Raw genomic sequence first — 72089 nt, forward strand, 5'->3', positions numbered from 1 at the left:
TATAGTCTTTTCAGCTCAGTTAGGCCCAAGGAGATGACCGGTGACTTAGGAGACTTGCGGGCTCGCTGGGACTTGTAGTGGACTTGGAATGAATTAGGCAGACCCATGCTGAATTTAGCAAACTTGACTGACTTGACTATGACTGACTAGATTTCACCCCTGTGGTAGCTTACCAGGCTTTGACATTCACCTGTGGGGCACTTGGTTGGTGGAAGCGTGGCTGCGTGGTTAGGCCTTGGGTCTCTTCAGGACACCAGATACTCTCAGGTCTTGACTGTTCTGTCCTCAGCAAAGACTGGAATTCAAGAGCGCTAGCTAACTCCTCCCGTAGTTTATATAGGAGGACTTTTGGGGAGTCCTATAGGTCACCTCCAAGTCAACTGGTCACTGGCACCTTCCTTGGTTACATCTCTTAACAACAGGACTTGAAGGCATATAATAAAATACATTAACCATTTGTATGCACAATCACATAACCAGAGTCCTGAGGAGTGTGGGGCCAGGAGACTAGGACTGAATCCACCTGAAAAGGACCATAGATTGTACAGAAGAGCTACTTCTGTACTGGGCCGCCGCAAACTCCCCCTCCTAAATAAAGCCATCCTCAGCGACATGTCCTTGAAGGAGGGCGAAAGACTAGGCCACTGTCCCAACAATGTTATACAGTACCCGGGGCATTTATAGAGAATGTCCTGCACAGGGCTGGTGAACTGGGGAAGAGTCCATGTGGCATTTTTTAAACAACATCCATACATGCTCAACAATGGGGTGTAACTGGGTGAAAATAATCAACAGTTTTGATGAGGTTGTTTTGTCCTTGTAACTGCTGGGTGGTTGGCGATTTTTGGATCGGACTTCTGAGGCTCTCTACCCTGGTGCCTGTGCTACTGGGGCCCTTAGCCTTAATCTACTTCTCCCCATAACAATTGGTTAGCAGTTATTTACCGTTTTATAACACATGACAATGTTACATATATACACAATAGCTCTGCCACTCTTATATGTGCTACTTCCGACCTTCAGAAGATCTCTCTGGCCACAAGAGAACCCTGTGCACAGTGGAAAGAAAATAATAGACATTAGACATTGTACTTTGAAGACTTATGTGGACTGAATATACTGACTATATAGCTACAGTCCTAACTGAATATGCCATATGACTAAGTTAGATACACAAAATATACTAGGTACATTACTGACTAATGTATATTTATACTGACTTTCTGTACATGAAATTAGATATTCTCTAATGACTATACATAAGCATATTTTTGGCTATTGACTTCTATATACATAAGTAAGTTGTTCTCTGTACACTATTACATAGCAATGAAAGAGCCAGGATACCTCCTGTACAAATGCCATGGACAGAAAGAACATTAGACATTAAAGACATTTTTGTGCAAACATTTTATATACACTTTATTACAAGATGTCCAAATAATAGACTTTTACAATGACACTTATGGTTGCATACATTTGTGAAAAACAATAAACAATGTTGTGGTGTCCTGGTACAGGTCTTTGTCCTGTCCCTGTCCTAAGTCCCCTCAGTTAGAGTTCCTCCATTCCACAGGGCTCTCCTGCAGGGCTTACCCTTTGCTCACCTTGTATAAGGCATTGTAAGTGTGTTGTGTATATTGTTAATTATGTATAAAGTGGTGTATAAAGGTTGTACAAATGTATACAATGTATAGGACCTTCCGGGGTCATGTGATTTTGTCATGTAATGTACCCAGAGTTCTCTGGGTTCAGGACCTACAGGCTTTTCCACCAATGGGCTGTAGTCCAGCCTTCTTAGTATATAAGGGTCTGTAGTCTCTAAATTCGCTCTCTTGGGACCTGCACCAAAAGCAAGCACAATCAGCATATCTCAATTCATCTCATTTAGGCCAAAGCCTAAGGAACCTGCAGCCACAACAAAACCGTGAGTTATCAAGCTCTATCTACAATTCCTAGTGACTACTACTCAACTCAAAACATATAATTAGTAGCACAGTGGCCTGCTTAAATCTCAAGACTACTAGTCCTAGCAAAGCCTATGAGGTATCAGGAATCCCGGTTACCTCAAGAGAAACTGTTTAACTGTAAAGACTGTTGCACAAGAAGTAAAAGTTCCAGTTATCTCATAAATCCTGCTGTGGACATTCCATTATTTATCTCCTGACGTTTTTGGGCCGGTTGTCGGCAGGGCCTCATTCAGAAAACAACCTCACCCTAGCGAAACGCCAAATCAAGGATTGATACCACCAGACCCCGTAACATCACCACAATATATTACTCTCTTTCTTTTTTTTTTTTTTTAGTAAGGTGTAGTACCGCTCTACAGTTCTGGAACTTAAGAGTCTGCAGTAAAGGATTACGGCTGTAAGCCAGGCAAAAAACTTATGCAGAAAGGTTGCAAATAGTTCTTGTTTAGTCCACCAGGCACATTTCTTCAACGTTACGTAGAACCTGTAAAACAATAGTGGTACTTCCACAAAAAACTGTCAGTCTCACGACTTAATGGTAGAAAGAAACAGTATTATCACGTGAGCTTTATCCTGGGAATTGGCCATCCCAGCCTCGCCTATTGGACTGCTTTCAAGGTTGGGACATATAGCGGGCACCACGTGACTGTGCCCCCTCCAAAGGACTGACTCTTGTATTCCAGGATACTCGTGACAAGGTAAAATCAGTGATGATAGGACTCACAGTGACCACCATCTGTACTGCAGCAGCTTGGGGACAAAGTGTTGGTGCCTGTTGGGCCGGCAAAACCTGATCCTCAGCAGGAGTAGGCCGAGGCACTTTAGTTGGTGCCCGATGAGTAGGCCAAACCTCCTCAGCGCCAGGAGTAGGCCTGGGCACTTCTGCAGAGTTCTTGCTTGTTTCTGGTTGGTATACGGGAGCCATGATGGGCGCCTCAGACAGGAACTCTTCTTCTTGATAGGTACCTTTAGCCTTAGAGGACAACAAGCCAAAGGGGTCCGCATTCCAACAGATTGCAACATAAACCAGAGTGATTATATGAAAAATACTGAGGCTAGCGCCTATACAAATAATATCACTTCTAATAAATCTCTGGAATGGGCTTGATATATGTACTCCTATCTCATAAACCAACACAAGAACACTGTGGTGTCATTTCAACTAATTATAAAAATTGTATGTTGGGGTGGCGCAACGTATTAGGCATTAGTTGCTTATTCTACATTATTTCTGTATAATTTACATGTGAGAGCAGGTTGTGTGGGGAGGGTGTGAGGAAGGCAGATGTTGTTACCCTAGGGGCAAATGGCATTAACCCCTTGTGTTTGGGACGCCAAGGCGTGGTTTATCCTCTACACCACCCAAAGGTATACTGCTGGATCCTGGTCTAGGCACGGGGGCAAATAATGACTCTGACGCCAAGTTACAGAACAACGGCAGCTTTACTGAGTCAGACAGGTGTAATAGTCTATAAAGGTTGGCTAGGCCCAAGGAGGTGACCAGTGATTTCAGAGACCACAGTGCTTTCTGGGACTCATAGTGGACTTGGACAATTTGATGCAGGACCACGCTGACTTGAGACAAACTTGACTTGGACTGACTTGACTGAGACTGACTAGACGGACTTTACCCCGTTTGTAGCTTACCAGGCTTTGACTTGGACCTGGGGGGTAGTGGACTTGTGGATCCGTGGCTGTGTGGTAGACTATAGGCCTCTTTAGGACACTAGACACACACCTAGAACTTGACCTTGCTGCACTCAGCTAAGCAGGAAGAGAGCAAAAGAGAGTGAGCTAACTCCACCCAGGGCTTATATGGGGGAGACTCTGAGGGGTTCCATAGGTCACCCTGCAGATCACATGGTCACTGGTACCTTCCTTAGTTAAAATCACATGACAACAGTTCTTAAAGGCAACATAACACATTTTATGTACAATACACTGGATAACATAGGCCCAGGAGTCACCAAAGGGAGTCTGCCTGACAGGGCAGCAAGGGTACAGGGTTGCAACTCCTGTACTGGGCCACCACAGTTGTGTCACCCCTTTTGTCTGTCTCCCCAGCAGGATTTTTTTTCCCTTTGTGTTTTTACAATTTTCTGTAATGTCACTTAATTTTTAGATTTTTAAATGATGTAATAAGATTAAACATTTTTATAATTAGTTGAAATGACTCCACATTGTTCTTTTGTTTGTTCAAGCATTATATATGGTAAAATTTAGTGCTTGGTTCCCTTCAAGGGACCACTCTTGTAATGTTTGCTCAGTTACGGCCAAGCGATATCACTTTTCACTTAGTCTTCTTTAGAAATTTCTTATAGTGTAAATTCAATCTCGTTTCGACTTCAGGATATCTGTTTAAATTTCTGGAGCTTGAGACTACAGTGAAAAAAATTCAGATTGGCTTAAAGTTCCATGCAAGTCTAGGGGACTTCATGCCAATCCTTATCTTTGGGGGGGTTGGCTTATTTAAAAGGGTGGCTTATTTAAAAGGGTTATCCAGCGGAGAGGGACCTTTGGCCATTGCAAAGTAAAAATAAAAAAAAAAAAAACCTTTACTTACCTCCAGCATTCCCTCGGTGTATCCGTTGCCCCGCTCCAGTCCCCAATCCTCTTTATGTCAGAAATTGTGACGATTGGGCCCGGAGTGATGTCAGGGCCCAGAATATCACACTGCCCCTTAGCCAATCAATGACTGAGTCTGCCCAACACTGTGGCCAGTGATTGGCTGAGGGGCAGTATGACACTCTGGGCCCTGACGTCACAATTTCTGGGAGGAAGAGGACCATAGCCAGAACCGGAGTGGGACACAGGAGGCATTTCAGGAACACTGGAATACTGTGCAATGGCCAAAGGTCCCTCCCCACTGGATAATCCATTTAAATACAATTTTCTCATACAGGAATGTCCCTTTAACTTTATTTTCTTCCACAATAAACTGGTCTTCAGTGGAGCAATTACTGTAGAAATACAGTTAGCCAGTTTCACCGAAATCAGCGTTTTTTTTTTTTGTAATGTGAATCAGATCCGGACATACCAAATGTGCAAATGTGCAGCTTTACATGGGCCCAGTAGTCTTCTCCAGAAGCTTCTCCAGAAGACAGCTTTCAGTATAAAGAGATTTTGTTTGTATATTAATCTTCTTACAGCAGGTTATTTTTCCTATGGAGGTAACTGGGCGCAATTTGTCAAGGGAGCAAAGCTATAGATTGTGCAAAGGCAGCAGTTGCTTCCATGTCTGAGGTAGCCCAAAAGGCCGATCTGCAAACTAGGAAGACATTAAAATTAAAACAGGCCAGGTTCCAGGCCAGGTACAGATTTCCCATTGGGAACAAAAGCTTCAAGACATAACTTTTGGTCTAAGCCATGTTCTTTCCTCATCTTTGTTCTCGGTATGGCAACATCCTTGCTTGATAAAGTCCTATTATTTTTCCCATGCTGTGTGTGGCTCCCAGTTTGTGTTCTAGGGGTTTTATGATGGTTTCCCAGTTGGTCTATCACTATAAGCCTAGTCCTATTTATATTCTAATGTTTCATTGACAATAGATTGAAATATTCTTTAGAATTTTTTATGCTGTTGTGGTGTCCCGGTACCGCATCCTATCTGGTACCTTTGTATATAAGTCCCCATAGCCAGAGTCCCTAGGACTTTGGGGTTCTTCTTAACTAGCCTGCCCCTAGTCAGCTCTCATCTAGGTATTAGTTATCTAATAGTTCTTCAGGATTTGTATATATAGGATTGTACAAGTTTATATAAATGGTTAATTACCTATGCATAGCATAACAGGACCTGCGGGTCACGTGACCGGGTGAACTCTATGGTTTTATGCTTGAGGACCTTTGGAGGTTCCTGTGACGTCTATCTCCCATCACTCGTTGTGACGGTGAGTGACAGTTGATTGGACCAGTAAAAACGGCCCTGCCCCTGCCCATATAAGGGAGCGGCCGCCATTGCTCACTCTCTTTCCTCATGGGCTGTTGATGGAGGACGATCTGCGCTGCTGTCCTCAGTGAGTTTAGGCCTGAGCCTTGCTGCAACAGCTGATATCTGCTAAATTGTGAGTGTGTCAATCCCTAAACACTCTGCAAGATCACCGGACCTTATCTATCCCCTAAATCCGGACGGATCTTCGCAATATTCCCTAATTCAGAGACTTTTATGAGAAGTCAAGGTCCGCAACAACTGTCAGTCATTGCACTAGATAGAGACTGTATTCCTGAGACTGTTCCTGTTCATTGGATGTGCCGCAAGCATTTAAGTAAAGTTATCCAAGTTAAGTTCAAGTACCTTGTGGACCTTCAGTCATTTTATGCATGCACCTATCGTTACTGGGAAGGGCGGCGATAGGCCGGAGAATTACTTCAGCATACTAGCCCTCAGCCTGGCGTCATGAACTATAGGGTTAACCTTAACCCCTCATCTACCGAAACAACACCCCAACTACCATACACCCCCCAAGGGCTACCACAAAGCCTTTTTGGCGTTGCACGAACAGGATTCGGGTGTGTGCCTACTACAGTGGCCATTAGTGAAAGTGTACTCCCCTCCAGAAAAATCACTTTATTCATGTGCTGTAAACCGTGTTGCTGTGTACGGGAGCGGTGGCCGTGGTGCACCATACAAGGGGGCCACGAGAAAAGTAAGGGGGGAGGCGAAGATTTATCTACAACTGAAATGTGTAAACTGCGCAATGAGTTCATGCTGCGATCCTTTGATCCAGTCGGCACAGGCGCAGCCGAACTGCTGCCAGAAAAGCGCGCAAAGAGAGCCTGCGCTGCGCCCCGCCCCTGGGCGTGGCCACCAAATTGCTGTGTCGCAGCCGAAAGGGAACTCAGAGATACAGGAGTCATCTCTGGAGGGACCAGAAGTCGGGGCTGCACCAATAACGTCCTTCCTGCCGGGCACCATTTTGGAGAAGCCCACTATAAAAGACGCCACGCACAGCGACCTCTTCAGTCTGCACGGAGAGACGGAGAGTACAGACTTTTCCAAGAACTTGCTGACCATCTGCAGCGGTTGTCATTAGACGAAGAGGGGGCCTGCAATCTTCCCCCACTGCCTGATGATGACGACGATTGGCCAGAGACACCTCCAGCGGAGAGTGCAGGGACACCTGGAGGTGCATCACCGGTGAGATTGTCCCTTCACCACAGAACCTGGGGCTCGTGGGCCGAGATCCCGTCGGAGGAGTCTGCTGTGAGTACCCCGCCAGAGGCGGCCTATTCTTCCTCCTCCAGCCCTGAGGTCATGCCTCGATCAAGCTTGCCAAGTGCACGACCGTGCTCACCAAAATTGCCGCAATGGGTGTTCTGAGATGAGCCGGAGCTGATCGAGTAGATGCCCAGAGTACTTCAACCATTACCTGGGAAGCCACTCCCACCAATCCCAACTGCAGAAAGGGAAAGGGCCCGTCAAGAAGCCGAGCTGGCCGAATTGATGGAAAAGTTAAAGGCCTGACACAAAGAACTCTATGCCCCCAAGCACGTGCATTTGCCTTATGAAGAAAAAGTGCGGTATCAAGAAAATACCAAAGAAATGGAGGCATTGTACATACGTAAATGGGATCACCCCCGAGAAGGGGAGGAGGCATTAGAAAGAAGAAGAGCCATATCTCCATAAGAAGTTCTACACCTTGGAGGTGGGTGAAATTGTGGAGTACACCCCCGTCCAGAGCCTTCGTGGAGAATGGGCTCCAGCGGTCACCAGACCAACAGCCCCAACACAGCTTCCCTTCAAATATTTCCCGTCAACAGATTGGGAGTCCGATCCCTTCAACTTGAGGCCGAAAAGGTCTCCTCCTAAAGCCTCCACCAGCGTACCCAAGGAGGAGGAGCTTCAACAGTCAAGTTCATCATCTTCTATGTACAGCAAAGAGTCAGGTTCCTCATCTTCTATGTACAGCAAAGAGTCAAGTTCATTATTTCTTTGTACAGCAAAGAGCCAAGTTCTTCATTTTCTACAGATCGTCGAGAGTCAAGTCCTGCTCAAGTTCAGGAAAGTAAGCCCAAATTGCGGGCACCAAAGACCGTACCTAGGCCCTCTCGGAGCAATGAGAGTTTGCCTCCTGCACAGGTACCAATGTATGTACCAAGGCCCTCTTCTGACATGGAGAGTTTGCCTGCTTCCAGGGTACTAACGAAGGAGTCATGGGTCCATCCTAGTTTGAAGATGGTACTTAAGCCCTATTGCCCCACTTTGATCCCGGCTAGTAAGCCTGTGTCTCCCCTCCACCACTTCATTCTCATCAATGTGGTGTGGCAAAGCTATGTCAAATCTAATCCTGCCCCTGATGTTGGCAGATACAGAGGAAACCAGAGAGGCACTAGAAGAGTAAAGAAGAATGTTCTTTAAAGGGACTTTAAAGTAATGTCAGATTGTTTCTTATGTTAACCACTTTTATTTTACAGCAACCAAGTTCAAGAATTGTGCCTAGCAGGACTGTGCTAAGATTGTTCCAGTTCAAAGTTCAGCAACGTAACCACTAAGCTTGTGCCTGACTATTAAGTCAAGAGACTCCTAGCCTGTAGGAGATTCATTAAGGACTGTACCCGGCTGAGTTTTGGTTAAAGCCGTGTTTACCTTTCCCTTCCATGAACTCTTAGTGTAGGTGGACTGCTGATCCTTACACGCCACTTTGTATATTTCCCTTTAATTGGACTCCTAGTGTAGGTGGACTGCTGATCCTTACACATCTATTTTATGTATATACCAGCAGCTTCATAAGAACTCTTATGCTAAATTGTCAGGATCCGGACTGGCAGGAGCTAGCAGTAGCTGGAGGTGGATCCGCTGTGCCAGAGAGGTGATGACGTGGGCCGTACCAGGGGAACGGAGTCTAAGGAGTTACTGGTTTTCACCAGAGCCCACCGCAAAGCGGGATGGTCTTGCTGCGGCAGGTAACCCCCAGGTCATTCATCCCAGTAGCGACTCAACCTCTCTGGCTGCTGAGATGAGGCAAGGTACAAGAGGATCAGGCAGAGGCGAGGTCAGACATATCAAAAGGTCAGGGCAGGCAGCAACGGTTCTCAGGCAGTAGTCAATAGCAACAGGTTCAGCAACAGGCAGGGAATACACACAAATGCTTTCTCTAGGGCACTAAGGCAACAAAGATCCAGCAGGAAGCTGTGGGAGGAGATGGTACTTATAGGCAGTGCACAGGTGCAGGCCTAATTAAGTCAAAGCAGAACATTTAACCCTAGATTAACCACTTTGTATCAGGCACCAATCACTGGTGCACTGGCCCTTTAAATTTAAGAGTCCCGGCACGCACGCGCCCTATAGAGCGGGGACGCGCATGCCGAGACAGGGTGATCAGAGCGCTGCCTGGGGACACACGCTGTGAGCGCACCGAGGTAAGCAGGGTGCCCGGAGCGCTCAGCATAACAGTACCCCCCCCCTTAGGTCTCCCCCCTCTTTTTGGTACCCAAGAACTTGAGAATGAGACTGCGGTCCAGGATGTTCTCCTCTGGCTCCCAAGATCTCTCCTCAGGACCGCAGCCCTCCCAGTCAACCAGAAAAAATTTCTTTCCCCTGACTGATTTAACGGCCAAGATTTGTTTAACGGAAAAGACATCTGAGGTACCAGAGACTGGGGTAGGAGGAAGATCCTTGGGGGAGTAGCGATTAAATATGGCAGGTTTCAGAAGAGACACATGGAAGCTGTTGGAAATGTGGAGAGATGGAGGGAGATGGAGTTGATAGGACACAGGGTTGATCCTTTTCTTGACCTTGTACGGACCCAAGTAGTGGGGGCCCAATTTATAACTTGGGATCTTAAAATGTACAAATTTGGCAGACAACCACACCTTGTCTCCTGGGACCAAAACTGGAGGGGCCCGACGTTTCTTGTCGGCGTGGATTTTCATGCGGGCAGAGGCCTGGAGAAGAGAGAGACGCGTCTCTCCCCAAATGGCAGAAAAGTCCTGTACAAATTCGTCCACAGCTGGAACTCCGGAGGAAGTAGACAAAGGCAAAGGCGGCAAAGGGTGGCGCCCATACACCACAATGAAAGGAGACTTAGAAGTGGCAGAAGATTCTTTGTGGTTGTAGGAGAACTCTGCCCACGGAAGGAGATCCACCCAATCATCCTGGCGGGAAGAGACAAAGTGCCGTAGATAGTCTCCCAAAATCTGATTGATGCGTTCCACTTGTCCGTTGGACTGAGGGTGGTAAGAAGATGAGAAGTCCAGCTTTATCTTTAGTTGTCCACAGAGGGCTCTCCAGAGTTTTGAGACGAACTGAACCCCTCTGTCGGATACAATATGGGTTGGTAGTCCGTGGAGGCGAAAGATGTGGCTAAGGAACTGTCTCGCCAGCTGAGGCGCAGAAGGGAGAGAAGACAAGGGAACGAAGTGTGCCATTTTGGAGAAACGGTCCACCACCACCCAAACAACAGTCTTGCCGTGAGAGGGTGGCAGATCGGTGACAAAGTCCATGGCGATATGAGACCATGGAGTCTCAGGAATTGCGAGAGGGTGGAGCAAACCGGCTGGTTTCAGGCGAGGAGTCTTGTCCCGGGCGCAGACTGCACAAGCTTGGACAAACTCAGTTACGTCCCTCTCCATGGACGGCCACCAATACTGTCTGGAGATGAGAAGAAGGGTCTTCCGGATACCGGGATGTCTGGCCAGCAAGGAAGAATGTCCCCCCTTTAGTACTTTCAGGCGACGTAGGGGAGATACGCAAGTTTTCCCAGGAGGAAGGCAGCGTAGATCTACAGGAGTTATGGTGACCAAACGCTCAGGCGGGATGATGTGTTGTGGTGTGACCTCGACCCCCGCAACATCAGAGGAACGGGAAAGGGCATTGGCACGGACGTTCTTACTTGCAGGCCTGAAGTGAATCTGGTAGTTAAACCGGGCAAAAAACAAAGACCAGCGAGCTTGGCGGGAGCTGAGTCTCTGAGCGGATTGAAGATAGGAGAGGTTCTTGTGATCTGTGTAGATATTAATGGGGTGAGGAGCACCTTCCAGTAGGTGCCTCCACTCCTCAAGAGCCAGCTTGATGGCCAAAAGTTCCCTGTCTCCAATGGAGTAATTCCTCTCTGCCGGGGAGAAGGTCTTGGAGAAAAAAAACACAGGAAACTGTTTTACCTTTAGAGATTTTCTGTGTAAGCACGGCTCCTGCTCCCACGGAGGAGGCATCTACCTCCAAGTAGAAAGGTTTTGAGAGATCGGGTCTGGATAGGACTGGAGCAGAGGCAAAGGCAGACTTGAGAGCGCAGAAGGCCTGCCCGGCCTGTGGAGGCCACGACTTGGGATTAGCCCCCTTTTTGGTCAAGGCCCCGATAGGTGTCACAAGGGTAGAGTAATGAGGGATGAATTGTCTGTAGTAGTTAGCGAAACCTAGAAATCGCTGTATGGCCCGTAGGCCAGAGGGATGAGGCCAGTCCAAGACTGCAGAAAGCTTGTCAGAATCCATTTGAAGACCCTTGGAAGAAATGATGTACCCCAAAAAGGGAAGGCTGGTACGATCAAACTGGCACTTTTTAAATTTAGCATACAGACGATTCTTCCTCAGACGGGAGAGTACAAGACGGACATGCGCACGGTGTTGATACAGATTAGAGGAAAATATGAGGATGTCGTCCAAGTAAACTACCACACAGGTGTAGAGCAGGTCTCTGAAAATGTCATTAAAGAAGTCTTGGAAGACGGCAGGTGCATTGCAGAGTCCGAAGGGCATGACCAGATACTCAAAATGACCATCTCGGGTATTAAAAGCGGTCTTCCATTCGTCACCCTCTCGAATCCGAATAAGATTGTAGGCCCCTCTAAGATCCAACTTAGTGAAGAACTTGGCGCCTTGTAGGCGGTCAAAGAGTTCAGCAATCAGGGGAAGAGGGTAACGGTTCTTGATGGTAATGCTGTTAAGTCCCCGATAATCAATGCACGGCCAAAGAGATCCTTCTTTCTTGGTAACAAAAAAGAATCCAGCTCCGGCTGGAGAGGAGGATTTCCTGATAAAACCTCTCTGTAAATTCTCCTGAATGTATTCAGACATGGCGAGAGTCTCTGGAGGAGAAAGAGGGTAGATCCTTCCCCTAGGCGGAGTGGTACCAGGCTGGAAATCAATGGGGCAGTCTGTGTGGAGGCAACACCTCTGCTTGTTTCTTACAGAAAACGTCCGCAAAGTCCATATATGGTTCAGGCAGGCCTGGAGGAGGAGAGACAACAGGTGCAAACTTGGCTTGAACCGGCTTGAAACATCTGCCGAAACAAGAAGAACCCCAACTTCGGACCTCTCTGGAGGACCAATCCAGAATGGGACAATGGCACTGGAGCCAAGGCAGTCCTAAAAGAAGTTCAGAGGTGCAGTGAGGTAACACATAGAACTCCAATTTCTCTGAATGCAGGACTCCTATATCCATCTGGAGGGGCTCAGTACGAAACTGCACAGTGCCGTCAAGTCTCTCTCCATTGACAGTAGAGATGAAGAAGGACTTTTTCAGATGAACCACAGGGATGTTGAACTTGCTGACCAGTGAGGCGTCTATGAAGTTACCGGTGGAGCCGGAATCCAGAAAGGTGGTGGCAGCAAAGGATGTCTTGGAAGATGCTGAAATCTGCACGGATACAGTAAGCCGTGGAGAGGTGGTATTCACACCTAGCAACGCCTCTCCAATGTTAACTAGAGTGCGTGCATTTCCCTGGCGCGGTGGACGGAGAGAACAGTCTTTTAGGAAGTGCTCTGTACTAGCACAGTACAAACAGAGGTTCTCGTTTCTGTGGCGGTTCCTCTCTTGAGTGGTCAGGCGAGATCGATCCACCTGCATGGCTTCCTCGGCGGGAGGCCCAGTAGAGGGTTGCGGTGGATGCAGGAGCACAGGAGCCAAACGAGGATAGCATCTGGGGTAAACACTTCCCTTTTCCTGAAGTAGTTCCTCATGTCTCTCAGCGAAACGCAAATCAATCCTGGTGGCCAAGTGGATGAGGTCACCCAGGGAGGTAGGCATTTCTTGTGCGGCTAAGACATCCTTTATATTGCTGGATAAGCCTTTTTTGAACGTGGCACAGTGCGCCTCATTATTCCAGGAGAGTTCAGAAGCAAGGGTATGGAAACGGATGACGTAATCGCCCACTGAAGAACTCCCCTGGGTCAAGTTCAGTAATGCAGTCTCTGCAGAGGAAACCCGGGCTGGCTCCTCAAAGACACTCCGGAATTCCCGGAAAAAACTCTGGACACTTGCAGTGGCAGGATCATTGCGGTCCCAAAGCGGTGTAGCCCAGGCCAGGGCCTTCCCAGAAAGCAGGCTGACTACAAACGCCACCTTGGCACGCTCAGAGGAAAACTGGTCGTCCAACATCTCAAGATGGAGGGAGCATTGCGACAAAAATCCGCGGCACAGCTTGGGATCACAGTCATACTTGGCTGGCATGGACAAGCGGATGGCAGCTGGCAGTGGTGGTGAAGCAGGTGCAGGCGGAGGTGACGGTTGCTGCTGAGCTGGCAGGAGTTGCTGAAACATGGCGGTCAACTGAGCCAGCTGTTGACCTTGCTGGGTAATCTGCTGCGACTGCTGGGCCACAATGGACGTGAGATCCGAGAGGCATGGTAGAGGCACCTCAGCGGGATCCATGGCCGGATCTTACTGTCAGGATCCGGACTGGCCGAAGCCAGCAGTAGCTGGAGGTGGATCCGCTGTGCCAGAGAGGCGATGACGTGGGCCGTACCAGGAGAACGGAGTCTAAGGAGTTACTGGTTTTCACCAGAGCCCACCGCAAAGCGGGATGGTCTTGCTGCGGCAGGTAACCCCCAGGTCGTTCCACCCAGTAGCGACTCAACCTCTCTGGCTGCTGAGATGAGGCAAGGTACAAGAGAATCAGGCAGAGGCGAGGTCAGACGTAGCAAAAGGTCAGGGCAGGCAGCAACGGTTCTTAGGCGGTAGTCAATAGCAACAGGTTCAGCAACAGGCAGGGAATACACACAAACGCTTTCTCTAGGGCACTAAGGCAACAAAGATCCAGCAGGAAGCTGTGGGAGGAGATGGTACTTATAGGCAGTGCACAGGTGCAGGCTAATTAAGTCAAAGCAGAACCTTTAACCCTAGATTAACCACTTTGGACCAGGCACCAATCACTGGTGCACTGGCCCTTTAAATTTAAAAGTCCCAGCACGCGCGCGCCCTATAGAGCGGGGACGCGCATGCTGAGACCGGGTGACCAGAGCGCTGCCTTGGGACACACGCTGTGAGTGCACTGAGGTAAGCAGGGTGCCCGGAGCGCTCAGCGTAACATAAATGTTGCACTTATCAGGTGAATGCACCTGAACCATGTTGGAGTGTTGATAATTGTGTAGTAAATATGTATATGGTTCTGTACACAGGAAGGTATTCTCATGTCTGTGTACATAAAAAAATAGGTAAGGTTTGTACATGGAAAAATAGTCTAATGTCTAAGTACATAAAAAGTGAGTCAGATCTGTACACAGAAAATATCGACGTGCTGCACGTGTACACTCAACACTAAAAACGTAAATAATTCTTGTACATACAAATATATAGAATGCTAAAGGTGTTTAGTAGGTAACTCAACAGGTGACACCCCCGCTTCACCGTGGGTAGTATTATTGCTGCCCATCGCTAGCACCTGTCTCAACAAAGATAATAGTGAAGATTCCCCTTCAAATAGTACTTGCACACATAGTATCTAGATTACTCGTTTAAATGTACTACCTCAAGTTTCTCTAGTACATACACCAAAGTAAATATCTCACTCAAGAAAACACTTTAGGGATTGTAGCATATTGATACCCAATTTCTGCCACTGTTAGGTACACTTCTTCTTCTCCTTCTTTGCGTGTGTGAGATGCTCTGCCTGGCCAATAGGTGCTCTTGCGAATATAGAATTAAACACGTAATTCTTAAAGTAACCCAGGTAGGTTATGTGACGTGCTCTAGGGGTAAGTAGCGTGTAGCAGATAGACCCTAGCAGCCAACCTTACTGTGACCTAGCTTCCGGCTAGCCAGTATAACCTTTTGTGTACTAACAGGTAACTTATTGTTGGCGAATAAAATGTGTGAGATAATAAAAATGTCTAGTCAGCTTGAAACTAAAAGTATTGAGAGCTGTACTAATGTTTAGTTAGCCTCATAAAAATGTGTAGAGAGCTAATAAAATGTCTTAGGAGCTAGCAACTACATGTCAGATAGCTGCCTAATTGCCTAGTAAGCTTTAAAGTGTATAGTAAGTTTAATAGAATGTTTAAGAAGCTAGAAACTAAAGGATAGATAGCTTCGTTAATGTCTAGATAGCATTTATGTCTAGATAGCACCAATGTCTAGATAGATTTCTATTGTCTAGTCCAGATACTAGTAAGAGTATCAGAGAATGTAAATGTGTTCAGTGTTTATTTAGGATGTATAGCAAATGCAAATTTATAGATCATCCTGTTCTAGTCCTAGTCCCTCTGTCTTAGGGGACAGGCGTCGAGGTTGACTTATCTTAAGTAAGGGGATTTGTGGTGTCCCGGTACCGCATCCTATCCGGTACCTTTGTATATAAGTCCCCATAGCCAGAGTCCCTAGGATGTCGGGGTTCTTCTTAAATAGCCCGCCCCTAGTCACCTCTCATCTAGGTATTAGTTATCTAATAATTCTTCAGGATTTGTATATATATATATATATAGGATTGTACAAGTGTATATAAATGGTTAATTACCTATGCATAGTGTAACAGGACCTGCGGGTCACGTGACCGGGTGAACTCTATGGTTTTATGCTTGAGGACCTTTGGAGGTTCCTGTGACGTTTATCTCCCATCACTCCTTGTAACGGTGAGTGACAGTTGATTGGACCAGTAAAAACGGCCCTGCCCCTGCCCATATAAGGGAGCGGCGGCCATTGCTCACTCTCTTTCCTCGTGGGCTGTTGATGGAGAAGGATCTGCACTGCTGTCATCAGTGAGTTTAGGCCTGAGCCTTGCGGTGACGGCTAATATATGCTAAATTGTGAGTGTGTCAATCCCTAAACACTCTGCAAGATCACCGGACCTTATCTATCCCCTAAATCCGGACGGATCTTCGCAATATTCCCTAATTCAGAGACTTTTATGAGAAGTCAAGGTCCGCAACAACTGTCAGTCATTGCACTAGATAGAGACTGTATTCCTGAGACTGTTACTGTTTAATGGATGTACCGCAAGCATTTAAGTAAAGTTATCCAAGTTCAAGTTCAAGTACCTTGTGGACCTTCAGTCATTTTATGCATGCACCTATCGTTACTGGGAAGGGCGGTGATAGGCCGGTGAATTACCTCAGCATACTAGCCCTCAGCCTGGCGTCACGAACTATAGGGTTAACCTTAACCCCTCATCTACCGAAACAACACCCCAACTACCATACACCTCCCAAGGGCTACCACACTGTTATCTTCTTTAAATTGTTTTAGGTCAAATTGTCTTTGCCAATGTAATATGGTTCTGGTGCACTGACTGACCCACTGACCTTCCTCGACAGACAAGCCCAGACCTCTTGTGGCCTGTGAGGCAGAGAAGGTCGGGGCTTTTTACATCGAGGAAGGTCAGTGGGATGGAAGCCGAAGCAAGAGACAAGTGTGTAAACAGCAGCTGAGTGGGTGACACTTGAGAACACATGTCAGGGGCAGAGTTTAGACAATGCCAAAAGGAATGGCACAGCAAGGCATGAGTTAGAACAAGAGTCAGTCAGTAAGATAGTTGGAGAAGGTGACTTTAGTGTTATCTAGTGTTGGGGAGGCCTTATTCATAGAGAAGATTAACTGTGGAATAAACTGAGGTATATCTAAAGTAATTAAATAATTGTAGGGACTGTAAATGCTGTGTGGAAGACTGAGTGTATTGCAATTCTGTGAGTGAGTGACTTGTAGTCCCTGGAAGGAAAGTAGAGTACTACTAGGTGTCCCCATACCATCGAGAACATAATCCTGTCCAAAGCACAGGCTGGGACAAAATCCAGGAAGTGAGGGCGGGACTAGCCCTCCTCTGTGCTCACTCCTGTCCTATCAGACTCCTGTCTGAAAACAGAGATGAGGGGGTTACAGAGCAGCCTGCAGTGATTAGATAAAGAGAACCAGCACAGCAGACTCAGGGAGGAAGTAAATGCGTGGTGAGTGAGGGCTGGCTCAGTGTTTGTCCCGGACACGCCCCTGCATTAACAGTCAATGTCAGTATGAGTGAGCAGCAGAACAAAGGGATTTGTGAGCCAAATACAGAAGCTAGACACACAAAAAAGACATGTAAAAGTATCTATATGACATAGTGAGTAACCTATATGAGCAGTATTTTTTTTTTTTTTTTTTGTGATATGACAGGTACACTTTAAGGTTCTTGTTAAGCTTTGACGGAATGTAGGTCATCAATCCTGGACTCTTGCAGGAGCATTTTGGCTTTGAAGGGTTTGTGGTGGCCCATCTCTTTTATGAGAAGACTTGCAATAGAACGCATCATTGTGCACTTTATGGGAGACACACACTTTTCTATGCACTTAGGCCATCAAGCATGTACTTGAACATAGGTGGCGCATGATAAGCACTTGGAACTGATGCCTGAGCCCACTATGTCACCACTGAATCTGTCTAGGGCTAAACTGGGGACTGAGTTTAAAGGATTTTCCAATCTTTGCCTTTATCCTCCCTTTATTGGGGTATGGATTGTGTGCAGGGAATCCTATAGTTGTACTGTATAGTATGAAGTCTCCAGTTACCAGGCACAGATATAACTCATAGCACAATGGTTTACATTTACAATAGTGGTTTAAAAAAGATCAACAACAGTAGGAGAACACAACTGCATGTGGTTCCCATTGACTTATACTCGTCGCACATGTTCTTAGATCTCTGGTTAGTATTAGATGCCTTTTCAAGAAACCTACGCACATGACTTTCCACATGTGTAAAACACTATGGGGGAGATTCATCAAAACCAGTGCAGAGTAAAGGTTGCCCAGTTGCCCATAGCAACCAATCAGATTGCTTCTTTCATTTTTCAAAGGCCTTGTTAAAAATGAAAGAAGCAATCTGATTGGTTGCTATGGGCAACTGCACCACTCTTCCTCTACACTGCTTTTGATGAATCTCCCCCTATGGCCCTCATTTACTTTTGCAAACCCTACATGTTTTGTCAGTTGTGCGCCAGATTCTGTCGCATTGCGGCAGAGTTTGCGCCAGAATAAAAAAAAAACCCCGACTAACTCTCCATTTTGCTAAGAAAACCCGGTAAAGGGGCATGGCTGCCGGGGAAAAGGGGGCATGGTCTCCAAAAAGGGGCGTGTTCCCGACATTTTAACAAAAACCCAACATATTTACTAAGGTTTCCACAGAAAATGTGGTGGATTTGAGCTGAGGAAAACCAGACAGATCAGAGCATGTGCAAAAAAGCAAAGGGTAGGGAAAGTGGAAAATGTAGGGAAACCTTAGTACCGTATATACTCGAGTATAAGCCGACCCGAGTATAAGCCGAGACCCCTAATTTCAACGCAAAATCCCAGGAAAAGTTATTGACTTGAGTATAAGCCTAGGGTGGGAAATACATCATCCCCCCCTGTCATCATCCAGACCCGTCATTAACATCCTCATCATCATCACCGCCTGTCATCATCAAGACCCTCATCATCATCACCTGTCATCATCCCCTTGTCATCATCCCACACATCCCCCCTTCATCATCCCCTTGTCATCATCCCCACCCCCCTTCATCATCCCCTTGTCATCATCCCCACCCCCCTTCATCATCCCCTTGTAATCATCCCACACCCCCCCCCCCCTTCATCATTCCCTTGTCATCATCCCCACCCCCCTTCATCATCCCACACCCCCCCTTCATCATCCTCTTGTCATCATCCCACACCCCCCCTTCATCATCCTCTTGTCATCATCCGCCCTCAGTGGTCTTCAACCTGCGGACCTCCAGAGGTTTCAAAACTACAACTCCCAGCAAGCCCGGGCAGACCACTGCGGCCTTCGACATCATCCAGCCCCCTCTCACCCCCCTTTAGTTCTGTACTGTACTCACCTCCGCTCGGCGCTGGTCCGGTGCTGCAGGACTGTCCGGAGAGGAGGTCGTCCGGTGGGATAGTGGTTCCGGGCTGCTATCTTCACTGGGGGCGCCTCTTCTCCGCACTGCGGGCCCGGAATAGAGGCGTTGCCTTGACAATGACGCAGAAGTACGTTGGCAATGAACGTACCTCTGCGTCGTTGTCAAGGCAACGTGACTATTCTGGGGCCGGGCCCGAAGCACTTAGAAGAGGCCTCCCCGGTGAAGATAGCAGCCCGGAACCACTATCCCACCGGACGACCTCCTCTCCGAACAGTCCTGCAGCACCGGACCAGTGCCGAGCGGAGGTGAGTACTGTACAGAACTAAAGGGGGGTGAGAGGGGGCTGGATGATATCGAAGGCCGCAGTGGTCTTCAACCTGCGGACCTCCGGAGGTTTCAAAACTACAACTCCCAGCAAGCCCGGACAGCCGATGGCTGCCCGGGCTTGCTGGGAGTTGTAGTTTTGAAACCTCTTGAGGTCCGCAGGTTGAAGACCACTGTGGGTGGAGAGTTCACTCGAGTATAAGCCGAGGGGGGGTGTTTTCAGCACGAAAAATCGTGCTGAAAAACTCGGCTTATACTCGAGTATATACGGTAAATAAATTGTAGGGAATTAAAACCCACAAAGAAACCTACACTCCACTCTTAGTAAATAAGGGCCCAGGTATGTATCAGCTGGACCACGTCCATTTCTGTAATGTGCTATGGTAACAACACAGCTCCAGCGCATAACATTTATAAATTCTCCAGTCACATGCTGTGACTTTCCATTCACCTTTAGCTATGTCTACAGCCTTGGCCGATGTTGACATCACATGATCTTTTGTATTATTGTTCGTAGAAATTGACGTAGAATACATACTTACCATGCCCTTCACTTGGATTCCATGTATAATATTACCGTACAGCCTTGCTTTATATTATGTATCGCATTATCACATCAACGCATTGAGATGATTGTTTTTCCTAAGGTTACAGTCATCGGGGGAGATTTATCAAAAACTGTCTAGAGGAAAAGTTGCTATGTTGCCCATAGCAACCAATCAGATCGCTGCTTTCATTTCCCAGAGGCCTTTTCAGAAATGTTTGAAGCGATCTGATTGGTTGCTATGGGCAACTCAGCAACTTTTCCTCTGGACCGGATTTGATAAATCTCCCCCATTGTGCAGATGTAGTTATCACATAAGGATGGAGACATTACACCCAAAAGGTAGAATGATGATCTGTATACAGAAAGCAAATATTTACCCATTAAATCTATTTTCTTTATAGTAATCTTGGAATTTTTTATTTTACTAAAATGCAGTAAACTATAAGGGTCTTTGCCTATAATCCTTTACGCTGCTTTTTTATTACTAGTTTCTCCTTGTGTTAAAGGGGTTTTTGGGGATTTTTAGAAAATTGCGTAAAAGGTAGGAGTAACTTATAAAAAAGAAAAACATTTTTTACTAACCTGTATAGCTACTGTAGCTCTGGTGTCTCCCGCTGGAACTTGCTGCAATGATAATATGTATATTGCTTACGTGATGTAGTTGACTGGCTCTAATCTGTTTGCAATTTTCTAAAAATTATGGACAACCCCTTTAACCCCTTAACAATACATCATATACATGCACATGTTGGGCATATACGGGACTTTCAGCTGGTGAGGTTTACTGCTAATGCCCAACATCAGTGATGAGGCTGATGTCAACATTAACCCTTTAGATGCCATGATCAACAAAGCTAGAAATACTGTTATTGATGGGTTTGGGGGGGGGGGGTGCTCCGCAACATTATTACAGGGTGCCGATCAGCTAAGATAACGGCCAGAGCCCTCTCTCTGTGCTACTTGGATCCTCTGTAATATAGTCTGCCATAGGCAGACTGTAGTAGCAGAGCACCAATAACACTGATCAATGCAATGTATAGGAATGTGTAAGAAATAATTTAAAAAGAGTTTTGTTTTTTTTTTAGAGAATAAAAAGATAAAAACATGTAACAAACATATTTAGTTTGAACTATTAAAATATAATGCTTATGACTCCTCACAGTGACCAACATAAACATCAAAAAATACCAAACTCCAGAAGTGCTGACTTTTGGTCACTTTATAGGGTACGTTCAGACGAGCGGATTTACAGCGGATTTTACGCTGCGGATCCGCCGCTGAATGACCTCTGTATGCTGCCTTTACATGTGGCTGCTCGGAGCGGCAATACGCCGCTATGTGCTGACACACATCTCGGCCGCTCCCCCTGCTCAATGAGCTAGTATACTGTGCATGTGCGCGGTGACTCGCGCATCGCAGTGTGTCTGCTCCGAGCGCCATATTGCTGCTCCGAGCAGGCACATGTAAAGACAGCATACAGAGGTCCTTCAGCGGCGGATCCGCAGCGGAATACACGCTGTAAATCTGCTCGTCTGAACGTACCCATATACTGGGAAAAAAAGAAAGAAAGAAAGACAGAATAAAATGGTACCGATAAAAGCTACAGATCACTGCACGAAATATTAGCCTAATATAGCTGCATATATGGAAAAATAAAGAAGTCAGAGTAGGGCAATTTTAAGCATACTTATTTTCTTAAAAAAGGTGACAAAAAATTAACAAAAATTTGGGTATCATTGTTATCATTTTAGACAATTCCTAAGGACCGTTGAAAATGAGCAGATCACTAAGGACCCAGGGGCCTAAATGGTTCTTCTGCCACACGCCATAAAAAAGCACCATTATTATAAATGTCACCTGGGAGATTAGGAGCCTTGGTCCCAGGGCTCAAGTCCTGCAGGAATGCATGGGAACTAAGTTCCTGTACTTTTTCCACAGCAGGAACACTGTTCCCATTAGCAAGAGTCCTGCAGGACCAGCCCTTGAGAGGAAATCTTGGGTGAGTTCCTTCATTTTTATTCCCAGGACTTGACCCCTGCTTGGTCCCTATTTTGCATGAGTGGGCTCAAAAGCTTTCCTCTGCACTGGAGAAGTGTGACAAAGTAGTCACCACGGGTACAGTCACTGCCCCTCTTTTGAGTCTGAAATGGATAGTAATGCAGAGATATAAGGATCCCCAAACAAGCCCCTCTTCCCTGCTAGTGAAGTGTGTAGACGTTTCATTCCGTGGCGGAGGGGGATGAATCTGCTGTGCTTGTCAAGTTCCTGCTGAATGTGAGATCTTCATTTCAGATGACGTTTTGTTCCGTTCTCCCCCATCTGTTACTATGATTAGTGCATTATCTAAGGAGACGTAGTAGAGGCCTATTTATGGGTCATATATTGCCGCACCTTATATGTGAAATGAAATACTGTATTTTTGGACTACACAAGATGCACTTTTTAGAATTAAAAATCTTGCTAAGAGTGTCTGCATCTTATAGTCTGGAGTTGCAAGGGCTCAGCAGCTTTAATATATACTAATATGTCTCCAGGCAATGTCCTCTTCTACAGAGCATTACCTCTCCTTGTACATGACATCTGGAGCAGGCGATCAGTATGAATTCTGCCTGCAGCCTACCTCCACCTCAGTGTCTGATCTGCTTGCAGCCTGTAAGGTGTCACTTGCAGCCTACCTTCACTTAATGGTTCTGCCAGTTCGGCTTTAATTATGTCAATCAAGCTAGTCTGAATGGGAGGAGGAGACGGCAAGTATGACTTGAAGCTGCTGTGTCCTCTCCCCTGTGAATGGTATCCAGTCATGGCCTGTGCCTTTTGCAGATGTAAGGGGCATCCCGTAGAGCTGAGAGGAACACTGGAGCTGGTATTTACGGCCCCGCAAACTTGGCAGGCTCTCTTTACCACAGGTTGGGCCCAGGCGAAACAACAAGACCACCATCATTAATGCAGCTCTGTCAATGTGCCAGCTTAAAGCAGAACTCCAGTGATGGCCCAAGCCATCTCAGCCTGAGACTTGCACAAAACTATGGCGTTAAGTCTACAGATTTGGAGAAAGTTCCATAGACTTGCATAATCCGTAGATTGAACTCCGTCGTCTTGCACAAGTCAAAGGCCAGAGCCTTCACTGAGTAGTACTTCAAGGGAGAGTGGGAGTACTAGTAGATGCCCTCGAGCCATTGCGACTTCTAAGGATTACTTCTCTAACCAAGTCATTAAATCCAACCCACCCACCACCACACAATTTAACCCTGAGTGTCTGCAAAAGTATAAACCATTAAAGGGGTATTTCAGGGATTTTTTTTTTAATAACCATAGCGAGAAAGATGCTTAATAGAAAAATACCCCTAACCTTCCATTCTCTCCACTGCTGTTATCCCGGACCTCCAGTCCCACTGGGCAGCACTAGGCACAAGGAAATGCCCATTTAGGAAATCAGTGGCCACAGTGCTACCTGACCTTATCCACTGATTGGTTAAGTCGGTATATCCCCATGTCAATAGGACTGGAGCTCCATGATAATGTGGCACGGGAGCAAGGAAGATAAGTATAGGGAATTTTTTCTTTAGCTCCTTCCTAGGCATAGTTTAAAAACTATATATTCCCTGGAATACCCCTTTAATGTTGTAACATCAGCGGCAGGGAACTGTGGCAGTTGAGAACTTTTTTTTGACAGATATCCTGGCCACTAATTCATTCTTTATTTGTTTGATATATTTATATTTGTTCCATTTTCTGTTGCCTAAACCTTGGTGCGTCCTTTATTCAGGCACGTCTTATAATGCAGTTTTTCCATATGGCTGTGTCAGTCCCTGGCAAATATTGAATATATCTCATCTCATCACTGTGCAAATTTTCACATCTCTACTGGAAATTATTAGAACACAAAATTATAGAAATGCAACCTGTGGAGGGAAGGCACCACTGCAAATGGAAAATTGTCCCAGTCCTAACCGGCCATAGGTTTAAATGGTGTGGTAGAATTTAGGTATCATTCTGCATATGTTGGGCAATAGGTCTTTGGATGTACTATAGAACACTAGCTGAGTACCCAGCATTGCCTGGGTAACATAGTAACATAGTTCCTAATGTTGAAAAAGACCAGAGTCCATCAAGTTCAACCTATAACCCTAATGAGTCCCTACTCAGTTGATCCAGAGGAAGGCAAAAAACCCTCATACTAGAGGTAAAAATTCCTTCCTGACTCCAAATATGGCATCAGAATAAATCCCTGGATCAACGTTCTATCCCTATAGATCTAGAATCCATAACCTGTAATGTTATTGTTCTACAAAAATGCATCCAGATACCTTTTCAATTCTTTTATCTTTCTTGTACACTGGTGCCCAGTACTGTACACAGTATTCTATGTGTGGTCTGACTAGTGATTTGTACAGCGGTAGAATTATTTCCTTGTCGTGGGCATCTATGCCCCTAGTGATGCACCCCATGATTTTATTTGCCTTGGCAGCAGCTGCCCGACACTGATCACTACAGCTAAATTTACTACTAACTAAGACTTCCAAGTCCTTTTTCATGTCCGTCATCCCAAGTGTTCTCCCATTTAATACATAATCCCAGCCCGGATTTTTCTTCCCCATGTGCATTACCTTACATTGATCAGTGCCACTTCCCAGCCCAAACCTCCAACTTATCCAGATCCATTTGTAACAGTGCACTGTCCTCTATTGTGTTTACCACTTTACAGAGTTTAGTATCATCGGCAAAGATTGCTACTTTACTATTCAACCCCTCTACAAGGTCATTAATAATTATATTAAATAGAACAGGACCCAAGATTGACCCCTGTGGTCCCCACTAGTAACAGTCACCCAATCAGAATAAGTGCCATTAATAACCACCCTCTGTTTCCTATCACTGAGCCAGTTACTTACCCACTTACACACATTCTCCCCCAGCCCAATCCTTCTTGTATCAAATGCTTTTGTTATAAATATATGTGGTGTCCCGGCACCGTATTTCATACTGTGCCTTAGTTATTAGTCCCCAAAGTTAGAGTCCCTAGGACTGTCGGGGTTCGCTTCCCTAATTAACCCCTAGTCACCCCTTAGTAACTTGATATTTATAAATATTATCTATATAAATATATGTATATGGTGTTACTCACTTGTTTTAGCATCGCAGGAGCTGCGGGTCATGTGACCCGGTTCACAGAACTCTATGGTTTGCTAAAGGACCTTTGGTGATTCTAGTCAGGTGGTCACCCACAATCCATTGTAACGGTGAGTGACAGCTGATATGGACCAATCCAAAACGGCCAGCCCCTGCCCATATAAAGGAGCTGCGGCCATTTTGTCGCTCTCTTGGGTTGCTGACTCTGGACGAGGTAGGACCTCCGCAGCTTTCAAGAAAATTACTGGGCCAAAGCCTTGTGGCCTAGGCCTGCGCTAGAGACGGATAGTCCTTACAATTCCCCGCTATCTCCGCAAGATCTCTGGACCTAATCCAACCCCTAAATCCAGCGAATCTATGCAAATTCAATCCTCCTAATCTTAAGAGAGCTTTCCGGTCCTAAGCAATTGTCAGTCACTGCTGTGCTGTCTAAATAGACTCTGTTTCTGGACTGTTACCGATACTGCATGTACAGAAAATCTCCAGTAAAGTTCCTGCAAGTTTTAAGTTCAGCACTGCTGTGGACAATCCATTTATTTTACACTCACCTATCACTTTTGGGAAGGGTGGCGATAGGCCCAGTATCACTACAGAGTTTTAACCCTCACCCTGGCGTCACGAGTGACAAAGGTCAAATTAACCCCTCATATACTACAGAAACACCCCAACTACCCTACACCCCCACCAGGCTATCACATATAGTCCTGCGTGCTAATTGTAAAGCATTAATAGCATATGGACAAAACATCACCAGCCACTCCAGGAATCCAAGAATATATTTTAATGCACACACAAAAAAGGGTTAAGTATAAATATGGAGTAGATAAATACAGAGTAGAGTTCTTACATAAAGATGATTGGAGAAAGAAAGTTCATATCTGTTTTTTTCTTGCAATAAGATTCAAAGGAGGTTGTCTTATAATAGAGAACTAATATGGTATTAGAAAGGACTGAATATGATTAACCTGTTAAGGACCAAGGTCCTTTCCCTTTCTATAATGCGGGTCCACAGCGTGTCATAGCGGGTTAGTCCTGGCCTCTAACAACGGGCGGGACCCGTGGCTAATAGCGCGCGGCATTGATCGTGGTGCCACGTGCTATTAGCCTTTTAGACGCGGCGTTCAAAGTTGAACGCCGTGTCTAAAGTGAAAGTAAAACAATGCCTGTTAGTTCAGGGGGCTGTTCGGGATGGCTGCGGTGAAATTGCGGCATCCCGAACAGCTGTGATACAGCAGGAGGGTCCCTTACCTTGCCTCCTGGTGTCCGATCGCCGAATGACTGCTCAGTGCCTGAGATCCAGGCATGAGCAGTCAAGCGGCAGAATCATTGATCAATGGTTTCCTATGAGAAAGCATTGATCAATGTAAAAGATCAGTGTATGCAGTGTTATAGTCCCCTATGGGAACTATAATATTGCAAAAATAAGGGGAAAAAATGAATAAAGATCATTTAACCCCTTCCCTAATAAAAGTTTGAATCACCCCCCTTTTCCCATTTGGAAAAAAAAAACTGTGTAAATAAAAATAAACATATGTGGTATCGTCTCGTGCGGAAATGTCCAAATTATAAAAATATATCATTAATTAAACTGCACAGTCAATGGCGTACGTTTAAAAAAATTCCAAAGTCCAAAATAGTGTATTTTTGATCACTTTTTATATCATGAAAAATTGAATAAAATGCGATCAAAAAGTCAGATAAATACAAAAATGGTACTGCTAAAAACTTCAGATCACGGCGCATAAAAAATTAGCCCTCATACCACCCCATACGCAGAAAAATTTAAAAGTTATAGGGGTAAGAATATGACAATTTTAAACGTATACATTTTCCTGCATGTAGTTATGATTTTTTCCAGAAGTACAACAAAATCAAACCTATATAAGTATCATTTTAATTGTATGGACCTACAGAATAAAGAGAAGGGGTAATTTTTACCAAAAAATGTACTGCGTAGAAACGGAAGCCCCTAAAAGTTACAAAATCGAATTTTTTCTTCAATTTTGTCGCACAATGATTTTTTTCCCCGTTTCGTTGTAGAATTGGTGGCACAAAAAATAAGACATCATTTGGATTTTTAGGTGCAAAATTGAAAGAGTTATGATTTTTTAAAAGTAAGGAGGAAAAAATGAAAGAGCACAAATGGAAAAAACCCTAGTCAATAAGGGGTTAATAACAGTTATTATTGACTATAAATAAAAGTACAGCAGGTATCTCATTGCTATATATTTATATATATATATATATATATATATATATATATATATATATATATGTACAGTAGAAACAGATACAAAGCCTCAGTTAAAGAAAATTGTTGTATTGGAAGTGTAAGATATTTCCAGTGTACGTAATAAGTCTTATTTTTTTCTTCATCCTGTAAAAATATTAAAGTTACAGATATGATTTAAATATAATTAAAAAAAATCCAAAATTAGATTAAAAGGTCCTCATTCACCCAATGATAAGATTAAATACATTTCGGTTTTATAGAAGTTACATTTTCATACATAGGAGGCAGTATTATAGTAATTACTGTATATTCTTGTACATAGGGGGCAGTAATAAGGAGATTTTTTAACACTTACCGTAAAATCTCTTTCTCGAAGGATCCATTGGGGGACACAGACCGTGGGTGTATGCTGCTGTCTCTAGGAGGTATTACACTATGGCAACAAGAGAAGTCGGCTCCTCCCAGCAGGATTTACCCGCCTCCAGGCCCTGAGGTAATCAGTTTTAGTACCAGAGCAATAGGAGAGGACCAACAGGTCAAGGAAAAACCCACACTGTCCGAGAACCAGATGAAAATATATATAATAAAACTGAACACACCCTCGGACAGAGAACCAAAGAGAAACCCAAAAGGGCGGGAGCTGTGTCCCCCAATGGATCCTTCGAGAAAGAGATTTTACGGTAAGTGTTAAGAAATCTCCTTTTCTCTACCGGCTCCATTGGGGGACACAGACCGTGGGACGTACCAAAGCCGTCCCTTGGGTGGACAGATAATCAGACAGGCAGATGGCTGTTCCACTGCCGCCTGCAGCAGTCTATGGCCCAGACTAGCATCAGCCGATACAATGGTATGAACCTGGTAGAACCTCGAGAAAGTGTGCAAAGATGACCAAGTAGCCGCCATGTAAATCTGCGAGGCCGAGGCTTTGTTCTGGAGAGCCCAGGATGCCCCAACAGAAACGGGTAGAATGAACCACAACCCTGAAGGGAGGAATCTTCCCCCTACAGTGATAGGCTTCAGAAATGGCAGACCGGATCCACCGAGAAGTGGTAGCCTTGGAAGCAGGTTGTCCCTTACGATGACCTTCCGTAAGGACGAAAAAGGAATCGCACTGACGAAACGAAGAAGAGGTAGAGAGGTAATACCTAACAGCCCAAACCACATCCAGTTTGTGGAGTAAATGCTCCCTAGAATGAGAAGGAGCGGGATAAAAGGATGAAAGAACAATGTCCTCATTGAGATGAAAGGCCGAAACTACCTTAGGCAAAAAGGAAGGATCTAGCCGGAAGACAACCTTGTCCTGGTGAAGCACCAGAAACGGAGAACGGCAGGAGAGAGCTGCCAATTCAGACACTCTCCGGATGGAGGAGATAAAAAGAAAACACCACTTTCCAAGAAAAGAGGCGCAGGGACACTTCCCCAAGGGGTTCAAAAGGTTCACCTTGGAGTACCCCCAGAACAAGATTCAAGTCCCAAGGGGGAGACAGTGACCGATAAGGAGGGGCAGCATGCGCCACTCCTTGAAGGAAGGTCCGGACATGAGAATTAGAAGCCAGAGGACACTGGAAAAGAAAGAAAGGGCCAAAACCTGACCCTTAAGGGAACTGAGAGACAGCCCCAGTTCCAATCCCGACTGCAAGAAAGAGAAGACGGGAAACCGAAAAGGTAACAGGACACAAGACCTGAGCTTCACACCAACTAAAATAAGACCGCCAGGTGCGGCGGTAAATTTTTGCCGAGGAGGACTTATGAGCCTTGAACATGGTGCGAATGACTTGGGAAGAGAAACCGCGGCTCTCAAAACCGGGGTCTCGACCACCACGCCGTCAAAGCAGGGACGGTAATAGGGGTGGCAAAGGAGACCTGAGATAGGGGGTCTGGGCGATAGGGAAGGCGCAACGTTAAGTCGTTCAGGAGCCTGACCATGACGACGTACCACGCCCGCCGGCCCCAGGCTGGGCCACTAGAATGGCGGAGACGTCCCACTGAGAGTTTCCTCAAGACCCCGAAAAGAGAAGAAAGGAGGAAACAAATAAGGTAGGGCAAAGCCCGACCACCAAATAGACAAGGTAGGGCAAGGCTCGACCAAGAGAGAGGAACACTTCGGTTGTGGCGGGACCAGCAGAGGTCCACGCCTGGAGCGCCCCAGGGGTTGCAGATCCCAGCAAACACGCCTGGATGTAGGGACCAGTGCCTTGGACGACTGAGGACCGGCCGAGAAGGTCACATCCCAGGGACGGCCAGACTGAAGATAACTGAGATGGCTGGAAACCTGAGTTCCGCCCAGGATGGAAGTTCCCAAGAAGCAAGCGAAGAAAGAATTTACCTAGGCCCCAAAATGTTGAAGGGGAAAAAGTTTCACGGGGGGCCAAGACCCCAGACCGGGCGGTCCCTGAAAACACTTCCCCAGTCTGACAGACTGGCAGGGATGGACAGGAAGGAACACCCCCGAAAAAAATGAGGGGGAAAACAAAGCCACCATATAAGGGACCAACAAGACTGACGAGAGAGGACGATCTTGCGGCCGAGAGACAATGGAGACCTGTCACACCGGAAGAAAATCACCAGTTGAAGAGGTCGGTGATGAAACTGGGCAAATGGCACGGCCTCCACGGCCACCGCCAATCGACCAAGGACATCCATGTAAAAGCGAATGGAAACTGGAGCAGGGAGCCGAAGGCATCAGACTCTTGAAAAGAGTCGGTGGAGTCGAAAGCGGGCAGAGGCCGCATCGAACTGGAGCCCCAGGAGAGCGGTTGGGCTTGTCCCAAATGACCATCCAACCGAAGTGAGACAAGGTCTGGAGGTTGAGACTAAGACTCTCCAGGATATGACCATCCAACCGTATTGAAAAAAGGTCTGGAGGTTGAGACTAAGAATCTCCACGATCTGGGTCCTGGCTGGAGCTCGGATCAGGAGGTAGTCCAAATAAGAAATCACGGAAATAACTGTTGTCCGTAAAAAAGGCTATCACAGGCGCCAGGACTTTGGTAAAGGTCCGCGGAAAAGTGGCCAAACCGAAATGGATAGCCACAATAGAAAATGACCGTCCGGAACTGCAGAGCGGAGGAACCGCTGATGACCGGGAAATAATGAGAAGTGGAGGTAGGCATCCTTGATGTCCACCGAGGAAAGAAACTCCCCTTGAACCATGGACGCCAGCACCAAACGGAGAGACTCCATTCGGGATGGAAACGCAAGATGCTGGCTGAGATACTCGAGAACCAAGACTGGGCGAACAGAAACGCCTTTCTTGGAGACCACAGAGAGGTTGGAATAAACCTCGAAAACGTTCCCCTGAAGTTGCATGTCCAGGCATCCCGGGGGTAAGAGGCGACCAACCACCCGAGAGAGGTCGGCGGTGGGGGTCGACCCTTCAGGCCGAGGAAGGCCTACGAGGCCTGATTGGGCCGCCAAACGGCCGGAACTGATAGCCGACCTCCGGGAGGAATGGGATCGGAAAGAGGAGCCCTCTTCCCATGAAGGCGCCTGGCTGGACCCTTTGTTGGTACCCTTTGTTGGTACCAAAGGTCCGCAGAACCGGAAGGAGAACTTACGACGGGAAGTGGTTCTGTGAGTCTTACCAGAGGTAATAAAGAACTAATTTTCCGCCCGTTGCCTCACTTCCTGAAGGTGGCGTCCGCATTCCAGGCTTAAAGCCACATGAAGGGAGGTTGCTACCAGGTAGCTTGTGGTAAAGGCAGCACAGTGGCTGCACATGGAGCGGAACACAGAAAAAATCTCCGGCTGCAGAGCATCGGAGAGCTAGATTAAATAAATCCTCCAGAGGGATCTTGAAGACTACCCTGGCGGAGTTGGAAGACCATACTAAAAAGGGCCTTTGACACCCAGGCAGAAGAAAAAGCAGGAAAAAAACCTGCTGCCTCAAGGGCAGAGATTGCCAAAATATCCACCTTTACGTCCGCTGGATTCTTGAAGGCAGCCGCATCAGCCAACGGCCGAGTAGGCGCCTTAGAGAGGCGGGAGACCGGTGGATCCACAGTTGGAAAGGAGGTCCACTGAGCAATGAGGTCCTTGGCGAAGGAATACCGCCCTTGAACCTTCTTCGTTTCCTGAAACTTCTTGTCAGGGTGACTTCAGGCGGATACCCGCTGGGCGTAAAATTCAGCGTGAGAGCTGAAAGTCTTGAGTGCCAGTCGTAGTTCCTGGGTCCTTTAGATGAAAGGCGTCTCTTATGGCCGCAACCACTGAGTACACCACATCAGGCACATCCGTGCGGTCCTCTGAGTCGGAGGACGAATCAGAAACCTCATCCACAAGTTCTCCAGGTGAATGGGAACGAGGTGAGGAGCCCTGGAAGAAGTCGGGCACGATGAAAGGAAACTTCTGGACCACGTCCGAAGTTCCTGGGTCCTTTAGCTGGAAGGTGTGTCTTATGGCCGCAACCAATGAGTACACCACATTAGGCACATCCGTGCGGTCCTCTAAGTCAGAGGCCGAATCAGAAAGATCTTCCACAAGTTCTCCAGGTGAATGGGAACGTGTGAGGCGGCCCTGGAAGAGAGAGGGAGACTGACCTGGTACGTGGGTCTGGAGAGCCAGAGCGGCGACCCTGGGAGCATTCTCTAGAGGAGCGATGCTTGCTACAGGTCGGAGTAATGGGGCGCTGCCTGCGAGGGGAGCGCCCGTGCCTGCCAGAAGACTCGGGGGATGAGTCAAATGACACACCCCTATGATGCTGTGAGAGCGTCAGAATAAGGAGAGAGCGGGCCCCTCTGGAGGGCCGGTGTAGGGAGGGCCTCTCCAAGGCAGTCACCACATAACGGGAGACCTGAGCCAAGTCAGATATAGACTGGGAGAGGGAGGGAACCCAGGCTGGAGGGGCGGCCTAACCCACCGGGTCGGGAAGAACAACCGAGGTAGAGTAGCAGGGGGGTCTGGGGGAGCAGTGGAGCAGGCAGAACAAGTTGTTCAGCAGAACCAGACAGTTTAAAGTTACAGTATTGACAGATTTAAGGAGTGGCTAACACTACAGTTAACTGTTTAGAGGGAGGCCGTTCTGGGCCTCTCTCACCCAAGACTGTGTTCCATTTCACTGCTGATACAGTCTGCTTATCTGTTTAACATGCCTTGAGATCCCCATAGACCACAATGGGCCTATTAAACCCCAAAACTGTAACACTCTGTCCCACCCCGGGACTCTAACCCGTGGTGGTCTGCGGGCTGTCAAAGAGGAGAAATGCCGGCCAATAGCAAGTGAGGGGCGTGTTAGGAGCAGGGGGCACCGCTGATTGGCCCCTGCCACCAATCGCAAGCACAACGCTGAATGGTGTCAGTTCGCGCCCAGAGAGGCAAACAAGAAGTCTGTAATGGTAATGGCACCCGCTCCTTGCCCCAAGCGCACATGTGAATGCATGTGCGCTCGCGGGGAACTAAGCAGACTAGATGCCGCCGGCAGCAGCCGCAGCCGAAGTGAAAGTAAACCGGTGCTCAGAGCGCCCGCATAGAGAACGCCGCGGCTGTCAGCCGCTTCAATGTAAAAACACACACACACAGACGTTACACACACACACACACACACACACACACACACACAGTATATATGAATAAAGTGTAGAGAGTTGTGCCCCATCCAAACTGCCACTGCTCCCCTCAGTAATAAAGGACCCTCTGTCTAGGCGAGCCCCATTAGACCCATGAGAAAAGTGGGCCAAAAACTGAGGGTCTCCAGCTGTTGCAAATCTGCACCTAACGAGAAAGGGAAATATACTCACCTCAGTCAGAAGAACTTACCTCATGAAGTCTTCCCATGAAGTCTTCAGCCAGCTTTATCACCTGCATCATGCCGGGCTACCATGTGCGAGCGAGGCGAGCAAGGAGATAGGGTGACCCGGACCCATGAGGTACAACCCCAGGCGCTGACCGTTGGCGAGAGGGGGTGAACAGCGCATATACGCAATGTCGGTGCCCCCTTACTCGCAATGGGGAAACAGTGAGCCGCAGTTCCTGAGTCCCCACCTGAAAACATGAAAGAAAAAGGAATAAAAAACTAACACATTCCCTATCTAGGAAAATAATAAAACATAAGACCTGGTCTGCAGAAATCCAGACCATGTCCACCTCCTTCAGATACTAAGCTTAAACTGATTACCTCAGGGCCTGGAGGCGGGTAAACCCTGCTGGGAGGAGCCGACTTCTCTTGTTGCCATAGTGTCATACCTCCTAGAGACAGCAGCATACACCCACGGTCTGTGTCCCCCATTGGAGCCGATAAATAGTAGCTAAATTCTTGTACATAGGAGACAGTATTATAGTAGTTATATTCTTGTACATAGGAGGCAGAATTATAGTAGTTATATTCTTGTACATAGGAGGCAGTATTATAGTAGTTATATTCTTGTATATAGGGGGCAGTATTATAGTAGTTATATTCTTGTACATAGGAGACAGTATTATAGTAGTTATATTCTTGTACATAGGAGCAGTATTATAGTAGTTATATTCTTGTATATAGGAGCAGTATTATAGTAGTTATATTCTTGTATATAGGAGGCAGTATTATAGTAGTTATATTCTTGTACATAGGAACAGCATTATAGTAGTTATATTCTTGTATATAGGAGACAGTATTATAGTAGTTATATTCTTGTATATAGTAGGCAGTATTATAGTAGTTATATTCTTGTACATAGAAGGCAGTTTTATAGTAGTTATATTCTTGTACATAGGAGGCAGTAATGCAGAAGACGTGGAGAGTGAAACTTCAGCACTCATCTAATAAATAATCCAAAAGCTTTATTTCACATCATCTTTATAAAAACAGCTGCCCGTTGTGGGGAAAGGGACGGGGAAATATGCTGCAGCCGAAGTAGATTAACATGTGACACATGCTTGTAGTTTTACCCGCTCAGCTTTGGCTGCAGCGTGTTTCCCTGTCCCTCTCCCCACAATGGCCAGCTGTTTTTATAAAGATGATGTGAAATGAAGCTTTTAGATTATTTAATAGGTGAGTGCTGAAGTTTCAATCTCTACGTCTTCTGCATTTTAGATATTGTTGTTTCTGCTTATTTGCACCCCTGCTTTACCCCACTACTGCTACCCCCATCACAGACTGGTGCTATCCGTGTATATTGGGCGTAGTGGTGCAGTCTCCTCTGTTCCTCCAGTGCCTACGATTATAGTAATTATATTCTTGTACATAGACGGTAATATCATAGTAGTTATATTCTTGAACATAGGAGCAGTATTATAGTAATTATATTATTGTATATAGGAGCAGTATTATAGTAGTTATATTCTTGAACATAGGAGCAGTATTATAGTAATTATATTATTGTATATAGGAGCAGTATTATAGTAGTTATATTCTTGTACATAGGAAGTAGTATTATAGAAGTTATATTCTTCTACATAGGAGGCAGTATATAGAGCAGGGGTCTCAAACTGGTGGCCCTCCAGAAAACTTCAACTCCCAGCATGCCTGGACATGGCCAGGCAGCCATTTGCTGCAGTTAAAGGGGTTGTGCGCTGCCCTGCCTTTCGGAGCTCCGCTCGCAGCGTCCGGAAGTTCATTACTCCGAACGCTGTGTGCGGGCTGCCGTGTTTGCGGCCGCCCCCTCGTGACGTCACGCCTGCCCCCTCAACCAAAGTCTATGGGAAGGGGGTGTGACAGCGGTCGCGCCCCCTTCCCATAGACTTTTGTTGAGGGGGCGGGCGTGACGTTACGAGGGGGCGGCCGCGAACACGGCAGCCCGCACACAGCGTTCGGAGTAATGAACTTCCGGATGCTGCGAGCGGAGCTCCGAAAAGCAGGGTAGCGCACAACCCCTTTAATGGCTGTCGGGAATGCTGGGAGTTGAAGATTTGCAATATCTGGAGGGCCACCAGTTTGAGACCCCTGATATAGAGCAATATTATTGAAATTAGCTCTGTAAGCATTGTATAAAGCCTTCTAGGATAAAGAACACAAAAACATTGTTGCACTCGCTTTTGTTTTAGTTTTTTGTTTCACGTCCTTGTGATTCTGTGTGTTATCTGTGTCCTTCTTAAAGGGGTACTCCGTCCATAGACATGTTATCCCCTATCCAAAGGATAGGGGATAAGATGTCTGATCACGGGGGTCCTGCCGCTGGGGACCCCTGGGATCTTGGCTGCAGCACCCCGCTGTCATTACTGCACAGAGAAAACTCGCTCTGTGTGTAATGACGGGCGATACAGGGGCTGGAGAATCGGGATATCACGGCCCGCCCCCTTAATGCAAGTCTATGGGAGGGGGCGTGACGGCTGCCACGTCCCCTCCCATAGACTTGTATTGAGGGGGCGGGCCGTGACATTACGAGGGGGGTGGAGCCATCACGATGCTCCAGCCCCTGTATCGCCCGTCAGGACCCCCGCGATCAGACATCTTATCCCCTGCTGACATTTTCTATGCCATTTTCTTTGCCATTTCCTACTAAATTTCATATATTCTCTTCATCGGACTGATGTTGGCTGTTCGGGCACGCTGAGAGTTGTAGTTTTGCAACAGCTGGAGGGTCACAGTTTGTAGACCACTAAAGTAAACAGCATACCCACCTGTGCAGTACACACTCACGTCCTCCTGATGGGTACAGTCATGGTAGGACCACACTCTGTGCTTGCATTTCTCCAGTGATGTTTCATCTCCATTGCACTCGACATCATCAAGCCAGATTTTTCCATGCGACTGACCAAACCTCTTCCTCCTCCGCTTGTATGGCTGGCAGGGTCCACATCTTATCTGACTACAGGTAACATTGGCGTCTCTGTCGTCCCAGTGGTCGTCACATACACTGCCCCACTGGCCATCGTGATAGACCTCCAACCTTCCAGTGCATCTGCTGGGCCCATCCACAAGTCTGACCTCAAAGGGTTCTAGTGGTAAGAAAACAGGGTGATGGATGTCTAGTAAATTCATTCATGTCATATGAAAATCTAGAAATATCCTAAAAAATAGAATGTAGCTGCACATATTATATGCTATTTGATCTATTTATCTCATATCTATCTTTCTATCTGTCTCTCTATCTCATATCTTTTTATCACTTGCACTTTTTGTACACTATGAATTTTGTATTGATTATGTTTTTCTACTGTATGAATTTTGTTTAATTATGTTGATTGGAGATTGTGATTAACTTAATATGATACCATATAAAGGTTTGTCTTGCACAATTGTATACCATGCTTGAAAAAGGTGGTGGATACCACCGAAACGTTGCATCTGAACATGGTTTAAATAAACACTGTTGTGTTTTTTCACCTGAACCCATGAGTGCTGTTGGATTTATTGCTGGAATCTATGGATGCGGTCTGCGACTGGGACCGCGGTTTTTCCTGTTGCACCCGGACTACTACTTAGAGACTCACAGTGGTTGTGCTGTCCTCCGCCATTTGGGAATATCCATCTGTCTATCTATCTATTTATCTATCTATATATCTACAGTACCACCCCCATCACCTGTCCTCGCCCCAGTTTAGACAACCCCGCCAGTAGCCACAGTCCCAGACTTACAGAGTGTTAGGCAGGACATTGAACAACTGACTGAATACTGCCTCCTATATCCAAGAATATATATTTCTACTGAGGAAAAGGCCCGAGGCCTTGAAACGCGTCTAGAAATTAATTACAGACTTGCATCTACCTAAATCTATGTGAATCCATCTTCAATATAGCGAAATTCCAATTTCCATTTGCAACTGCTGGAAGTCCCCAGTATCGGAACCACTGCTTTACTACGCGCGCACATTGCCTAGTTCACACGAGGCACGCCGCACCTACTTCCACCGCTGCTATCATACCGCTATTTGCTGCTAATACATTGCCATTGCCGCCATCTCCCTGGACTAACCAACGATCCACGGCATACCTGAGAGGCCGGTGCTACCTGTGCCAGCCGAGGACCACAGGAGAAGGAGACTTGCGCTGCTACCAAAGACACCGGGCACCTCTGGAGACCTGACATCTCCGCGTCAGCCCGTTCAACCAGCCCCATAGACGGCTTCAGGAGTGGTGAGTGGTGCTGTGCACCAGACCTCGTATCTACCTCATTGAATCATTTGAACTTTCATTCATAGCAGGAATCTATAATTGTGATACAGGTTGCAACACTGTACCACCAACGATTGCTACTATATATTATATACAAGGATCGCTATTAATTGAGCTTTGTTGCCAGCACATCATATCTAGTTACTGGAACTTCATTACGAGAACATTGAACTGTTGCTTGTACACTATATCTAGCTACTGAAACATTGAACTTTTCTATATGGATGCAAGTTCTCAACATATTTTATTCTTTTTATGACTATTTGTTTTTATCTATTATTTATTCTACATGTTTACACTGAGTTCTATGCACTGATTTCCATGTCCCTTGCAAGGGCCCTGCAGGGACAGCGATCATTAGTGAATAATATACAACTGTGACTTATATTAATAAATTACCACTAATATTATCTGGATCATACGCTAATTATATTTCTTATATCTCATATTTCTCATTTCTGATACACCTTGAGGACTGGTCCTTAGTTGTTCTATCAACTATACCTATATATGTGATTCAAGAAGGCCAGAGTCCCTGGGTGGCGCCACTCGTCCTAGTCAAAAAGAAGGACGGAACTATCTGTTTCTGTGTCGACTACACTAAACTAAACAATGTCACCCACAAGGAAGCTCATCCTTTACCACTGTTTAATACCCTGTGAAAGACATTTGAATTAATGCCCCAGGGAAAATATATAGCCCTGAGCAGGACATTTCAAACAATGCCCCAGGAACTATTTTTATGTGTTCTTACCAAGGCCCATTAGGCCATTTTCATTACATCTACCCTCCATGACGTTTTGCCGAGGACAGCTTTTCTCCAGAGGGGGAGTTTGTGGTGACCTAGTACAGAATCACGTGTTCTTCTGTACTGCTGCCCATCCGGTGTGGCAGATGCTGCTCAATGTCCGTCATGGGTCCCCTCTCCTCAGAACACTCTATAATTCACAGTATTATACAAAGCTATGCAATGGTTAATGTAATTTATTTTTTATGCACTGTTACCTTAAAGGAGTAGTCCGGCGCGGACTTTTCTTATTTTATCCGGTCCGGGCTGCAAAAAAAAAAGAAAACAAACTTTCTCCGCGCCCCCGGAGCTCCGGTACAGGTGTTCAGTTGCCGGGCTGTTTGCTTCTTACTTCCTGTTAGCCGGGCATGTCACATGGAGCTTCAGCCTATCACCAGCCGAGGCGGGACATCGCTGCGGTCGGTGATAGGCTGAAGCTCTGTGTGACATGCCGGGCTAACAGGAAGTAAGAAGCAAACAGCCCGGTGACCGAACACCGGGGCACGTAGGCAGGCAAAAGTACCTTTTTTTGTTTTGTTTTTTTGCAGCCCGGACCGGATAAAATAAGAAAAGTGTGCCGGACTACTCCTTTAAGAAATCTATTGTTGTCAATGACCTTGTTGTTAAGGGGAGTATGCAGTGGTGAACATGTGACTTATCTGCCCAATGAGAAGGCTCTAAATTGTTCCTTTATATATGTGGTGTCCCAGTACCGCATTTCATACGGTACTTATCTATTTATGGGTCCCCATAGCCAGAGTCCCTAGGACATAGGGATCCCTGTAATCTAGTCTACCCCTAGTTGCCTCTATCTTAACGTATAATTAGTAATTTATGCATAGATAATATAAATAGTATAGTATAAATGTAAATAAATGGCTAATTACTTGTTTCCATGGTGTCGCAGGGCCTTCGGGTCATGTGATGCGTTCCAAGCCTCACTCTGGATGCGTTCCAGGCCTCACTTTGGTATCTCTAGCCTCGTTTTGGTTTTATAATGTATATAGATCCTGTGACGTAAGCAATCCCATCACACCATGTAAGGTGAGTGGCTGACGTTCGGACCAATCAGATTCGCCACGCCCCCTGCCCATATAAGGGAGCGGCGGCCATGTTTCTCTCTCTTACCTCGTGGGCTGTCAAGCAAGCAAGACCTGTACAGCAGTAATCGCAGTGAGTTAGGCCCGAGCCTTGCGGAAATGGCTGAACAATTATAATTATAGAGTGTATCACCTCCCAAACACTCTGCAGCATCTCCGGACCTAATACCTCCCCTAAATCCGGACGGATTTGCAAATCTCTTCCTAAATTACGAGACTTATTGTCTAGCTCAAGGTCCGCAACTACTGCCAGTCGCTAAGTAACCAAAGGAATGTTTGTATGAGACTGTGACTGTACCGTGAATATTGCAAGAACTTCAGTAAACGTTATTCAAGTTCAAGTTCAAGTTCAGGGTTCAGTTTCCTGCTGAGGTACAGTTTGGTGAGGAGTGAAGTCTCTGAGGCGGATCTGAAAGGAGGCCAGAGGCCTAGTCCAGCAACCAGGCATCTAGTACCAGTTAACCCCGCTGCCAAGGTGAAAGTCAAAGCCTTGCAGTAAGCCTACAGTCTTGGGGATATTATACAAGTCAAGTCAGCAAGTTAGTCCAAGTCCCTGAATTATAGCTTGGGCTGAATCAGTCATATACAGTACAATTAACTATAAGTCCCAGCAAGCCGATAAGCTTCCCTAAGTTCACCCTGCAACTCGTTCCTGTTGATCTGGGCTGTAACGGACCATCTTTCCAACCTCAGTAAAGCAAGCCAGTTAAGTGTAACCTTGCGTTGGAGTGATTATTTGCCCCGTGCCTGGCATAGGTTAAGCTGGCCTACCTCGGGTGGTGTATAGGTCAACCACGCCTTGGCGTCACGATAAATTAATTACACATTAACTTGTCCGATACCACATGTATACAAGCAAAAGAATTACAGCAGCACACTACCAGCACAAAGCTGTATATGACATATAACATGTTTAACTAAGCAATCCTGCTTTGGTGAAAATTAGAAGTTCTTAGTTTACCATTTGCCCAAATAGTGTGTACCATCCCACCATGATAAGGTGACCTCATTTGGGATGGACCCTACACTATAGATTTGCCTATCCTAGGCTAGCACTAAGCCTACAATTTTTGGGCATGTAAGATCCAGCTATTCCTAACTTAAAAACAACTAGTGGAATGGGTAGAGATTCTACTAGGTGTTTTTAAGTAGGGAATAGCTGGATCTTACATGCCCAGAAATTGTAGGCTTTGTACTAGCCTAGGATAGGCAAATCTATAGTGTAGGGTCATCCCAAATTATTTTTCTCTATAGCAGTATTGCAATGATAAAAGTGTTAAATTTCACATATCTTAGTTCTAGCAGTGTGCTACTGTAAGTCTTTTATATTATTGTATCTATCTTTCTATCTATCTATCTCATATCTGTCTGATTATCAATCTACAATCACTGGTCACATTATTATGTACACCTGTTCTATAGCTTGTTAACAGAAATAGCTAATAAGCCAATCACATGGCAGCAACTCATTTCATTTAGGAATGTAGACATGGTCAAGACAACTTGCATGGATCCATCCTGCCTTGTATCAGCGGTCCCGGCTGGTGGTGTAATGATGTGGAGGACATTTTCTTGGCACACTTTGAGCTCGTTAGTACCAATTGATCATGGTATAAACACCAAAGCCTACCTGAGCATTGTTACTGACCATGTCCATCCCTTTGACAACAGTGGACCCATCTTCTGATGTTACTACTAGCAGGATAATGCACCATGTCACATGACATCATCTCATACAGGACAAGGAGGTCACTGGACTACACAGTCACCAGATCTCATCCAATAGATCACCACTGGGATGTGGTGGAATGGGAGATTCTCTTCATGGATCTGACAAATCTACAGCAACTGTGTGATGTCATCATGTCCTTATGGAGGAACTGCGTGATGTCATCATGTCCATATGGAGGAACTGTGTGATGTCATGTCCATATGGTGTAACTGTGTGATGTCATCATGTCCAAATGGAGGAAATGCATAATGTCATCATGTCCTTTGGAGGAACTGCGTGATGTCATTGTGTCCATATGGAGGAACTGTGTGATGTCATCATGTCCATATGGAGGAATTGTGTGATGTCATCATGTCCATATGGAGGAACTGTGTGATGTCATCATGTTCATATGGAGGAACTGTGTGATGTCATCATGTCCATATGGAGGGACTGTGTGATGTCCTCATGTCCATATGGAGGAACTGTGTGATGTCATCAGGTCTATATGGAGGAACTGTGTGAGGTCATCATGTCCATATGGAGGGACTGTGTGATGTCATCATGTCTATATGGAGGAACTGTGTGATGTCATCGTGTCCATATGGAAGAACTGTGTGATGTCATCATGTCCATATGGAGGAACTGAGTGATGTCATCATGTGTATATGGAGGAACTGTGTGATGTCATCATGTCCATATGGAGGAACTGTGTGATGTCATCATGTCCATATGGAGGAACTGTGTGATGTCATCATGTCCATATGGAGGAACTGTGTGATGTCATCATGTCCATATGGAGGAACTGTGTGATGTCATCATGTCCATATGGAGGAACTGTGTGATGTCATCATGTCTATATGGAGGAACTGTGTGATTTCATCATGTCCATATGGAGGAACTGTGTGATGTCATCATGTCCATATGGAGGAACTGTGTGATGTCATCATGTCCATATGGAGGAACTGTGTGATGTCATCATGTCCATATGGAGGAACTGTGTGATGTCATCATGTCCATATGGAAGAACTGTGTGATGTCATCATGTCCATATGGAGGAACTGTGTGATGTCATCATGTATATATGGAGGAACTGTGTGATGTCATCATGTCCATATGGAGGACCTGTGTGATGTCATCAGGTCCATATGGAGGAACTGTGTGATGTCATCATGTCCATATGGAGGAACTGTGTGATGTCATCATGTCCATATGGAGGAACTGTGTGATGTCATTATGTCAATGTGGAGGAACTTTGTGATGTCCTCATGTCTATATGGAGGAACTGTGTGATGTCATCATGTCCATATGGAGGAACTGTGTGATGTCATCATGTCCATATGGAGGAACTGTGTGATGTCATCATGTCTATATGGAGGAACTGTGTGATTTCATCATGTCCATATGGAGGAACTGTGTGATGTCATCATGTCCATATGGAGGAACTGTGTGATGTCATCATGTCCATATGGAGGAACTGTGTGATGTCATCATGTCCATATGGAGGAACTGTGTGATGTCATCATGTCCATATGGAAGAACTGTGTGATGTCATCATGTCCATATGGAGGAACTGTGTGATGTCATCATGTATATATGGAGGAACTGTGTGATGTCATCATGTCCATATGGAGGACCTGTGTGATGTCATCAGGTCCATATGGAGGAACTGTGTGATGTCATCATGTCCATATGGAGGAACTGTGTGATGTCATCATGTCCATATGGAGGAACTGTGTGATGTCATCATGTCAATATGGAGGAACTTTGTGATGTCCTCATGTCTATATGGAGGAACTGTGTGATGTCATCATGTCCATATGGAGGAACTGTGTGATGTCATCATGTCCATATGGAGGAACTGTGTGATGTCATCATGTCTATATGGAGGAACTGTGTGATGTCATCATGTCCATATGGAGGAACTGTGTGATGTCATCATGTCCATATGGAGGAACTGTGTGATGTCATCATGTCCATATGGAGGAACTGTGTGATGCCATCATGTCCATATGGAGGAACTGTGTGATGTCATCATGTCCATATGGAGAAACTGTGTGATTTCATCATGTCCATATGGAGAAACTGTGTGATGTCATCATGTCCTTATGGAGGAACTGTGTGATGTCATCATGTCCATATGGAGGACCTGTGTGATGTCATCAGGTCCATATGGAGGAACTGTGTGATGTCATCATGTCCATATGGAGGAACTGTGTGATGTCATCATGTCCATATGGAGGAACTGTGTGATGTCATCATGTCCATATGGAGGAACTTTGTGATGTCCTCATGTCTATATGGAGGAACTGTGTGATGTCATCATGTCCATATGGAGGAACTGTGTGATGTCATCATGTCTATATGGAGGAACTGTGTGATGTCATCATGTCCATATGGAGGAATTGTGTGATGTCATCATGTAAATATGGAGGAACTGTGTGATGTCATCATGTCCATATGGAGGAACTGTGTGATGTCATCATGTCCATATGGAGGAACTGTGTGATGTCATCATGCCCATATGGAGGAACTGTGTGATGTCATCATGTCCTTATGGAGGAACTGTGTGATGTCATCATGTCCATATGGAGGAACTGTGTGATGTCATCATGTCCGTATGGAGGAACTGTGTGATGTCATCATGTCCGTATGGAGGAACTGTGTGATGTCATCATGTCCGTATGGAGGAACTGTGGGATGTCATCATGTCCATATTTTTAGCACCTTGTAAAAAGTACGTAATGAAGAATGAAGACAAAAGAGGGTCCAAACTGGGACTAGTAATGTGTACCTAATAAAGTGGCCAGTGAGTGTATGTATCTTACAATAACAATGCAATGTAATGCAGAATAATTTCATACCTCTGCAATTCACCCAGACATCGTTCTTGTGGACACAGACTTGTTGAATAGCAGGGGACGCTGGGCATTCAGACAGAGACTGCTCGTCCCCACTGCATTTCACCTCATGTTTCCAGATGTCGCCGACTCCTTTTTTTTGGCGGCCACAGGGCATAATGAATTTGGGTGCCCCACAATTCAGCTGTCTGCACACCACCTTAGAGTTAAGTCGGCTCCAGTTATAATCGCACACAGTCGCCCATTCTCCATCTTGTTCCACCTCCAGCCTCCCAGTGCAACGATTTTTCCCACTAACCAGCTTGACTTTCAAGAGTTCTTCTAAAATATATAAGGAGACAGATTGTAGAAGTTGTCTACGAGTGCACTGATATATCACACCATACAGGGGACAGAAATATACATGAGGTGTCCGCACATATAAGAGCAAGGTCAGCAGAACCTGTTATTTATGGTGGGACTGACAGACAATATTGGGGAAAGGAAGCATCGGGCATGTTCAATTTCATTGGATGATTCTTCTGAGAGAAAAGCCAAGCCCAGAGGTGTCTGGCAACAGATGACTTTCCTCTTTATGTTGAGCGTGCATGTGTATGGCCACCTATAGACACATCTATATACATTGTCAGAATAGATTGTAACTATAAGGGGTGTACATTGAGGATATTGGGCCTATAAGCAAAAATTTACTTAGGCCATTTTCACCGTGACACCTTCTCATTGTTTGACCCATTGTTTAAATATATGAACATGTGGTTTCCATCTAAGTCTCCTCCAACTTCATGTCCCTAGTATCATAACCTTTGACTTGCCAAATCTTGCACAAATATAGACGTATTGTACTGACCTGAGAATGCAGACCCCAAGAATGAGGCTGAAAAAAATTGATAAAAAATTATTTAGAACCGCAATTACACCATAACCACAAAATGACACAAAACAATACAACATCTTATACGATAGTGATAAAAATTAAATAGGTTATACTGTTCGCCATTTTGTGATTTCTAGATTGGTTGTTGATTTTCCTCCCCAGGCCAAAGAGAGGAGGAAGGGAACATCCCAACTCAAGGTAAATACCACTAACTAGACATTCCAGTGGCATGTCCTGCCTCAATGGAGCACATAAAAACAGATATGGTGGCCGCCCGGGGAGTGCAGTGTGCTGCTGTGCGCTTCACCCAGCTATAAACTCAGAACTGTAGTAGGTCTCAGGAGTGATCTAAACTATTCACATTCCTGGACAACACATCAAAAGTTTTACCAAATGACAGTAACACTTTAACATGATCAGAAAGGCTCCTCGAGCAACAGGGATATTGTGAATTCCTCTCTGTTGTATTGCATATCAAAAATCAGAACAGAACAGAGTATACAGCCATAAAAGTTATTTTGAGTACCTGTCTTCAAGACATCAATACACATAAATGCGCGGAGAGCCAGCTGTCTCCTTAGGGAACCGGCTGGCGGTCCAGATGACTGGCGGCCGCAGTCTGGATCTAGACCGAGGTCCTTAGTTGAGTAACGCTGACATAAGGTGCATACAAAGTCATGAAATTATGGAATCCCGATAATAAACTAATTAGACGTCCCCTAATATCTCCTAGTTTCGATCATAGCCATTGGAGACACTCACCCACCAGTATCAGCCCTGCTTCCCTCATGGTTCCAGAAAAAGTACTATGTTAGTCTATTACGTAATGTAAACTTTATATATTGAGGATATACACAGGCTCAGCAGATTTTTTGATGAACTGAGAATAGAAACCTAATGATTTTGTAATTTTGCTGCCAATAAATTTTATAGCTAAATATATACACTGGTAAACACAAGTGATGCCAATATATCTGTAAAACCATAAAATTTGCATTTTATGGTGTTTCTGGGCAAGATTGTTGCATAACTATTTATACTGGCCTAAGCAAATATTTACACGTGGCGTCTATAAATACTACAGGCACCATGATTCCCCGTGTACGCAGATATATTTTAATAAAATCACAAGCCTGAAGCTTAAAGTTCTAATATCCTTATGATAACACTTCTTGGAATACAGTTTCCGCACACTGCATGTAAGGTCCCGGTACAACTGTGCCAGCTACCATCATACCAGAGTCTAAAGTTTTGCCTAATGCATAATGTTTCAATCAGGTACTGGAGAGTTATGCAAATGTATTTTTCTCCATTGCACCTAATTCACACACTGAGGTCTTGCATTCTGTGAAGGGTTCTCTCATTATTGTACACTGAAGAATGATGCTTTGGTCACATGACACCCCTAGCCAATCATTGCAGGAGAAAGTCCCTAGTCCAACCTTCCTCTCCTGGGGAAATAAAAAGACCTAAACCTGCTAGAACCAGTTCTGGCCTGGCTTTAGCCAGAGCCACATCTGTCTCTCAGCTCTGCTCTTGCTGGGAAGACAGGTAGAGTAGTCTGACATTTGCCAGTGCCCGGGTGCCCCATGTTCTTTAGCTCAGCTTTTGTTGAGGAGACAAGTAAAGTTGGTGTTATTTCTCTTACTGCTAGGCATACCTACACTTAAGCCGCATGTCTAATACCAAAGTCTACAATGAAGTCACTGTTCCTGCTCCTCGCTCCTGTCAATGATATGGAGGAGATTTATGATTGTGTTTAGACCATTTTTTTTTTGGGCTTATAAATGTCGCATGAAATGTCTCCCATGCGCTAAAACACATTTATTAGCAACTTTTCTACCAGGGAGGTCACTAAGCAAAACTCTACAAACAATCTAGTCAATTTCAAATCTACAAACAAACTAGTCAATGAAATTTTTCAACTTTCAGTGGTAACGTATTTATCAAATGCGAATGTGGCACCAAGGTCAATAAAATGTCACACCAAGGGCAAAAACTACACCAGCCCAAAACTTTCTGTGGAAAGCACTTTTAAAATGTTGCATAAAATGTCGAAACAGGGTTGCAGTTGAGAAATCAAAGTGGTGTTCTAAGGAGATTTACTTTTTACTTACATTAAGCAAATTTATCAACCGCCCCCCCCCCCCCCCCGCGACAGTATGATAAATATGTCACACGTAAGCAAAATCAAAGCAAAAACAAATTACTTCAAAACAAACTTTCTAAAGACAACAATGATAAATCTCCCCCCTATGAGGATATTGTCTTATAAGTTTCTGGTCTCTGAGGGGGTGATTTTCATCTTAGCAAGAGAGGGGAAGTCAAATAAGGGCCTCTCTGAATTACTCTGATCTTTGATGAGCCAAACGGTTGGGACAGTGGTGCCTGTCTGCACATCAGAATGACTTACCTGGATGTGCCCGGAGTGTTGTGTCTCAGAACCACCGCTGAGTGAGTACACTACCTTTTGCACACTGCATCACAGTGGACCAACCTGTAAAGACCCCCAATAAGCAAGTGTGAGTCATTTGGAACATTAACAGTGAACATTAACATCTGCATATACATCTGCATTAGACATTACAGATACACATGCTATAATCACCAAAAGTTTCTAAATTCAGTAAAGCTGCTGCAAATGTACTTATTAAAAGGGACAGTGACCAAATATTCATTCTTCTGTCTGATGGTGGCAAATACCTTGACACCAATTGGATATGGGATGATGAATTGCTGGTTAAATGTCTGTGCTAATAGAGCTGCACTAGTCCTCTATTAGTTTTTTTTTTTTAGGAGATGTATAAAATAGTTAGCCCTTGCAGTCCACATGGTGAAAAGTCATCTCCACTAGGCTCAGAAGCAGTAGTCATTGGGCTACCTGATGGGCAAAGTGGAAAGACCATTTCATGCCAGAATGTAAGTGTCTATGTCTAGCTTTTTACATCTGCTCACATTGGTGTGGTGCTGTGTGGCATCCATTGCTGCCCCGGTGCCATGTCTGTGGGGAGGCGTGGCCCAGGGACTGGTTTAAGTGGCTTTGGGGCTGTTCTGCCAGTGGGTTGTTCCACCTGTGTGCACTGGTGTTGGGGCGGTGGTGGTCTCCGTTCAGTGCTGCCCCATTTTATGGTAGGGATGTTAGGGACCCACTACTTACAGGTGGCCGTGACATGGCTAGCGGGCTTGCACTTCATGATCATAAAGTACACTAACGGCCTGTTAGTTTAATAAATGTTGCTGAGAAGCATTAGATCAAGGTGCATGTTGTGGATGTGCAACCATGTCTGTTTTTTTCTCTAGTTGATTTTGGTGGACACGAAATCATAGTCTAGGACTGTTCTCTAACTCCAACATAGTCATTAGTAAAAACAATGGGGGAGATTTAACAAAACCTGTGAAGAGGAAAAGTTGACCAGTTGTCGATAGCAACCAATCAGATTGCTGCTTTAATTTTGAAAAAGGCCTCTGAAAAATTAAAAGGGGTACTCCGCCCCTAGACATCTTATCCTCTATCCAAAGGATAGGGGATAAGATGTCTGATCACTGGGGTCCTGCTGCTGGAGACCCCCGCGATCTCCTTGCTGCACCCAGCGTTCATTTAGTGCGTCAGGTGCAGAGCCAAAGGCTTGTGACATCATGGCCACACCCACTCTTGACATCATGGCCACGCCCCCTCAATGCAAGTCTATGGGAGGGGACATTACGACCGTCACACCCGCTCCCATAGACTTGCATTGAGTGGGCGTGGCTGTGACATCACGAGCGGGGCATGGCCAATATGTCAAGAGCCTTCAGCGCTGCACCTGACGCTCTAAACAAACATCGGGTGCAGCAGGAAGATCGCAAGATCGGGGATCGTGAGCCTCCGCCCCGCTTCGCCAGTCATTTGGCACAGAGCAAAGTTCGCTCCGTGCACCGGATGTCTGGGGTGCTGCGGCAGGACCCCCGTGATCAGACATCTTATCCCCATCATTTGAATTGGGGATAAGATTTGTAGGGTCAGAGTACCCCTTTAAAGAAGCAATCTGATTGGTTGCTTTGGGCAACCAGTCAACTTTTCCTCTGCACAATGTCATGAACGACTGGGGGGACAGGGAGAGTGAGCCCTAAACTGACCCTAAAAACACTCTCCCTACCTGTTTGACCATACACCCTAAGCGGTGAATCGACAACAAACACAAACTAAAATCTACAATAAACAAGACTATTTAACCATTCCTAAAACTAGGATATATCACAGGATAAATACAAGATGCATGCTCAAGCAGACTTGAAGGTGTATTGCACAATAATCAGCACCAGAATACAGGAGAACTCTGGTTAAAATAGACACACCCGAGATCTCATTGGCTCTGAGCATTAACCATTCTAAATCCAGGGAGGATAGCAAACTGCCCAGAGCAAACTAGTGTGTGAATACACAACTAAACATACAAAAACAAATAAACGGACATTACACACAGGTTTTGATAAATCTTCCCCAATGTCTGCAAAAGTGAGATTCAGTAAAATTATTTTTTCTTGAGTTAGACAAGAACCTAATTGCACAGAGCTCAGACCTCACACTCCATATGGAACCTTTGACCACTGACTGCACAACAGGCCCAACATCCACACGTCCAACAGGCAGCCATGCTCCAAAATCTAGTGCAAAGCTAGAATCACAGCATGTTGATATTAGCGCTCATCTTTTTTGCATGAATACATTTTTAGGAAAGAACTGGACAACATGTCTCTATGTTATGGGCTTCCTTTTTTCAGTTCCTTTTTCTGATATATCGAAAGTTGACTAGTATAACTTCCGATAAGTATTTACATAAGCAGTTTCATGATGGCTCTGCGTAATATTAAAGGTGTTTATTAATAATGTTTATTGTATTTGTAACAAAATAATTGCCCACCAAATTGATACATGGCCCGATTCGCTGAGTAAGGAATCTGATTATTATAAGGCTTAATGGCCATATTGAAAACTACAAGATTTCAGGATTTTATAAAGATATATAGTGACATAAAGGAAAAAGTTAAAGGGGTACTCTGCCCCTAAACACCCTATCCCATATCTAGCCACTGGGACCCCCTGCAATCTCCAGCGCGCACCCCAGTCATGCGAACTCCGCTCCGTGCCAGATGACGAGCGTCCACAGCCGTCACGTCCCCTCCATTTATGTCTATGGGAGGAGGTGTGATGGCTATGGACTAGCTATCACACCCCTTCCCATAAACATGAATAGAGGGGGCGTGGCATGAGGTAAAAAACACAGATGCTCCAAGCTTCCGTGTTCAGAAGGCCGCAATGCCTGCCCCGAGATCGCGGGGGTCCCAGCGGCCAGATCTCCCACAATCAGACATCTTATCCCCTATCCAAAGGAAAAAATGCCTAGTCTAGGGGGAGAATACCCTTTTACACTCCTCTTAGGACTGGCCCATTTTGGCATTAAGCACCCGGACAATTTTCATTTTTGCATTTTCCTATTATTTATACCTCGTCACCTTTTAAGAGACAAAAATGTAAAAAATATTTTTGTTAACATAATAAAGTATGTTTAAAATGTTTCTATTCTGACCCCCCTATAACATATTTATTTATCCATATATGGGCTTATTTTATATGTCGCAATCTGTAGTTTTTACCGGTACCAATTTTGCTTTGATGGGAGTTTCTGATTTTCTTATAAATATTTTTTTCTGATATGTGATGTAAGCAAAAATCTGCAATTCTGGCCATTATTTTACATTTACGCTGTTCACCTTGCGGGATAATAAACATTAATAGTTTAGACAAATTTTTTTTAGTTTTTTTTTGTTTTTATGCAGTGCACTTTATGGTAAAACTGCCATGTTCTCATTATTCTGTGGGTCAATACGACTAAAATTATCCCCATCTTTGCACATTTTTCTATTATTGTACTGCTTAAAATAAAAAATTTTACTCAACTTTAACAAAATTAGTATGTTTAAAATTGTCCTTTTTGACCCCTATAACTGTTTTATTTTTCCATATAGGGGGCTGTATGAGTGCTCATTTCTTGCGCTGAGAACTGCAGTTTTCATTAGTACCACTTTTGCATACATGTGACTTTTTTTTATCACTTTGTATTGTTATTTTTTTCTGAGCTGGGATGTGATCGAAAGCCATCAAATTAGGAATTTGGTATTTTTTATGTTTACCCCGTTCACCATACAGGATCATTAACACAATATTTCAATAGATTGGACATTTCTGAACATGGTGATACCAAGTATGTTGATTGATTTTTACTATTTACTCTTTTTTTTTTTTTTATGGTAAAAGAAGGAATTTTAATTTTATTGGGGGAGGGGCTTATTCACTTTTATTAAAACTTTTTTTTTTTTTTTTTACTTTTTTTTTTTTCCCACAGGAGAGATTGCTGATACTGATCAGTGCTATGCATGTGCATAATTATATATGATCTAATTCTCTGGTCTGCTCAACGTTAGACCAGAGAAGAAGACCCCATAATGGCAGTAGGAGGCAGGTAAGAAGACCTCTATTTTGGCTGATCTGATCCCTGCAGCCGTGTTGCAGGCTACCAAATCGGCCACTAGAGCCACCGGAACCGCTGCAGATGTCATGATCAGTATTAATCATGACATCTGAGGGGTTAATGGCGGACATCAGCGTGATCGCTGATGTCCGTCATTATTGGCAGGTCCCTGGCTGCTGATAGCTCCTGCGCTTGCTTAATAGCCTCGGTGGGGCTCATGGGTTTGACCTCGAACACTGAATGTATAAGTTGCCCTTTAGACTAACCAGACTGATTGACCAATATGATAACTGAACCTCGACCTCTGAATTCGTATGTATAAGGCAACCTGATAATGGATCAGACTAACTGACTAGTGTTGCTCACGAATATTCGCAATTCGAATATTATTCGCGAATATCGCATATTCGCGAATTTGCGAATTTCGCGAATATAGCGCTATATATTCGTAATTACGAATATTCGTTTTTTTCTTTTTTTTTTTTTTTTTTTTTTTTCACAGTACACATCACAGTGATCATCCCTCTCTGCTTCCAGCTTGTGTGGTGTAAAGAAGGCTCTAATACTACTGTGTGAGACTGGCGCGCGAAAATTCGCATATGCGAAAATTAGCATATGCGAATTTTCGCGTATGTTAATTTTGTATATGCTAATATGCACATATGATAGTTTTCGCATACGCGAATGTTCGCATATGCGAAAATAAAACGGGAATATAACGAATATGCGAATATTCGCGAATATATGACGAATATTCGTCCATATATTCGCGAATATTCGCGAATTCGAATATGGCCTATGCCGCTCAACACTATAACTGACCAACACCATAACTGACCCCAACCACTGAATACATATATTTAAACCTGATAGTGGACCAGGCTAACTTACCAACACCATAACTGACCCCAACCACTGAATACATATATACCTGATAATGGACCAGGCTAATATTATAATATCAAAAATGACCTTGACCACTGAATATGTATGTGTGGTGTCCCGGTACCGTATCCTATACTTTAACTGTATAGAGGTCCCCATAGCCAGAGTCTCTAGGATGTCGGGTCCCTCTTGTCTAGTCTTCTCCTTGTCACCTTTCACTTAGTTAGTAGATGTATAGTAATTTTAAAGCTCAACAACCAGTGAACATTACAAAGTATTTATACATAAGATATAAATCAAGTTAATTGCTTAACAAGGTGAACATAAGTGGTTACATTAATATTTCGACAGACTTATTAATAAAGTACATTAATCAAAGTGCATGGCGTGACACTGATATAGTGCAAATAGTTAGGATGCTTTGCACTCAGTAATGCTCCGCATAAATTACGGTCAGGTACTGTGATTACAGTGACAATATAAAAAGAAGAAGGCAGATCATACATGAATCTATCAAGATACAGTATATAATTACCATGTAAGACGTCTGTCTTATGGCTGCTGGGTTAGCGTGGGAAGCCGCTTGTACTTCCGGCATGTAGTGCCGTCTAGTAGAGCAATGCGCATGCGTGTGAACTTGCTTGTTCAGCGCATAGCCAATAGCGAGCAGGCGTCGCTGCAACCATGGTAGCAGGCTCCACTTTATTGCGCGCAGGCGCAGCTGCATGGTTGAGTCCAATGTTGCCATTAGAGGGTACGGCAACCCTCATATGAATGAATGAATGGGCAAAAGTAACAAGGGGAATTGTTGTACCAGGGGCTCGCACCCTGTATAGGGAGAGAGACCCCATCGTGCATGTGGAACCCGATTCAACGGGTAGCCACAAAGCGCGTGGTGGTACATACTCCGTGATTTTGCCCTATTGCAGATGTACAGATGTAGGCAACCGGACCTCTAAATGCTTGTAGTGGAGGATGCTTGTCAAGACGCTTGTCATGGTTGTTTCTATAGCAACTAAAACCAAGCGTGAGAGATAATACGGTAAACTCTATATACACATATGTGAATTCGGGTAGAAGAAACAGGCATGGTCGCACATCTACAATCTTGTATAATGACCTGATTGCTTCTCAGCATAATATCAAAAACTAACAGGTTGTTAGTATACATTTTTGATCAAAAAGTACAAGCCCACTCGCCACGTCAAGGCCACCTATTTAGAGTGGGTCCCTAACATCCCTAGCATAAAATGGCATAGCACTGGGCAGCGACCACCACCGCCGCAACACCAGTGCCCATGGGGGGAACGACCCACTGGCAGAGCGGCCCCAATGCCACTGAAACCAGTCTATGGGTCGCACCTTCCCACAGACACAGCGCCACGGCAGCAACGGACGCCGCACAGCACCACACCAGTGTGAACAAGGTGTAATAGAACACTTACCAAGCTCTCCCAGTCAGACTGGGAGGCTGCTAGGAAAGAAATAGCCCTTGTGTACCTAACTACTACTTATATAGGGTTGGGCTGAGGGGGTGGGGAAGAGTGCAGACACATGTTCAAAAAAAAATTAAAAAAAAGAGGGGATAGAAAACACAGTGTAAATTCCGGTAGAAGAAACAGGCATGGTCGCACATAAACAATCTTGTATAATGATCCGATTGCTTCTCAGCATAATATCAAAAACTAACAGGTTGTTAGTATAGATTTTTGATCAAAAAATACAAGCACACTCGCCACTTCAAGGCCACCTATTTAGAGTGGGTCCCTAACGTCCCTAGCATAAAATGGCGTAGCACTGGGCGGCAACCAGTCTATATACACATATATTACCCTCATGTAAAGGTGGTTCACATGACATAAAATTGGTTGCTAACGGCAACGTACATAAAGATAGCTACTATTTTTAAAATTAAGTTACAATGAGGATATTTGGGGTTACCACAAATTCCACATTTAAACCATGTGGTCTCAAAGCATTGAGTGTATGGATCCACTGTAACTCTCTCTTTTTCAAGAGACTGGTACGGTCTCCACCATATTTGAGAGGGGGAATATGGTCCAATAATGTGAACCTAATGTCTTTCTCTGTATGTCCAGCCTCCAAAAAATGCTTGGAGACTGGTAGGTCTGTTCGTTGCTTTCTTATGGTGTAACGATGTTGATTGATCCGATTTTTGAAGGGCAAGGTTGTCTCGCCCACGTAGATGTAATTGCAGGGACAACTAAGGACATATATTACATAGTCCATAGTGCATGTCAAATATGCGCGAATGGGGAAAACTTGACCAGTTCCTGGATGAACAAAATTGGGACCTTTAACCATGTATTTACAATTTATGCATTGTCTGCATGGATATGACCCTTTGTTCTGTACTGTAATGAAAGATTGATTTTTATGCTGTTTAAGAGAAATGTCGGCCTTAACAAGTTTGTTCCAGAGGCTAGGGGGTCTCCGATGAGACATTAAAGGGGGTGTCTGAAATTCCATGATGTCAGGAAAACTTTTCTGGATGATATGCCAATATGTGCGTATGGTATCAGCTATTTTGTTGGCACTAGGGCTGTATGTGGTGACAAAGGGGATGCGGGTGAGTGACTTGGTGGATCTGGTAGAGGAAAGTACTTTCCTCTACCAGATCCACCAAGTCCCTCACCCGCAGAGGCGGAGAGCAGCGTTCCACGTGGTGAAGATGGCAAAATGGCGCCGGAACAACGAAAAGTCGTGGCAGTAGAAGCCCGACTTTTTCAAGAACTTGCTGACCGTCTGCAGCGGTCGTCATTAGACGAAGAGGGGGCCTGCAATCTTCCCCCACTGCCTGATGATGACGACGATTGGCCAGACACACCTCCAGCGGAGAGCGCAGGGACACCTGGAGGTGCATCGCCAGTGAGATTGTCCCCTCACCACAGAACTTGGGGCTCGTGGGCTGAGATCCCATCGGAGGAGTTTGCAGTCAGTACGCCGCCAGAGGCGGCCTTTTCTTCCTCCTCCAGCCCTGAAGCTAAAATACCTATCTCTACTTTGCCAAGTGCACGACCGCGCTCACCAGATTTGCCTGAATGGATCTTTGGGGATGAGCCGGGACTTATTGAGTATATGCACGCGCTTCTACAACCTGTACCTGGGAAACCACTCCCACCAATTCCAACCACACAAAGGGAAAGGGCCCGTCAAGAAGCCGAGCTGGCTGAACTGATGGAAAGTGAACTGTACGACACAGTGAACTGTACGCCCCCAAGCATGTACATTTGCCTCCTGCAGAAAGAATTCGCTACCAGGAGAATACAAAGGAAATGGAAGCATTATTCATGCGCCAATGGGACCATCCCCGAGAAGGGGAGGAGCCTCTAGAACGAAGAAGAGCAACTGTGGCCAAGTTCGACAAGGTCAGAGGTTATGGGACACTCCTAGATTGCCACACAGGGCAAACCATCCTCATAAACCGGCGAGCAGTACAGAGGCCATATCTTCATAAAAAGTTCTACTCCTTGGAGGTGGGTGAAATTGTGGAGTACACCCCCGTCCAGAGCCTGCGTGGAGAATGGGCTGCAGCTGTCACAAGACCAACAGCCCCAACTCAGCTTCCCTTCAAGTACTTTCCATCTACAGATTGGGAATCAGACCCCTTCAACTTGAGGCCAAAAATGGTCCGCTCCTAAATCCTCCATCAACGTACCCAAGGAGGAGGAGCCTCAACAGCAAAGATCATCTTCTGTGTAGAGCAAAGAGTCAAGTTCGTCATCTTCTGTGTACAGTAAAGTGTCAAGTCCTGCTCAAGTTCAAGAAAGTAAGCCCAAATTGCGGGCACCAAAGACCGTACCTAGACTCTCTCGGAGCAATGAGAGTTTGTCTGTTCCAGAGGTACCAACGCACGTACCTAGGCCCTCTCGGAGCAATGAGAGTTTGCCGCCTGCACAGGTACCAACGTATGTACCAAGGCCCTCTTCTGACATGGAGAGTTTGCCTGCTTCCAGGGTACCGACGAAAGGGTCATGGGTCCATCCTAGTTTGGAGATGGTGCTCAAGCCCTATTGCCCCACTTACATTCCAGCTAGTAAGCCTAATCCTACCATCAACCACTCTGCTCCACCCTCAACCACTCCACCCTCATGTGGTGTGGCAGAGCTATGTTAATTCCGCACCTGCCCCTGATGTTGGCAGATACAGATAAATGTCTAATGAATATGTATATAATTCCTGTACACAGAAAAATAGCTTTGTGTCTGTGTACATAAAAAGTAAGTAAAGGTTGTACACAGAAAATTGTCTTCTACATGCAAGTGTACACCAAAAACAAAAATGTAAATTCCCTCTTGTACACATGTACAAACAAAGGTATAAAAATGCTAAAGGTGTTTTAGTAGTTTGCTCAATAGGTGACTCTCTTGGCTCCTCCGAGAGTGACATTGTTTCTAGTCGCCAATCGCTAGCACCTGTCTCAAAAAAATTTACAGGGTAACTTACCCTTAAAGGGGTACTACGCCCCTAGACATCTTATCCCCTATCCAAAGGATAGGGGATAAGATGTCAGATTGCCGGGGTCCCACTGCTGGGGACCCCGGGGATCGCTGCTGCGGCAACCCGCTATCATTACTGCGCAGAGCGAGATCGCTCTGCGCGTAATGACGGGCAATACAGGGGCCGGAGCATCGTTACGTCACGGCTCCGCCCCTCGTGACGTCTCGGCCCGCCCCCGTCAATACAAGTCTATAGGAAGGGGGCGTGGCGGTCGTCACGCCCCCTGCCATAGACTTGCATTAAGGGGACGGGACGTGATGTCATGAGGGGCGGAGCCATGGCGTCACGCTGCTCCGGCCCCTGTATCGCCCGTCATTACGCACAGAGCAAACTCGCTCTGCGCAGTAATGATAGCGGGGTGCCGCAGCGGCGATCCCCGGGATCCCCAGCAGCGGGACCGCGGCGATCTAACATCTTATCCCCTATCCTTTGGATAGGGTATAAGATGCCAGGGGCGGAGTACCCCTTTAAGATGCCAGGGGCGGAGTACCCCTTTAATACTTGCACACATAGTACTCTAAACTACTCACTTAAATGTACTACCTCAGTCTTCATTACATACACAAGCAAAATATATCTCACATTTCAAGAAACACTTAGGAATTGTAGCCTATTGATACCCAATTCCTGCCACTGTTAGGTACACTCAGGTTTATTTTCTCTGTATTACATGTGCGAGATGCTCTACCTGGCCAGTAGGTGCTCTTGCAAGTATAGAATTAGACACGTATTTCTAAGGGTAACCTAGGTTATTTTGGTTATTTTGAAGTGCTCTAGGGGTAAGTAGCGTGTAGCCGATAGACCCTAGCAGCCAACCTTACTGTGACCTAGCTTCCGGCTGGCCAGTATAACTTTCATGAACTAACAGGTAACTTATTGTTGGCAAAAATAAAAATGTGTGAGATAATAAAAATGTCTAGTCAGCTTGAAGCTAAATGTACAGAGAGCTGTTCTAATGTCTAGTTAGCCTCATAAAATGTGTAGAGAGCTAAAATAAAAATGTTTTAGGAGCTAGCAACAAAATGTCAGATAGCTGCCTAATTGTATAGTAAGCTTAGAATGTATAGTAAGCTTAATGAAAAATGTTTAAGGAGCTAGAAACTAAAGGTTAGATAGCTTCACCAATGTCTAGATAGCTTTATCCAAATGTCTAGATAGCTTTATCCAAATGTCTAGATAGATTCCTATTGTCTAGTCCAGATACTAGTATGAGTATCAGAGAATGTAAATGTGTTCAATGTTTACTTGGGATGTATAGCAAATTTATTGGTATAATCCTGTTTTAGTCCTAGTTCCTCTGCCTTAGGGGACAGGCGTCGAGGTCGACTTATTTTAAGTAAGGGGGTTAAAAGGCTTTGTGGTAGCCCTTCGGGGGTATAGTGTAGTTGGGGTGTTGCTTCAGAATATAAGGGGTTAATTTAACCCCTGTCACTCGTGACGCCAGGGTGAGGGTTAATACGCTGAGGTAAATCTCTGGCCTATCGCCACCCTTCCCAGGAACGATAGGTGCGTGCTTAAATGAATGAAGGTCCACAATGGAGATGAACTTGAACTTGCATAAACTTTACTGAAGTACTTGCGGTACATCCAATTAACAGCAACAGTCTTAGTAATACAGTCTCTATATAGCACGGCAGTGATTGACAGATGCTAAGGAACATTGACTTATCCAAAGAGTTATGAGATTTAGGATTTTTGCAGAGATCCGTCCGGATTTAGGGAAATATTTAGGTCCGGTGATCTTGCTGAGGTAATAGGGATTGAAGTAACTCACAGTTTTGAGAGATGGCCATTGCCACAAGGCTTAGGACTGGTTACTGCTGATGACAGCTGCGCAGATCCGTCCTCCTCAGCAGCCAATGAGGAAAGAGAAGAGACCTAGTAATGGCCGCCGCTCCCTTATATGGGCAGGGCCGTTTTGGATTGGTCCGTGTCAGCTGTCACTCACCGTTACAAGGCATGGTGGGTGAACACGTCACGGGACCTCCAAAGGTCCTTAAGCAAAACCATAGAGTTTCTACCTGATCACGTGACCCGCAGGTCCTGCTACGCTCCGTACAGGTAAATAACCAAATATATACAGTTTCTATACCTATAGCTATATAAATATCAAATAGAATTACTATATATCTACTGACTAAGTGAAAGGTGACAAGGGGAAGACTAGACAAGAGGGACCCCGACGTCCTAGGGACTCTGGCTATGGGGACCTCTATACAGGTAACGTATAGGATATGGTACCGGGACACCACATATGTTTAAGTCACCTGATAATAAACCAAGCACCAGAACTGACCTTCGACCTTTGAATACGTATGTATAAGTCGCCCTAATAATTAATCAGGCTAATTGACCAACACCATAACTAAGCCTCAACCATTGAACATGTATGTATAAGTCGTCATAATTAGTAACCAGGCTTATTGACCAATACCATACCTGAACATCAACCACTGAATACATATATATTGTCCTGATAATGCACCCGGCTAATTGAACCCTGTAACTGTGGGGAAGCACGGTGTGGAAAGCCTTGTGGGGTGATGTAGGGTAATTGGGGGGTTGCGGTTCTGTATAATAAAGGGCTCTGTTAAACCTTGTCACTTGTGACGCCAGGGTGAGGGTTAAAACTCTGTAGTGATACTGGGCCTATCGCCACCCTTCCGAAGAGCGATAGGTGAGTGTAAAATAAATGGATTGTCCACATCAGTGCTGAACTTAAAACTTGCAGGAACTTTACTGAAGATTTTCTGTACATGCAGTAACGGTAACAGTCCAGATAACAGAGTCTATGTAGACAGCACAGCAGTGATTGACAGATGCTTAGGACCGGAAAGTTCTCTTAAGATTAGGAGGATTGTACTTGCATAGATCCGCTGGATTTAGGGGTCAGATTAGGTCCAGAGGTCTTGCGGAGATAGCAGGGATTTGTAAGAATTATCCGTGTCAAGCGCAGGCCAAGGCTTAGTAATTGTCTTGAAAGCTGTGGAGGTCCTACCTCGTTCAGAGTCAGCAACCCAAGAGCAATGATGCTGCTTGCTTGTCAGTGCAGGAACAAGAGAGCGATTAATGGCTGTAGCTCCCTTATATGGGCAGGGGCTGAGCCGTTTTGGATTGGTCCATATCAGCTGTCACTCACCGTTACAATGGATTGTGGGTGATCACCTGACTAGAACCACCAAAGGTCCTTTAGCAAACCATAGAGTTCTGTGAACCGGGTCACATGACCCGCAGGTCCTGCGACGCTAAAACAAGTGAGTAACACCATATACATATATTTATATAGATAATATTTATAAATATCAAGTTACTAAGGGGTGACTAGGGGTTAATTAGGGAAGCGAACCCCGACAGTCCTAGGGACTCTAACTTTGGGGACTAATAACTAAGGCACAGTATGAAATACGGTTCCGGGACACCACATAACCATAAACCATTATTTGAATGTCGCAAAGACAGAAGACTCATAACCCCAACCTGAGCCAAGTGAAAAGACCATAGATGAGATGAGATAAATCACTAACTAACACCTGTGTGTATATTGTGGAGCAACAAAAATTACCCTCAACATGAGCAAAGCAGTTTGGCTAAAAGTATGATATGGATGAGGCGGCCTACTTAATGAATCAGGCAAAAAAATATATATTTTCTGAGTACAGTAGTATTGGTAACACTGAGTAGTGGTGTGGTGTCCCAGCACCAATAGCTGTCCTGTGGCTTTGGAATGTCTCGGGCAGCTTGGTAGCGTATGGTATTGGGCCCATTAAAGGACTAACTGTTATATTAATTATGATTGTATTTTATTGTAATATATTTTTCCAAATTAATTATATTCTTGTTTATGTATATATGTTTTCTAGGCTACTGTACCCTTAAATGAGAGCAGTGAACCCCATGTGACCCTTCCTGCCAATCGGAACCCCTAAAGTCTCCTCTGTATAGTGTAGTGGGGGGAGGAGTTTGTCAGTTTAGTTCCAGCAAGCTGAGCTACAGTTTGGTTCAGGTGTGCTGTGTGTCGTGTGCTCTGAGGAGAGGCCTAGCTCAAATCTAATCTCTCAACTGGTCATCCTGCAAGGATTACTCGCAAGGAGGAGGAAGTTTATGCCCCTGCAGAGAAGGCTTCAGTACCTTGACAGGACCCTACCTACCAGGATTCAAACTTCCGTCTCACAAGTCAGTATAAATCTGTTTAGTGTAAGCACCACAAGTTCCAGCAAGGCAACAGGACTCCCAAGGGGTTAAGCTACACTCTCTCACCTAAAGGTACCTGTATGTGTATTACCATCTGCACCCAGCTCAGTAAAGATAGTTATCCGTAACCTGACGGTGTGTTCATTTATTCCCCATGTCTGCCCCAGGAGAAGCTGTCTCCAAGCTCGGACCGTGTATAGGATAATGGTGCCCTGGCGTCACAAAGTGGTCAGGTATTCTTACTAACACCCCGTGGCTACCACAGTGGAAGCAGAAATAGTAACAGCATCACTGCCAAGAAGTAGTAGCAATAGTAACAGTACCACTGGCAGCAGCAAAAGAACCACTGAAAGCAACCGTAGTAATAGTAGCCATAGCATTAGTATCGCTGACAGCAGTAGCTGTCATGTCCTCACTGTACCTGCCATGTACCACATTCACTTCAATGAGCTGTATGGAGACAGCTAGTGGCTCATTTTTTAGCCGTATGAATTTTGTTGCCAGACTTAAAACGTGTGGTCTGCTGTGGTTTTAGTCTGGAAACAAAAACTGATACGGTTCAAAAATGAGCCAACCAGAGTCACATGCTGACTCCGTTCTGGCTTATTAACGTGAATGAGGTATAGCACAGGTCTGGCGGCGATACGGGAGCAGCCGCTACGTAATTTATACCCAAAATGTGGTGTGAATGCACCCCTATCCTTGTCTGTACAGTAATATTAGAGAACAGTAACACTCATTTCCTATACAGGAACCCCCTTAACACACAAGACAGATAATGATAATGAAAAATATATTACATTTCTTAATAAAGTGAAAACATAATTAATAGAACAAGAAGTCCCTTAGTGGGCACAACAAACACTTGTGCTGCAAGGCTGCTTAAAGTGTAGCTCCCACCAAGTAATATATAATCTATGTCCCTACCTAGTAGTAATCTAGCCCTAACCCCCTACCTGTCTTCAAAATTTTTTTTAAATTGCTTTAATAGAGCAGATTTAGTGCTTCTAAATCTGCTCTATAAAGCAGGGCAGAAAGCAGCGCTTCCCAGCAGGCCGCGACATCACTGATGCCTTGCTGGGCTCTTGCTACCGCCCTCACATCGTCTATGCAGCTCTCCTGTCGGGAGCGCGAATAGATGATCTGCCAATAGCACAGCAGGTATCTTCGGGGTCTCCTCCTCCCTGTTTACCTGTTCATGTGCTATCCAGGGAGGAGGAGTAGAGGAGCATCGCCAGCCTGCCGTGCACGATATTACAGCCGAGACCCGCGCGCGCTGCCTCCGGACAGGGTAACGGGGGGGGCGGGCGGGGCCGCGCGCGAGGCCAGTGGAGCTGGCAAATGCGCGCAGCCCCAGCTATCAGCGTGCTCGCTCTTGCCTGTTTGATTGACAGGCGGGAGCAAGCACCGCAGTGACTGAATTTCGACTCATTGCCAGGCTTAAATGAGTCGAAATTCAGTAGTGACGTCACTGCTGAATGCATTCGGCCACTAGGAAAGCGACCCCTAGTGGCCGAATTTAAAAGTAATTTTAAACTGGTTTAAAATCACTTTTTTTTAATTAAAGTATATTAGAGATATTTGTAGTACTTAAGTACTACAACATATCAATTTTTTTACTTCATGACAGGGCCCATTTAAAGCAGTCCAAAGCCCCAGGACAGCCATTGGTGCTGGGACACCACATATTTTTTATTGAAATTAAAGAGGTCATGGGAATCTGCCACCCACACATCATATCTCAGTCTAATGACCTTGACGCTATATCCCTAGTTATCTGCGGCCTTCACGTTCCTTGGCATCCGCTATACATTCACACTTCTTGATAATACATTTTTCTAATAAGGGAGTTTTGCTCAGGAAAGGATGATAAGTTTCAGTTTCCTCCTGTATTACCCAAAATACACCTTGTTTTCTCCATTTTCCTTAGTAATTACAAGAAGTTCTAAAATTACTGTCCGTGTTTTCATTACTTCACAAATAGTAAAAGTTGATCTATTCTTGTAAAAGTTAAGTCCTAAATTCCTGGCTACAGGATTGTATTTTCTATAATAACATATCAGGGGATTGCCATATACCGTATTTTTCGCCCTATAGGACGCACCCTATTTTAAAGGTGCAAAATCTAAAAAAAAAGATTCTGCACCCAACAGTGATCTTCAACCTGCGGACCTCCAGATGTTGCAAAACTACAACTCCCAGCATGCCCGGACAGCCGTTGGCTGCCGCAGGTCGAATTCCATTAGTATAGGAGGTGGTACTCACGTGTCCCCGCCGCTCCGGACCCGTCACCGCTGCCATGGATGTCGCTCCATCGCTGTCGCCGCGTCCCCGTGGTGTCCCCGACGCTCCGGACTTCTTCTTCCCCGTGATCCACGCTCTCTGTCGCCGTCATCACGTCGCCGTCATCACGTCGCTGTCATCACGTCGCTACGCACGCTGCTCCTATTGGATGACGGCGTGCGCGACGACGTGATGACGTCGAAGGAGAGCGCAGGGGATCCTGGCACGGAGAAGTCACCCAGGAGGCAGGTAAGGTCCCATCCCGGTGTCCTGCAAGCTGTTCGGGATGCCGCGATTTCACCGCGGCGGTCCCGAACAGCCCGACTGAACAGCCGGGTTAGTGTTATTTTCGCTTCAGACGCGGCGGTCAGCTTTGATCGCCGCGTCTGAAGGGTTAACACAGTGATGTCCTGTATTAGCGGCGGGTCCCGGCCATTGATGGCCGCAGGTATTTGCCGTATAAGACGCACCAACTTTTCCCCCCCAGTTTTGGGGAAGAAAAAGTGCGTCAAATACGGTGAAAAATACGGTACTCCAAATGTGAAGCTTCTCTTTAACAAAAATGGCAAACTATTAAATCCTAAATGTAGTTTTCTTACCACAATAGGTTGTAATAGTAGATCCAGTGGATGACACAGGCAGAGGAGCTACTGCAGTATCACAGACCGGACCCAGATAGACAGCCCCGGCTGGGCACCACTTCATGGTTGAGTAGGATAGCTGCGGGCAGGCTGGGTGATGTGGTACCACAGGCCTGTCACACATCACAGGAATAAAGATTAACTTCTTTCCATTCCTAAGACATGAGGGTTTATAGTTTGTTTGACAATTCAGGGAATTAGTCAGATGGGCGTGAACTTCATTTTAAACATTTCTGCGAGGCGGAACAAACTTTTCAAAAGTTCGCTCAACTCTAATGACAATGTAAAAACAGAACTTTTATTTTGCAAATAATTAAAAAGGAAAATCTAGCAGTGACATAAGTATTGATACCCTTTACTCTGGACTTAGATGTAGCCCCTTTGGCAGTCATCAAAGCCTCCAGTCTTCTTGGGGATGAGACCACAAGGTTGACACACCTGGATTTGGGGATTTTCTGCCATTCTTCTCTACAGATCCTCTCAAGCTCTGTTAGGTTGAATGGGGGCCGTCGTCTCTTCAGAAATGTTTCATATCAGGGTTCAGCCCGGGCCCCTCAAGGACATTAACAGAGTTGTCCCTCAGCTGCTCCTGTGTTGTTTTGACTGTGTACTTAGGGTCATTGGAAGAGAATTATCAAAACCTGTGCAGAGGCAAAGTTGCCCAGCTGCCCATAGCAACCAATCAGATCGCAAATTTTTCAGAGGCCTTGTTAAGAATGTAAGAAGTAAGCTGATTGGTTGCTATGAGCAACTGGGCAATGTTGCCTCTGCACAGGTTTTGATAAATCTACTCCATTGTCTTTTTGGAAGATGAGGTGCAGAGAGCTCTGTATCAGGTTTTCATTAACAATAATAACACTGTAGGGATGGTATTGGGCAGGTGATGGGCAGTGCCTGGTTTCCTCCAGACATGATGCTGCCCCCACCATACTTCACTGCAGGGATGGTATTGGGCAGGTGATGGGCAGTAACTGGTTTCCTCCAGACATGATGCTGCCCCCACCATGATCACTGTAGGGATGGTATTGGACAGGTGATGGGCAGTGCCTGGTTTCCTCCAGACATGATGCTGCCCCCACCATGCTTCACTGTAGGGATGGTATTGGGCAGGTGATGGGCAGTGTATGGTTTCCTCCAGACATGATGCTGCCCCCACCATGATCACTGTAGGGATGGTATTGGGCAGGTGATGGGCAGTGCCTGGTTTCCTCCAGACATGATGCTGCCCCCACCATACTTCACTGTAGGGATGGTATAGGGCAGGTAATGAGCAGTGCCTGGTTTCCTCCAGACATAATGCTGCCCCCACCATACTTCACTGTAGGGATGGTATAGGGCAGGTGATGGGCAGTGCCTGGTTTCCTCCAGACATGATGCTGCCCCCACCATACTTCACTGTAGGGATGGTATAGGGCAGGTGATGAACAGTGCCTGGTTTCCTCCAGACATGATGCTGCCCCCACCATGATCACTGTAGGGATGGTATAGGGCAGGTGATGGGCAGTGCCTGGTTTCCTCCAGACATGATGCTGCCCCCACCATGATCACTGTAGTGATGGTATAGGGCAGGTGATGGGCAGTGCCTGGTTTCCTCCAGACATGATGCTGCCCCCACCATACTTCACTGTAGGGATGGTATTGGGAAGGTGATGGGCAGTGCCTGGTTTCCTCCAGACATGATGCTGCCCCCACCATGATCACTGTAGGGATGGTATTGGTCAGGTGATGGGCAGTGCCTGGTTTCCTCCAGACATGATGCTGCCCCCACCATGATCACTGTAGGGATGGTATTGGGCAGGTGATGGGCAGTGCCTGGTTTCCTCCAGACATGATGCTGCCCCCACCATGATCACTGTAGGGATGGTATTGGGCAGGTGATGGGCAGTGCCTGGTTTCCTCCAGACATGATGCTGCCCCCACCATACTTCACTGTAGGGATGGTATTGGGCAGGTGATGAGCAGTACCTGGTTTCCTCCAGACATGATGCTGCCGCCACCATGTGTGGTAACCCAGTATGGGATGGTGTTTCCCCCTACTTTTCCTGCCCTGTCAGGCAGAGTCTCTCCATGTCCCCAGGGCCCCCTTTATGTATTATCCCCTGTGTATATAAGTTGTGATATTAATAATGTACTGTGCCTTTAATTGTTATACCATGCGATTGTTACCCAGCAGGCACTAGTGACCAGGTGACCCCCCCAAGTGACCTATGGGCTCCTTGCACAGCCCCCCTATATAACCAGGGGAGGGGCTGCAATCTCTCTCTTTCCTGCTGAGGTCCAGTAAAGTCAAGTCGTCTCAGTGTTTGTGTCCGGAGCGTTGGAGGCCTCAAGCCTAAAGTCTGCAGCCACCTGTCAATTGTAAGTAAGCCAAAGTCATCTAATAGTCAGTCATCAAGTCAGTCAAGTCAGGTCACCGTGGCCTGCACAAAAGTCTGTCTAACTACTGCAAGTCCCAGCAAGCTTGCGAGGTCCCCCTGTGTCACTGGTCACCTCCTTGGGATATTGGCTGTAATGCATAGACTGTATCATCCATCTACCCTCAGTAAAGCTACTGTTAAGACTACTTGGCTTTGTTGTCTTCATTGCCCCCGTGCCTAGCCCAGGACCAGCGGTATTACCTTCGGGTGGTTAAGGCTAAACCAAGCCCTGTCATCACAACAAGAAGGGGTTAATAACATCTGCCCCTTGGGTTATAACATCTACCCTGCACCTCACATCCCGATGCCACAACTTTTTTGGCGTCACAAACAGGATACGGGTGTGTGCCATATACCACAAGCCACATGTCCTCCCCCCCCTAGTCTGAACTGTGTCCAATACCGTTTACAAAATTTGCATGCCGATGCGACAGAAGTTTGCGCCAGAAAGTGTACGGGACTTTGTCATTGAAATGTGTTTTACCAGTGGCGCTTGTGAAATAGAGGGGGAGGTGAAGAAAAGTTTGCTGCCTACTATCTGGAAAACCGTTAAAGCCGCTGTTCCACAATGCCGGTACCTGAAAGGGTTAAGGAAGCACCGGAGAAACGTGCAAAAAGGTCCCGCACTGGTCAACGCCCCGCGTGGAAATCATGTCACTGTGTCCATGCAAAAGTGGAACGAGGAAGATATGCTCCTTGTTGCTAAGGGAGCAGAAGTCAGCGCTGCACCGATGACGTCCTTTTTCCTGGAGCCCGATATAAAAGGGAAAACGCGGACGGAGATGCTCAGTTTGTCGGATGTCTCGGAGAGCAGTAAGATGGAGAAGCAGGCAAGTGCACATGTGGAGAGCACTAAGATGGCGCCGGAGGCCCGGTAGGTTGCCGCAGCGCAACTATTTCAAGAATTGGCTGATCGATTACAGTGTCTGTCCATCGTCGCCAAGGAGGCCTGTCACTTAGTCGCGCTACCAGAGGACGATGACTGTCCAGCAATTCTGGAAGAAGGAACCCCAGACTCATCGGATGCATCATCGCCGGTGAGGCTGTCCCCTCACCACCGGACCTGGGGGTCCTGGGCCGAAATCCAGACAGAGGAATCGAAAGTGAGTACACCGGCTGAGGCCGCTTTCTCTACCCCTCCTTCCTCCACTAGCCCAGAGAAAACTCTCCAGGTCCCGAAGTCTGTTGAGTCTGTTGCACGTCCTCAGTCACCACCTTTGCCTAAGTGGTTATTCGGCGATGAGCCTAATTTGATCCGGTACATGAAGGAGCACCTTCTTCCTCTGCCAGGGAAGTCCCATCCCCCAGTCCCTCTGGTCCAGTCCGAAAGGGCCAAAAGAGATGCTGAAGTGGCTAAAATTGTGGAGGGACTGAGGGCTCAGAGAATGGAGATGTAAGAGCTGAAGCTGCAGCCATTTGAGGTGCGACAGGTGCAGCAACAGGACACTAAAACCCTAGAGGCCCTGTATATAAGAAAGTTAGAGCATCCCCGAGAGGGTGAGCCACCCCTGGAACACCGCGCGACAGTTGTCAAGTTTGACAAGGTACGGGAGTTTGGCACCCTTATGGACTGCTGTCATGAAGGAAACATCCTAGTTAATCGAAGGGCAGTACAGAGGAACTTTCTTCCCCCAGCAATGCACTCTCTTGAGAGCAGGGAGATAGTGGAGTACACGCCTGTGCAGAGCATGAGAGGAGAGTGGGCAGCTGCGGTGAACCGTCAGAAGAATGCAACCTAGATTCCATTTGCTTACTTTCCTTCAGACGACTGGGACGCAGATCCCTTTGGATTGCTGCCACTGCAAGTCAAAGACACCGTCCGTGAGGAGGAGATCTTCATGCCCAAGGCACCTGCTATGACTCCGAAATACCTGCCCAAATCATCTGAGGATGTGCTCAGGCCTACTCCCATGGTCAAGGAGGTTTGGCCTAATCAGCAGGCACCAACCAAAGTGCCTCGGCCTACTCAAGCTGTTGCTGAGGTTTGGCCAGTCAACCAGGCACCGACTGTTCATCCCCCAGTGGCGCAAGCTGGTGCGGTGCAAGTGGGGGTCACTGTGAGTCTGACCATCACAGAGTCCCGTTTGTCCTACATCTCTTGGAAGACTCACATCAACCCCATGGAGGGGGCCCAGTCTCATGTCACAACTTAGGAAGCAAACCGACTGACGAGGCTTGGATGGAAAGATGCCATATTAAGGAGCATTTTTGTCAGTCAAGTAACTTACCATTGTGGTCAAAGAGACTAACTGTGTTCTGTGTAAGAATACTTTTGTTGTTTCAGGTTTCTACAGCAACGTTCAAGTACAGCGCCTGACGAACTTGTCAAGAAGTTTTGTTGTAACCATTTGCGTAAGTGTGTGCCCGGCTCTTAGCTGAGATTCTTTGCCAAGAACTCTATAGTGTACCTGGCCTGTAGAGCGGTACAATGGACACTTGTGTACATATTGTTACAGTAACATAATTTTGCTCACTAATTTGCACATGTAAATACCTGCGTTCATGTACTATAATTGGTATAGTATAATGTAATAAAGTGTATATAACTTGTTTGTACAGTAAAGTCAAAGTGTACAGTGTCTTTTGCATCTTGCAATTTTTATAGGAGTTATCCTGACTCAGTCAGGAGGGACGTCACCACTACCTCACTGCCAGGACCATATTCTGAAGATTAAAGTAACACAAGTCCTGTGCTACACATAGACCACTGACTTCATATGCAGTCTTGCACATAAGCTTCCACCTACACTAGGGCAGTAACACTTGTCATACTACCAGTCCTCATATGTCTATAGTGTATCTTGTTTAATGTCTAATACAGTGGTCCCTCAACATACGATGGTAATTCGTTCCAAACGAGCTATCGTTTGTCGAATCCATCGTATGTTGAGGGATTCGTGCAATGTAAAGTATAGGAAGCTGTACTCACCTGTCCCTGCCGCTCGCTATGGTGTCCCCGCCGCTCCCGATGGTGACCCCGGGCCTCCGCTGGGCTCTCCTGGTCTTCTCCGGTTCTCTCCTGGTCTTCTCCGGTCCTCCGCTGTCTTTCGCAAGGCCTTACTGAGCCTGCGTAGCGATGTCATTACGCCGCTGCATACGCCATTCCTATTGGATGACGTGCGCAGCAGCGTATTGACGTCATCGGAGAGGACCGAGAAGACACCGGAAGACCAGCGCAGGACCCGGAGGGCACCCCGGAGCATCGTGGAGGGATAAGTAATACTTACCGCACCACACGGGGAACATTAAGCTGCTATCCGGCAGCAGCTTAAGCATTTTGCGCTGCCGGATAGCACTTAATGCGATGGCCCCGACATAAAAAAGCATCGAATGTCGATGCTGACATCGACATGCGATGGCCTCTGAGAGGCCATCGTATGTCGATTTGATCATATGTCGAGGCGATCGTAGGTCGGGGGGGTCACTGTATTAGCTTATGTCCACGTGCTCAGGATACTTTGCTGGCCAGAAGGTATTCCTGTTAACCCACATGTATTATCCCCTATGTATATGTTGTGATATTAATAATGTACATCTCAGTGTGTGTCCGGAGCATTGGAGGCCTCAAGCCTAAAGTCTGCAGCCACCTGTCAATTGTAAGTAAGCCAAAGTCCTCTAATAGTCAGTCATCAAGTCAGTCAAGTCAAGTCCACCTTTTAGTCACCGTGGCCTGCACGAAAGTCTGTCAAACAACTGCAAGTCCCAGCAAGCCACCTCTTCTCCTCTGTGACTTTTCAGCTCTAAAGCCGCATTTGTGACAAAAATGTGCGATATATATTTATTTAATTTTTTTGCCACTTTTTTCCCCTAAATGTACTAACCCATATTTTGTATCTTTTTTTTCTCATTTCAGTTCCGTGTATGCAAAGGACTACTTAGGACTACGGTGACCAGCATTTATATTTGTTTAATATTAATAAAATGGTTAGTGAGGGCTTGTGGGGGAGTAATTTTTGGAATAAATTTTTTTTAAACATATGTTTTTTTTTCTTTCTTTTGCCCCTACAGCAAGGACATGCTGGGAGTTGTAATTGTGTGGTGTGCAGGCAGTATATGGAGGGGAGGGGCCGCTTGGTGGTGGCATACTGCGGGTGGTGGGTGTATGCGGGGGGGGGCAGTGGGTGATAGATGCAGGTGGGTGGTGGGGAGCGGAGCCGGCCGGGAGGACCTTTATGGGACCTTTTGTAAGCCAACTTTTTTTGGGTTTAGATTTGCGACTTTTTAGGCCACTTGCGACTTTTTGTGCGTCATTTTATCAAAAGTCGCAGTTAGTAAAAAACAGATCTCGTGTAAAACAGCTGGATTGTGAGAAGTCGTGCAGCCCGGCGTACCACTAAAAGTAACACATGCAACTTTATTGCACCAAATATACACCAAAAATCCTGTGTAAATCCCTTGATAAATCCCCCCCATTGTCTCTTCATGGCTTGGTCTTTGCTCTGATATACATTGTCAGCTGTGAGACCTTACATAGAAAGGGCCTTGTCTTCCCAAATGGGAAGCTCCAGAGCTAACTATCAAGTCAAGCAGGGGCTCTGAATATTTATGCTCGTGTAAACATTTCATAAATTCTGTTTTAACTTTTGTCATTATGGGTTATTGAGTGCAAAATGGTGAGGGAAAATGAGATATTTTTATTTTAGCACAATGCTGCAACTAGAGATGAGCGAACTTACAGTAAATTCGATTCGTCACGAACTTCTCGGCGCGGTAATTCATGACTTATCCTGCATAAATTAGTTCAGCTTTTAGGTGCTCCGGTGGGCTGAAAAAGGTGGATACAGTCCTAGGAGACTCTTTCCTAGGACTGTATCCATCTTTTCCAGCCCTCCGGAGCACCTGAAAGCTGAACTAATTTATGCAGGAAAAGTCATCAACTGCCGAGCCGAGAAGTTCGTGACGAATCGAATTTACTGTAAGTTCGCTCATCTCTAGCTGCAACCTAACAAAATGTAAAGAAAGTGAAATGATCTGAAAATGTTCTGAAAGGATTTTAATTCAGTCCTGGTTTTGTCCAGCTCCCATTTTGTGGACTCTGCCTCAAGTGATCTGATTCCATGTAGACTTCTGTTCTAGCTGAGATTGCTTCTGGACATGCCAATTCGTCAGTGCATCTCCTAATGCCCGCTACACACTAAAAGTGCCCACTTTATGCCTCTACCCAGTATTATTTCCCCACGTTTGTTCCCTACAATGTAAAATTCCCTTTTATTGTGCCACACCATAATTAAAAATGTCCATGTATCTGTATTTTGTTTTTTCTGCTTTGGGTCCTATTCAGACATTAGGTTTGTGTCTGAACAGTTTCCCTGGCATAGGAAGAGTTAACCTTTCTGATTTCAGCACTGGGAGGATATATTAGGCCTCTTCAGGGACTGATCTGTGCTGGTTATTAGACCTGTATTCTGGCCATGTTGGCTTGACGTTCACTATGTCTGTCTGTGCACATATCCTGAGTTTTAACCATGGTTATCTGTCCTGTTTGATGTATTGATTTTAGCCTGCTTTGTTTTAGTACATTTGTTGTCTTTTAGTATTTGTGTATGCTTGTTCTGCATTTGCTATGTTTTGCCTTAGTCTGTATTCACACTGTATTCAGTCCTGTTTTTACCTTGTTCTTTCCTGCTACTCCTAGGATGGAATCCTGCTCTGAGCCTTGTGCTTTCCATCTTTCTAGGAGTAAGTGAGTCTTGTCCCTGTACCTGTGTTTGCTTGTATTTAGGATTTTTGTTTCCCCCTATGCTAGTATCTAGTGATGAGTAGTGTTGAGCGGCATAGGCCATATTCGAATTCGCGAATATTCGCGAATATATGGACGAATATTCGTCATATATTCGCAAATATTCGCATATTCGTTATATGCTTGTTTTATTTTCGCATATACGAAAATTCGCATATGGGAAAACTAACATTCGCGAAAATTCACATATGCGAAAATTCACATATGCGAAAATTAGCGTATGCTAATTTTCGCATATGCGAATTTTCGCACGCCAGTCTCACACAGGGTGATCACTGTGATGTGTACTGTGAAAAAAAACAAACAAAAAAAAAAAATACGAATA

General features: G+C 45.6%; 1 protein-coding gene across 1 annotated transcript; it reads right to left on the reverse strand.

The window, feature by feature from the left end:
- Positions 1-27287: 27287 nt before the first annotated feature.
- Positions 27288-45367, reverse strand: LOC130311733 (CD5 antigen-like). Its single transcript, XM_056552513.1, has 5 exons — positions 45340-45367; positions 44551-44577; positions 43707-44024; positions 35750-36067; positions 27288-27358 (listed from the first exon to the last, which is right to left on the reverse strand). The coding sequence occupies exons 1-5, from the start codon at positions 45365-45367 to the stop codon at positions 27354-27356; spliced, it is 696 nt and encodes a 231-aa protein (XP_056408488.1). The 3' UTR covers positions 27288-27353.
- Between the last annotated feature and the right edge of the window lie 26722 nt (positions 45368-72089).

Source organism: Hyla sarda, chromosome 1 (assembly GCF_029499605.1).
Source record: "Hyla sarda isolate aHylSar1 chromosome 1, aHylSar1.hap1, whole genome shotgun sequence".
Classification (NCBI taxonomy): Eukaryota; Metazoa; Chordata; class Amphibia; order Anura; family Hylidae; genus Hyla; species Hyla sarda.

Bases quoted from the DNA above. Each gene is read 5' to 3' on its own strand.
- LOC130311733 (XM_056552513.1), bottom strand. From the start codon at position 45,367: ATGAGGGAAGCAGGGCTGATACTGGTGG. The intron at 44,578-45,339 runs GTGAGTGTCTCC...AATTTTTTTCAG, and splicing joins AGCAGGGCTGATACTGGTGG to CCTCATTCTTGGGGTCTGCA. The intron at 44,025-44,550 runs GTCAGTACAATA...TATATATTTTAG, and splicing joins CTTGGGGTCTGCATTCTCAG to AAGAACTCTTGAAAGTCAAG.